The sequence below is a fragment of the Clupea harengus genome, chromosome 17 (assembly GCF_900700415.2).
Source record: "Clupea harengus chromosome 17, Ch_v2.0.2, whole genome shotgun sequence".
In the NCBI taxonomy this organism is placed as follows: Eukaryota; Metazoa; Chordata; class Actinopteri; order Clupeiformes; family Clupeidae; genus Clupea; species Clupea harengus.
In genome coordinates, this window is record NC_045168.1 from 10,116,245 (window position 1) to 10,187,427 (window position 71,183).

A 71,183-nucleotide genomic window follows, 5' to 3' on the forward strand; every position below is an offset into this window, starting at 1 on the left:
CAGTCACACTGCACTCCTGCACTCACAGCTGTCAAGGTCAAAAGGTTGACGCCACTTCGATCTGGAGGTTATTTTAAAACTGATCCAGGATGAGTGAAAACTGAAAAGGAGGTGCATTTGAAAGGGACTGAATTTGCTTCATCCAGTGTCATATTGGAAAATGAAACTGAATGAACTCTGTGACACTCTGCTCGTAAACTCTGTTCCCCCAGTCAGTCATCTTCTTCATAGCCATTTGTTTGTAGCAGCATATATCTCTGGACTCAGTCGTGGATAGGCCTCTCAGCTAACCGCTGACTTGGGGATGGATCTGGAGGTGGTTGATCTGCACAAAATCAAGGCCACAGCAGCTCCCCTGTTAGTTACTTTATGGGCAGTGCTGATGCGAAGGCATGATGTTAAATTGTCCTGCCTTTTCAGTTGAATTACGTATAATCTTTAGATGAAGAGGTCAAGCTTATCTTTCGGCACAGGTTCAGGTGTGAGGTCCTGACATTCCTGCACGTAAAAGATGTGATAAACCATAGGTGATAAGAAAGCCTGTTTGGCAGGCTATGATGATTATCATGGAAATATTAAGTTACTTGGGTCAGTAACCATCTGTCATAAAGCCCTACTGATGATCTGCTGAAAGCTAGTTTCTTTAGAGTTGGGCAGGGAAAAGTTCCACGTCGGCTGAATATATGAAAAGCAAATTGAGCCTGGATTTCCAAAAATAAGATTGAACAGCTCCTCCATGGAGATAGATTTCACCTCCGTTTGAAAGAGAACAGCTGGAGAAGGTGGCCACATACATAGTAACTCACAATACTGCAGTTACCAGTGTGACCTGTGAATGTGTAACCACGCTTTGGCATATGTTGAAATATGGCTTCACCCGAATGCTGTGAGAAAAAAAGAATGAAGCGGTACACATTCCCTGCAGACATGCAACATTTCGATCACTTCTGCGTCAAAATAACAAGGAAACAAGCGTTAACTAACACGTGTGCCTTTGGCTCGGGACCATGAACAGGAAAACATGGTCGCTCGTTGTACCCCATGTTTTACTGCAGTCACAACCCTGACAGTCAGACAGAAATACGCGGTGTTTGGGATGTCCTTTCTATCCTTGTCACAAATTACCCAATCAAAAACAACATCAGATAGCCTCCCGGTTGAATGACTTGCTCATCCCAGAACTGAATGAAAATTAAAAATCATTTAGGTGGTTTGGATAGGCTAAAAACATTTGGCCGTTGTATCAGAGAAATGCGGTTATTTCACCTAACTAGGCTCAAAGACCATGTAGCAGAGGCCATCATCATACGCATGCACTTGGCAAAACAATTAAAGTTATCAACATTTCGTATTGTTCACTGATTGGCACAAGCGTAGCTTAAACTATGTGTCACTGGGAACAGTCGTATAGCTCATTGTAGTAGCCTACCCTGAGGGCTATATTGGATATAGGCTTTAACAGTGGAATACCAAAAACATTTCAACCCTTGAAATGGAATTCAACACTTCGATCGACCCTGTGATTCCTAACCAACAGACTGATTGGTCTAGGTTAGGCCAGTTCTCACGCCGCATTGCCAGAAACAAAACAAGACGAGCCCTGTAGGCTGTGTTTAGCCAACAAATAATTAATGAAATAAATATAACACTACATTGAGTGACATAGGCACAACATTTGGACTTACCGTTCGTCTTTCATGAAGATTCTATGGTCCAAACTCAACTGGTTATTTGGGCATTTTGAAAGAAACCACGGGCTGACGAATTCTGTCGACAGCCGCTGTTTGTCATATCGGTATAATAAACATTCGTCGTCCCAGTGCAAAAAAGCGCAACGTTTCACAAACGTGTTTGTGAGCGGTCTATGTGGTCTCGTTATGTTACATTGCTCTGAGTAGCTGTGTTAATTTCATACCACGGAAAAGGCATGATGAGACCACAGTATGGGATGCGCTCGGAAACTGATGCGCGATTCTGGCAGTGATAGGGTGGGTAGGGGGGTTACTGCAGGGCAAGGCGCTCTCTCCTATGAGAATCGAATTACAGCTAAATTCTTAAAGGGACACACACCGCTGCAATGTAAACATGGGCCATAAACCGCAGGTTAAATCTGGCTATTCAGTCAGAGATATCCATTTAATAGGATTGGGGCATCCCTTGCTGTCTATTCACAGGGTGTTGGAACAGGGTGTTTTGAATAATTTTACCTTAGGCTTTTAAAGTAAAAGAGCCTGATGTCGCTTCATATCTAAGTTATATAAATATAATATCTGAGGCCTGCTTGCAGTAGAGTGTCACTATCTGTACATTGCACCAGTGCTATACAGTTTACATAGATAGATAGATAGATAGATAGATAGATAGATAGATAGATAAAGTACTTGGTCCCCAAAGGAAAATGTCAGTGTTGCAGCAGCAATTTACATAAATTACAAAAAACACACATAACTTACAAAAACCACACACAATGAGAAAGGTAATACGATAGACACAGAATTACAAATATTACAGAATTACACAAACACACACACACACACACACACACACACACACACACACACGCACACACAAACACACACACACACACACACACACACACACACACACACACACACACACACACACACACACACACACACAACTACTAAAATAGCTAAAAAATAAATAGTGTTGTCCATTATGTTGAGCAGCTTTTGCAGCATCCTTCTCTCCACAGCCAACTCTGTGGGCTCCAGAGCAGTCCCTTGCACAAAGCCAGCCTTCTTTATGAGGTTGTCTGCAGAAAGGGACAGAGTAAACTCTACTTCTTGAGGAAGCTTAAGTCATTCAATGTGTGCAGCAAGATGTTGCATATCTTCTACCAGTCTATTGTGGCAAGTGCAATTTTCCTTACAGCCATATTCTGGGGCAGCAGCATCAGAGCCAGCGACTCCAAGAATCTGACCACAACTACACTTCCAGCCCAGTCTGTTGTCCTGGTGAACCACGGTCAGTTTGACATAGGCTACTGAGTTCATGGCTTATGTTTGCTCTTGGTTGATGTTAGCAATCATTAACAAAGCACAATAACCAGACAAGACTTCGCTCCTGATTAGAGTTTACCTGTGAAACCACAGTGGAAAAATGTTCAACACAACATACGGCCATCGCCAAGAGGCAATAAAAGCAGCATAATCAGTCTATACCTAAATAATGTGTCTCTGCTGAATCTCACACAGCTGTGTTTGTATGTGGCCTTTTTTTGTTGATTGCATAACCTACAGTTAGATCGCTTGATCCGAAATATCGCTGTTGGAGCATTTTGCGTTGCTTTCTTACTACGTCCACAAGATGGCGCAAACCATACATGAATGTGGATGAGAGGTCGAGGGTCCATTACTCTCTGCTCTGACGCCTCCCACTCTAATATTTCCCGAGGAAACAGAGAATATGTGTGAGAGAGAAAAAGGGAAAGAGGGAGGCAGAGGGTGAGTGAGCGCGTTGGCACAGGAAATAGATATGTTATCTACTCTGGACATCTTCAGGCACTAAATCTGTTACAGTGGCACAGCCCATTCTGTTCAGCATCGTGAGAGGAAGAGAAATAGTTTAACCCTCCTGTTATGTTCACATTTCACACCAAATTTATGTTTGAGGTCAAATTGACCGCAACGATTTAGATTAACAGAGCACCTCTTTGAATGAGAGCCAACTTGTTGTGTGTTCCCCTTTAGACTCCTTGACATCAGACTTGATTTTGTATATGTACTTGATAACTGACCAAATATTTTGATATCATGAAATATCTCTGGGAACTAGTTGACACTTAACCTACAGTTGATCTTCAAACCTACAATTGTCTAGTTTTGAAAATTCTGATTAGTCACTAAATACATTTTATATTTGCCACATTTACAAGATTAGTCAAGAAAAACAAGATTAATAATTCATTTCGTACCGTATTGATGAATCCTTTGGGAATCTTAGGTAGTCCCATTTTCCAAAGCGATACTGTAAGCTTTCTTCATCTTTACCACTTTACCACAGCTTGCTATGGACCACCATTTATTAATTTTGCGAACTGGATGGGACGATTACTGTAGATTGGTGTAACTGGAGAGCTGTCTTAGCCTGATTTAATCAGCACCCTCAGACTCAACATCTATCCAACCCAAGTCTCCAGTTGGATGTCTGCCTGTGGCCTACGTTGCTGGAAACCCAAACAGTACATTTGATTCTGATGATGGTGATGATGACAGTGATGAAACTTATTCTACTGGACTACAGGCAAGACTTCTGTCGCTCTCCCTAACACATTTGCTCCTCTTGCCTGACACTTGGACAAGCCTACATCAGTTTTCACCATTTCTTGGTCCAATTTCAACCTTCTTCACCTTTCTACTCAGCCACCCTACTTCTCTTAAATCTTCAGGCGAAATTATGAGGTTTCACTCAACAATTCTGGTTCTCCATGACAATTCTGCACATTTTCTTACGTTGAGCACCTCCAACAGGCACACAAGTATTTTTCTCTTTCCTTTGAAGGCCAAATAAAGAGATCGTCCTACAAAAGGGCCAGTGTTTTTTCCTTCCTTGGAAGATCCAAGTCCCCCATCCCAGCCCTTTATTCTCCACGCCCCCTCCTACAGCCATCTGACAGCAGCTTTAATACTGCTCCTCAGCACGCCACCTTGAGACAGAACCACAGTCTCTCTATTCATTGGATAGGAAACAGTAAATCATTTGCATTGCCATGGTTACATATGTCTCTCATCTTCCTGTAGGCTACACGCCCTTTCATTCCATGCACCCCACCACACTAGCAGGAAAGACAGAAGCCTTTGTGAACAGCTATTGTGTTTTTAATGTAGTTAATGGGTAGTTAATGGGTAGTTTTAATACCTCAAGAAATTGATAGGGCTTCCAGTTAAAATGGGGCTTTTTTGACTCCATCTGGAGTAGGCTACAATCTGGTGCAAAGAGCTCTTGAAGCATTTTTTCAGAAGGAACATTATTGTGTCTGTGACTAGGTAGTGTTTGCCTGAAGACGACCCAGCAAAGACAATGACCACACATTAAACTTGGTTTAAGGGTCCGATAAGAACCACAAGGCTCAGATGTGATCCATCCGGGCCCAGTCAGGTCATAAATCCTGGCTTTACTAGGCCTACGTCTAGCTAGAGTATTAAAATTCAGTCTGGATGTTGCCATCACAGTGATTAATAGGCCTGTGCCTTCTGCCATTTCAATTTTCCAAAAATAGAACACCCAGGATGTTTATAGTAAATCAAAAATGCAAAGTCCTCCTGATTACTGTATATGGCCTCTGCAGGCAAGCTATTTATGCCTAGTATTAACCTGGCTGACTTGAAATCAGTATTTCTAACAAAGGATCACTTACCGTCTATGTACTGATGCCAGAAAAAAACATACACACATGTTATGCCCTTATAGTGTTTTATTTCTATTGTAAGTTTATTGTAAGTTTATTTTTGTTTTGTTTTTATGGTATTCCACCCATTTCCGATTTTTGGTCATCAATATGATACCCTTAGACTTCACCAATCCAAATGAAACTTAACATGATTGTGGCCACACATGTCTGATATCAAACGTAAGGTTTGTGTCCCTAGATGGACGTGTCCCTTTGTGCTAGCACCCCCTGAAGTGGTGTAGGCTCAATGCACATTTTGGGCAATAGCTCGATAACCGTTTCATCAAAAATTATGATTTTTTTTGGCAGGTTGCCTGACCCTAGCTTATAACAACTTATTTGTGGAGTATCTTGTGATATAAAGGTTCAAAGTTCACAAAATGTGCCATGCTGCATCACTACTACATTCTTTGGATGTCAAATTGAATGAAATTCCATTCATAGGGGATGCTGCAACTGACAACATCTCAAGAATTGCTGAGATTTGGTGTGCTTGTACTTGGTGACATTTTTTGGATGCACACCACATTTTGTTCCATTTGGTCCATGGGGTAACTGTAACTGACATATTTCAATATCTCAGGAACCGCTTCAGCTAAAATTCAGAAATGTTGTATGCTTATCCTTGGCTGTGTTGGCTTACATTTCCTGAAGTTCCATTTGGCTTGCTCAACAAAATGGTTACCAATGGCCAATCAAAATTCAGCAGCTAATACAATCTTAATAGGATTTTGTAGGCTCATTAATGGCATGTAGAAGTTACTTACCCAATTTCAAACAAATCATCCATGAGATGTCACAACAACAAGTCGCACCATGTTTTCCTCTTTTCGCCTGACATGGTTTGTGCACAGGTGGACATAGAGTGTTACTGCTTCACACCCTTGTGGTGTACAACCGACACAATCACAAAGTATAGTCCTTTACATTTTTGGAAACCTAAGGATCCTAGGGATATTGGCTTATGGAGTCAAAAGATTGGAAGGGTCTGAAATATAAGGGAGTCAAAATGCGGGAAAGGTAAGTAACTGCAACAAGGAACTTTTTCAGTTCTTGGGACTAGAGGCCGTATGTTGTGTATCAGTTTTGCCAATACAGCAGCCACTTTTCGCCTCTTTTGTCACTTAACAGTCCACATTAGTGTCAGCCCCCTCCTATAGGTTAATGTAAATGCACCCTCTTCTGTTTATCCAATACATGACATGTTTGTTTTACTTAACCTTATAGCAACTGCTGTATCATACTTGCTATATGACTTTTTGAAACTTACTGATAAACTACTTTCAAAAAATGAAAACACTGTCCTGAAAAACCTGTTGTATGGAATCTGACACATGTCTTCTGCCCTTTGGTGGATTAGACGTGCACTGTAGGCAGTAGTTGGCCTTTGAATGCTATATCTGCTTTCATATATTAACGCACATGTTTGGCGGGGAAATCTTTGGCAATTTTGAAATTTGAAAACTTACTGTAAGAATAACATTCATGTTGTTACTATTTCAATACAAAAGTGTACTGTATTGAAGCAACTCATAATTACTTAATATTCCATACTTAATTTTATAGTAAAATCTTGTCGAAAATGTATGTATAAAATATGATACAGCAAGTATTGAAGGTAATTTATCTCTGAAACTTTCCATTGTCTTTGCATTGCAATTTATGATGATGACAGAAAGATCATATCTCAGCAACTTGTTCAGGATACGAAACTTGGTATATGAACTCTTCCTGAGGTGGTGCAGAAATATTGCATCATTTGACCACTAGGGGGCGTTGTAATATGCAAAAACGTTTTCTTTCTTTTTTTGGCCACAATAAGGCAAAATAAAAAGGTTGTAAAAAGGTCCCTGTTTGGAAAAAAGAACCAACTCACATGAAATATTCCAAAATGTTTCAAATAAACAATATTTTTGTTTTTGTTACTGAATAAAAAAGACCTGATGTATCAAATATGATACAAAAAAACATCATAAAGGCTATGCAAATTTCTATGTTTGTTTCCTTTTTGTATTTTATCTAAAGGGTCCAATAAACACTTCAACTTTTAAAAAAACAATACCGCTATGCAGTTTGTTTAGTTATTCTATGCTCTGTGCAGAGTGAATATTTCAGAGATGTCCGAGACCTTTGTCATGGTTTCACTGAGGTTCCAGGACACCCAGTATAATCCCAATCAGTTTGTGTTATGATTAATGGAGGCAGAAGGAGCTTGGTATAGACCATGATGTAGTGAAGGTAGCTCTATCAGCACTGGGAAAACAAGAGATGCTATGGAACGTTAGTGGAAAGAGCTGCCTAGCACTACCAGAGCAGGGGCGTCCCTCTCTATCTTTAAGAAGCTCTTGAAGACCTAACTCTTCAGAGAGCACCTTTCTTCCTAACCTGCACTTCTACTAGTACTCAACTTGCACTTACAGCAGTTACATTCCTGCACTTTTTTACTATTTCTTATGTAAAATAGTATTTATTGTTACACTAGGTCTCTATTGCTCGTAGCTTGACTGTTCTCTCCCTTGTACGACAAAAGCGTCTGCTAAATGACTAAATGTAAATGTAAATGCTGTTTGAGACATTGCTGTGCTGTGATTCTGGTTGTGCTTGTGTAAAGCCCGTTGGTTAACAGTAAACAGCAGTGCCACTGATAAACAGTTTTTCTAAGTGGATTTTGGCCAGAAGCAAATCATAAACACACCAGAGCATGGTGAGGTCACCATATGTATAAAGGGCCTTCTTCAGTCAATACACAAAGCATATTCAGTGGATTGGTGACAGGAAAACAAGCATCGAACATAAGATTACGCAAGTGTTGTCCATGACAACATTACTGCAGACAGGCTGGCACTGTTAGGTTTGGGATTTAGCTGAGCGGCGCTCCCCTATTAATTGAGTGTGAGGGCCTAAATCACAGACCAGCCTCTGTTCAGCGGCATTCCACCTCATATTTAAATGAGGGTGAAGGAGAGTGCGCACATGTGTGTGTGTGTGTGTGTGTGAGTGAGTTTGTGCATGCATGTATGTTTGATGTATGCGTGAGCTCGAGTGTGCGTTGTGCGGCACACATTATGTAATATGCCAGAATCTCAACCAGACTCATCAGCTCGCAAGGTCTAGGGGGCTTGGGCCGAATTCCTCCTCAACAAAAGCCTTTCAAAGGGGCTTTTGTGCAGGGGAACAGGCTGCCTTCTGTGAAAAGGTGTCGAAAGGGAACACTCATTGAGGGGCCAGGTGGAGTGGGGGTGCCCGTGTTTATAGAAGATTATTCTGGCATCGGTGGGAGAGGGGGATTGATGGCTTTTCCTCCTTTTGTCGGCTGTGTTTGGGACCTTGGTGAAATGCAAAGCCTCTCTGACCTGGTAGGCAGCCATGCACTTGGTATCTGCTTTCCCATTGCAGCCAGAATTTCTTACCGGTTAGCAATTCCTCCCCTAACTACTTTTACAGCCCTCACTATGGTCTCTCACAATCTCTCTCTCTCTGAGGCTTGTTTTCTTTTTCGAAACCTCCAAGTTAATGCGTCTGCAAACTGTGGTCACAATGCTATCAGATTACACAGCGCCAAAGAGCCGCATCTAAATAGACCTCACTGGTGCCCCCTTCTTATTAAATCATAAGAAATGCTTCCTCCTGTGCTGATTCCAGTATTTGTGTGGCTTTAGAGTATCCTGCGTCGCCCAGTCTCCCGAAATGTTTATACATTGAGGCCTGCATATGGAATGCATGTATGGGAGTTCTCTGTCTAAGGAGCAGGCCCACTGGGTTGACTAATTGGCTATAAACCTAAGGAAACCTTACCTTGTCTTTTATTGGCTGAGATTGAATCGCTTGGGGAAACTCCATGCGCCACCCCATGTGATACACACGCCATTGTTCTCAAACTCATGCTGGGGTGTTCAGGGTTGCACAGTTCCTTTCTTGAATGTTCTGCTTCTGTTGATTCAGTGTTGCCCTGTCTTGCTGTATTTCAAATGCATACCAAGCAGACTTAAGGTAGGCTGGTAGGCGCCAAAAGCAACAAGTAGTCTATATATCAGAGATTACGATTCCCATCTAACCCACGACAGGTTGATCCAGTTTATCTTCTGCCACAGAGACAAGAGAGAGCCATCTTTCCAGTGGAATAAAATACCCCCAAAATATTAATTGGGCTTGCTTCACTGCTTTACTGGATGGATAGAATACACAAAGAGATTGAGAGTCCCAACATTCCTCCTCCATCAGGTTGGAGTTGCTCAGTAATCTACCCCGGAGTCTGCTGCTGGGCTATTTTGTCGGAGGGGGGAGGTGGAGAGGCCGTGAGGCCGCGAGAGGGGGTACTTGCCAAACTCTTGCACTTGCTGAAATTTGTATACTCTCAGAGGGGATGTCAGGGTTTTCTGTGAACAGTGGTCCATCAGCGTGTGAGGAAGTCTCGCATCTCACTCACTGTCGCGTCCAACTCAAACACCACAAGTCACGCAATTAAGAGGAGCTGCTGATAAGGATCGTTGACGCCAGAGCAAAAAAACTAAGAAGTGTGATTCTCTTCCCAGACACTGTTTAGTGTAATTTGCAAAGAACAAGCTCAAGAGCGCTAGACAGACAGACAGATCCTTGGGGAGTTTTTTTATTGGCCAGAGAAGCAATAACTGAAACCGTGAAGGATTACACGCTTATTATACCATAACCTTTGATCAAGTGAACAGGAAAGCCATACAGTAACAGCACAACCTTTCTGAGATGCTGCGCCGAGGCATAGTTACTTCTGAAGCCTCGCCTAAAGACAATTCCAAGCAGGCTGAATAGTTTCCTTGTGTGTCGAGTGCTGCCGAGGGAAAGTCCCGATCGAAGAGCAGAGTACAGGGTCATGTCTGGTGGCCATTTTGTGTTGTTCCGAGGGGATGGAAGAAGGGGGGGCTGAGGGGTACTGGTGAAGAGCTTGTTCCTTTTCGAGATGGACTCTATGAGAGAGAAAGATCAAGACAGTAAGAATGAGAACAAAGAGGAGGGGAAAAAAAGATAGATACAGACACGAGGGGGGGAAAAGACGAGAATGAAATATAGAGAGAATAAGTTGAAGAGGAGCGAGGCCTCACTCTCCTCCAGGCATTCCCGTGGGCGCTGGACCCCAGCCCAGGTCCCACCGGTGGGGGCTGTATCTCATGGTGATCAGCAGAACGTCAGCTGCAGGAAATGCATCACCCCCCCCCCCCCCTCCTATTCCCACCCACATGTGTGTCTGTCTGGAGCTCAATATATATTCCCCCTCCTCCCCCATCTCTGGCTAAGGTGCTATGAGTTACAGCCTGGAGGAGAAAGCTAGCATGAGGGTGTTTGGCTAATATGGAGCAGACTGCAATGGCTGAAACTGCTTTAACAGATACAACCCTTCCCCCCAGGCCTGCCGGATGCATTCCTCTCCCCTGCTCTACCTCTCTCTATGTTGTCTTTGGACTTCTCCATGGGCCACTGGACTCCTCACAGTCTTGATCGCATTTCTTGCAAAAGCTCTGTGGTGAAATCAATGAATGTTGCCACAGGGCAATGATATCTTTTGAGTTTTCCGTTCTTCATATAACTATTACAAACAAATTACAAATAACTATGGTCAGGTGAGCCAAGATAAAGGTTAAGTCTGCCAGTCTGTCTGGGACATGTATTATGTGAGTTTCAGGATGGCTGAAGCTTTGGTAGCTACACGAATGAGTCTAATACTGCTTTCCCAAAATTAGTCAGACTGTTATTTGTCATTCCCATAGGCCTATGCTTTTGTTCCAGAATGTTTACTACTCTCACAGCCACACAGAAAAGCAACAGCAAGCCCAGCCCCAATTGCTGCTCATTAGAAGGTACAGTGAAAGAGCCCATAGCAATGTAGCTTAGCAAACATGCACGCACCATTTATCAAAGGGTCTTAGTGCGGTAGCTCCTTGACATGCTTTTGGCCTGGAGCAGCCTCTGCTGTTGGAGAAGAGGGGGTGGGTTGGCAGGGGTGGTGGGGTTGGGGGTGTAACTCACGCCTGAGGTTTCCAGTACTCTAAGCTCAATGCTGCAGGACTGGTTTGGGTTTCTGCTTGTCTTTAAAGGCCTTTTCCGTGGTTGCTGCGGTAACCAATTTTTTTGGGGGCCCTCTCTATAATTGAGTCTTGCATTTTCGTCCCGGATTCCACAGCCAACACACAAAGCAGTGATTATTCCTAGGCAGCAGTCTATGGGATAAAAAAAAAGCTGGAAGAGAAAGAGAGGCGAGAGAGAGAGAGAGAGATTGAATAAATGCCATGGTTTTCTCAGGCAGCCCATTGGTTACTTTCTAGACACCGTTTGGACTGTACCTTTTACCGGCAATGCTGTTGTTTGACCGTGCCCTCACGTGGGGTTCCCATCATCCATTGCACAACACCTGTTCAGCTGTTCAGAGTGCATGGACCCACTGCTGTCATGCCGCTTGGGTAAACAATCCCCAAGGCTGCATTTCAATGATCCAAAAGAATAATCTATATAGGCAGCAACAGATAGAAAGAGAGAGAGAGCACTCTTGAGATACTCCCTCTGATTCTTGAAGGATTTTTACCCTACAAACCTAGCATACAAATTACGCGACATGTCCCATGGTGCAGTGCAACACACTCACAATGTAGCCAAGGAGCTCACTGGCCCAAACTTCACATTCCTTCCTAACAGAGGCCTTGACTGAATTACTGGTTTCTTCCCAGGCCAAGTCCAGCACAGGCGGAGGGCTTAAGAGCTCGATCGCTCATCCATGCCTACAAACGAGGAATGTTACTCCTGCCCAGCACACACTCATCACATCGCTTTCATTGCGACCCCCATCAGCCCCCAGTACTCTGCATTCATGACTGGGGAAGAAGAAAGAATGACGAGCTTAATCGAACACAAAGGCCCGTTAGATGTCCCAGGTCACTCGGCGTTGGATGTTGGCTGAGGGGGGCTGAATCCCTTCCCTCACAACTCCTCTGTTGTTTATGTGCAGAGAGATCTGCTCGGCAACAGAGCGTAGCATGTCAGCCCTGTTGATCTGGTCTTGATTGAGATCAAATGAGATCAACCACTGCGGTGCATGTGTTTCCAACGCAGGAACAGGCATACACTCTCAAGAAGAAGAAAAATCAAAACACCCATCTACAATTTCAACAAATCATGACAAAAAGAAATACTATAAACTGTCTACATATGATGCATGTAGAAGAACAAGAGACAATTTTCTCGTCAGTCATCTTTTTTGCGCCGAGTTGCCGCACTCTCGGCTCTGGTTTTCCACTCAGCATGGTTATATAACCGTTTCCAGAAACTGTGGGATATTGACTGGAGGGTAGTTTTCAATAAAAAAAAAAAAATCCCCTCCGAAATGTCCTCCAGGGCTATGGCCTCGAAGAAGAAAAAAAAAGATTTATGACACTATCTTCCTGTATGAATAGATTATAGGCACATCTGAAGCCATGCTCTGTTCCAACATATAAAGCAGGTCAGTGCCAGCTGATGCAATCAGAAGTCTCACTCGGTTCAGCTCTGCTCTGCTCTGCAGGGCAGAAGCCTCCTGCCAACCCGAATCACAAGGTGGAAAAATACTTCCTGCAAGCATGTCATTTAATTCAGATCAAAATCAATTACGATTTTATGAAGGGAAACACCAGATTGAGGGTTAGGATGTCAAAATAATTTGTTTTTGAGTTAATCTTTTTTCTTTTTAGTAATTGTAAACTGCGAACAGAAATTCTTGTAGAACCAAGGCATTTAAGGCTTTATTTATAACATACAATTTATTCATCAAAAGAACCATATGACAGAGGAAAGGCTTATACTGAGAGACATGGCAATAATAAATACAGTGGGTGCATCGGATTTTTCTCTTCTTTTTAAAACATGACATAATGGCACAAATAATAATAAAAAAAAACTAGGCAGTAAAAGCAGGAAAACTTAAAAGAAAAAAAACTTTTTGGTCATCCAGTCTACTGAAGGTATTCTTAAAGAACAAAGTACTCACACTTTTTGTGAGTTCAGAGAAGAAAAGCGATCAAGAAAGTCAGAAGAGATCTTCCAGTGATGTGAAAAATAAGTAAAAAAGAAATGGAATGATGCAAGAAGTTGTCTTCCGGTCTCAACTCTTGTCTACTTTCCCCAAGATTGATGTCAGTTCATGACGGGAAGGAGTAGAGAGTGAGGAAACATGTCAGACAAATCAAAATGGCTGCCAAACCTTAAGACTGATGATTCTGATTTCTTTTTTAAAATATTGAAATCTTGATACAAAAAGTCATCAGGCATTTAAAAAAAGGGTAGAATTATTGCATGAAGCAGATGCTGCATAGTTGGCAAGGAAGGGAGACTTCACAGTAATCCATACTTCATAAGACATTTTAAAAACATTACAAAGAAATTAAAAGGAATGGTCTCAATCTTTAAATGGCAGAAATCACCATCTTGCCATTCTAACACAATCCCCAACAAACAAAGCACTGCCGTTCCAAGTGCTCTCGAATGGAAGGCTGGGAAAACTCATTCAGGCAATATATGCCTGAATGGCCACATTTTCAAATGATAAAAAAAAAAATATAGGAAGACTAGCGAGGATAGCAAAAGACTTGCTCTGTTGATAATACACTAGTTAATACTGCTTCGACTAACGGTGGGGTGGCCATGTCTAATAGTCGATGCCCTGGTCATTGTAGTGTCCGCTGTACTCATCATGGTAGGTGCCCTGGTACTCCTCCTCCTGGTACTCAGCCTGATAGTCACTGTCGCTGATCTCCGAGCCGTTGGTGCCCGTGCCCTGGCTGCCATTGGCGTGGATGACTGGCTCCGTGGGCGGGGCGCAGTACTTGGGGTCATAGACCTGGCGGCCCAGCCCATACACGCTCATCCCCTTCTGGGAGGCCACCTTGTTTGTGCCCATCTGAAGGGAGATGGTGGAGGAGTCCACTGGCTGCTGTGCATGCTTATTGTCAAAGATGTCCCGCCTGGTCCCGGGGGCAGACATGCCAGCCTGGAGAGAGAAAGACAGAGAGAGAGAGAGAAAGAAAGAAAGAAAGAAAGAAAGAAAGAAAGAAAGAAAGAGACAGAGAAAGCGAGATGATTATAGTCAAAATGTGTGAGGCTGAGGTGTCTCCATACACAGTCCACTGGAGACCCATCTGATAAGATTTTGACAAACTCTGACTTGCGGGCCATGTGATGCCCTCATAGCGCACAGGGAAGGGAATCGGTGTGTACCTGACTTGCTCCTTTGTTGGTGCCCATTTGTAGGCTGATGGTGGTCTGGTCATAAGGCTTGTCCGTCTGTGTCTTTGGGTCGTACAGATGTCTCCTAGTCCCATAAGCAGTCATGCCAGCCTGGCTTGCACACTTGTTGGTTCCCATCTGTGAGCCACATGATTATTGATATAATTATTAGCAATAGCAGTATCATTAGACAGGAAGTACTTGTAAGGACCAAATAGATCAGTATCCAGTTGTTTATCTTAAAGGAAAACACTAAAATAACTAAAAAAGGTGTGGAATGTCACCTGTAGTCCAATTACACACTGGCCAGCCTTCATCTTCTCATCATCGAAATGCCGCGCTTGTTTGTCTGCGTATTTCACCCCAATGTCAAACTTTGAGTCCATGCCTTTGGTCTTTCCCTGGCAGACACAACAACAACAACAACAACAACAAGTCAGAAGAGTGAGCAAAAGAGATTTTGCGATTGTATTTGGACTAAATGGCCCGACACTAACAGAACAGTCCAGGAACCTCCTTAACCCAAGAACCTGAGGGGTATACATACCATACTAGCCAGAGCAAGCAGTGTGGTCTGGACTTGAGTCAGATTCCCATTTTCAAAGAGGTCGTTGGCTTCAAAGATATCGTTGGGCTTCAAGCCATAATTTAATATGGCTTTGATGAAATTCCCAAGGTTCTCCAGCTAAGGGGGGAACAAAAGGAACAGAGAAAATCATTTCCCCCCCTCTCACTTGCCCTCTCACTCTTGCTCTCTCTCTCTCCAGCAACACCATCAGAATGCAATAATCAGATAAAGAAGCTGTTGTTAGTGAGAATGGTAAAATGCCTAGTGAATTGGTCTGATTATTCCCAAGGCATACCATGTTGCTGCAGGTCTTTAATGTCATTAAACGTTAAAGAGAGCTATTTCTGTAGCAGTACGGCCCAAGGAACACGTGAGCACAACCCGATTCCTTTACAAGACTCCACAATGTGGAGACCCCCCCTAGCAAAAGAAAATTGCTAAGTAGTTGTTACCTTGTGCCAGTTCAGCTGTGAATGGTTGATTTTCTTTATTGAGCCAGGCTGTAGTTTGTTGATCAATCTGAAAGATAAAGAACATGGTCATATTCTTTCCATGAACAGTACTTACAGACCTAAAAAAAACCAGGTTAACAGCAATTTAATACATCAATTATTCACAATCCTTCTCAGCTAGCACAGCAACTGGCAATGACTTTAAAAGAACATTCTGGATTTGTGACTCATAATCTCCATGTGCTGCTCAGGTAGGCTGGTCCCGATTACCACTTCCATCAGTTTAGGTGCATGTCCCTGTACTTAAATCCCAATGTGGAATTATTTTATTCCGATCGCAATGGATGAAAACAACAGAAGATAAACCAACTCATTTCCAGCTCCATTTCTAACATCTTTAACAACACCTACAGGTACACCTCGCAAATTATTAGTACATTGCTTGTTATGTAAGGCCATTATAATTGACGGTCACAAAGAAGGGAATTATTCCAAAGGGAAGAACATTTTGTTGTATCCTTGTTATAATGCAGTGGCACATACATACACAAACCATACGCCAAGTCATATGGATCGTGTCTCGATAATGGAAAGCCTTGCAGTTTGGCTAAAGTTGGATTTGAAATGGAATAAAACTTAGTTGTTATTTCATTGCAGGGTTATACAGTCTTATATTTCGGATTTGATCTCATATTTGAAGTTTCACAATGCTCCTCATTTGGCTGATTAGTTATATTTTAAGGTCACCACTGAATGTCTGTTTTTGTTCTCAATACACAGGGATGCCTCAAAATGATCATCAATACAGATAGAAATTGTGTTTAAAATTGTTCTTTTTTCTTACTTTAAATAACAATTTGAAGCTAAATTGATTGCTTGGCCATAAATCCTTAGTCAGCCCCTCTCCCCTACACAACACACCAGGCAGACAGCACACACGGTCGCCCACAAGGTCACCATGTCAGCTCTGCTGCAGTCTCCCGGAACTGAGCGCGCACACACACACACACACACACACACACACACACACACACACACACACACACACACACACACACACACACACACACACACACACACACACACACACACAGGAACCAGGAAAACACCACCCATACATACAGACACAACACCCATGAATACGATAAAGACGTATTTTCCAAGAAGTAGGAAACCCTCGCCCTTTCTCAATGACACAAACACACACACACTCACTCGCACAAGATGACCCCATCCTTCAGGCCCTTCTGGAAGTTGTCTCCGATGGGCATGCCTGTGACCTCTTCAATCCAGAAGCGCAGCTCCTCCTCTTTCTGAAGGTCATACTTCTGCGCAATCTGTTGGGGAACAAAAGAGACAAATCAAAATGACACAGATACAAAAATTGAAAAAAAGTAAAAATAATAATAATAAATAACCCAACCAAAAACAAACTGACATTCATAAAGGTCCTAGCACAACCCCCCTTTCTACACATGCACAGTAAACCCAACCATTGATAAGAAGATTAACAGAGTCATAGTTTTTTTTAACAGGGGTTCAGCTGTCCTGAAAAAATGTGAGAGTGACTGCTAGGAGAGCGGCGTGCCAGAGGGGGATTCTTTACAGACGAGAGCGTGAGGGGCCTGATTACATAATTAGGCCCTCATCAGGAGACCTTGGGTTCCTCCACTTGGGCCGTGTCAAATCAAATTAACACCAGATGCAAAGTGTTATTTCACTGCCCGGGAACAGAGACAGAGGCACAGATGACTGGGAGCCTTTACGAGAGGGAAAAGGAGGGGCCGGAGGGGGGGGGGGGGGGGGGGGGGGAGAACAACAACAACAACAACAACAACTTGGGTACGCTATGTTGTGTGTTTACTTGTTGTATTAAACGCACATTTCTTGCTGGGCTCATTTCAATGCATGACCATCAATAAGACACTATGTAACCATTTAACCTCTTTCACTGTAAAAAAAAAACCATGGGAACGTATGTGGGAGGACAAAGAAGAACAAAAGCAGCGACGCCTTTTCAAAATAACTTTGAGATGATCGAAATGATAACGGCTAAAAGCTTTGTCTGGTCGGCCCGTTTCATGTGAAGCAAGGAGTCCCATGTCATGGACTGGAAACCCAGTTCAACAACAACACCACCACCACCACAAAAAAAAAAAAGGTCAATCCCTTTGGTGAGTCAGACAGTGACATTAGCTTCCTGTTTCCCAGGTTCCTTCACAGGAAACACGGTGGGCTGTAAATAACAGAGGCCCTGCAGTATACAGTATACTGGAAAACGCTGTGTGTGTTCCTGGCACTGACACCTAGATAGATAGAAGAGCTTCATTATCATAGAGTGTCCAGTTATCCACACCTGCCACCCTGACTCTCAGCAAACCCTCAAACAATTACACACTACACGTCAGATAAACAGATAATGAATATGTTTAGACTAGATGTTTAGGTCTCAGAAATACTACTCTTCTTGCATGAATCAATGTTGATTCGATGATGGGCGTCATGAGATAGTATTTCCTGCTTGGCACTATTGTAAAAATGGACGTTTGTTATCACAACACACAGGAAGAGACCAATCCTCTCTACTGTGTTGGACGGAAGGAGAGAAGGCCAGTCAGTGAGAATGGCGATATGAAGATATCAAGATGGGCACCAGAGAGCTGGAGAGCAGATAAAAACTTCCCACACAAAATCTTTTGGAAAACAGAAACCTCCGCAACATGTGTGAAAGTAGAGCACAAAGAGGCCCAATGTGTCTCTTTCTTTCTTTCTTTCTTTCTTTCTCTCGCTCTCTATCTCTCTCACGGTCACACACACGCAAACACAAATCCCCTTGAAGCCATAACATGATAATCAGCAGGATTCTCATTAAATATGGAACCAGCCACATGCCCTTGGACAAGCTGCCAAGTTATTGCTTTCAGTGTTGCTGTTATCAGTGCTGACGGTTGCACACACACACACACACACACACACACACACACCGAAAGTCTATTAGTGATAACATTAAGTCAATCTGATGTCGGCAAAGTCATTAATAGATATTTTGACATTTCCTCCCTCCTCTCTCTCTCTATCCCCCCCCCCCCCCCCCCCGAACTTTCTGTAACAGCAGTCAACACCCACGATCACACACCACTGTAAATTAAACCATGAAACACGCCGTCTTTTCACAAGGTAAAACACTCCTCTCAATTCTCACACAGGAGAGAGTGCTAGAGAGAGAATCAGAGAGACAGAGAGCTGGAGAGAGGGAGAGCTAGAGGGAGATGGAGGAGGAGGAGGAGGAGGCCTGAGAGAAAACATCTGGATGCTACTCCATTTCACAGTCCGCTTATTGTTTGGCTTCTCTGCTTGCATACGCTAAACCCAACACACTCCCTACGAGCCGATATTAGCTCATTGCCACCACATCATTCACGTAGCCCTGGAGTGCTGCTCAGACAGAGAAAGGAGAAAGAAATTGTTCAATGTCAGGCAGACACACTTAACACTCGTAAAACACAAAAGCTCTACACGTCTACTCTCACAAAGGAGTAGTGACAGCTTTACAAAAGCCTCAATCCAGGCCTGAAAGGGAGCAAAGGCCCATAAACGTTGAGTCGAATGCTCCTGCACTCCCCACACAAAGAAAAGGGCAACTACACTCGTTCCACTCCAGTCAATCACTCATCCACATCAAACCACTGTCAGCAGGAATGTGACGGTCACCATAGGGGAGAGAAAAAAGGAATGAATAGTTGCATGCAGGACATAGTGTCCCTGTCCCTCTGTGCAATTTGAGGTCAGATCACAGAGGGGTCTTTCCCCGCATTCAGTTCAATGAACCCCCTTCACAAAATTACATGAAAAGGGCAAGGCCTTGAATGCGGCGACCATCTTTAGAAAGGGCAAATCTGAGAAGTGCTGTTCCAAAACATGAGGTCAGTGGAAGAAGTGAGGCACTGGAGATATGAAAGGGGTTGGTTTATGGGAGCTGCGCAGACGTCCATCTCTGGAGTAATCGCGCAGGAATTAATCAGTAACCTTCATGAAACTGAAGCCAGGGACCAATACCAGAAAGTACAGATGGACTGTTCAAGAGAGGGACGGATTAGAGAGTAGAGCTTTGCTTCCTCACTCGCTCTTTTCTTTTCTTCTTCCTCGCCTTCTCTTCACTTCTTTCAGCGGTCATTCTCTGGGAAGACTGCCAAAATCACAGGAGAGGGGGGAGCTGTGGAGAAGAGATCCAGCTCTCTTCATATTGATGGAGTTGTTAGAGATCCGTGTGTGTGGGGGAGGGGGGGGGGGGGGGGGGGGGGGGGGAAGACGACTAGTTTACATTTTAGTCACTCTGGAAACTTCTGGAACCTCCAACAAGCCCCCACCCCTGAACCAGTTTCCTGATGATGTCCCTGAACCAAGCAAACATCTGGAGAGAAGTGGGGATGAGGGCCAGGAGGAGGTCACAGAATCATGGCACAACCAACTGTGTTGAGCATAATCTCACCCTTGAGAACAATTCGTAAATGGTTTCATGCAAGTCTAGACAGTTTCTCAGCGGGATAAATATTCCTTTTAAAATGAAGCCATCATAAGTCTTCTAAAAATCCTTAATGTGGAGTTCTCATCAACCATAGGAGAGAGAGAGAGAGAGAAATGCGCAAGAGAAAATGCATGATCGAGTGAAGTAACTAACTGAAGTAGTTAGCTGTTTAGAGAACAACACAAACTGTAGCTAAATTGTGGCCTACTAGAATGTTGATCATCCATGTGTTCAATCTCACATGTGACCAAGTGTTGCACTGCATTTGCACAATTAGCCCAGCTGGTGCTCATTAATATTTAACCATGCGTTAGCTCCAGCAATGCTCAACAGACCACATCATGTGAGGATATTGCCTCTACTATACAACTGAAGTGAACTAGAAATGTTTACATAAGATCCGAGAAGCCTGGGCAACATCACACAACCAAAACAATCTCTCAGCAATGACTTACAGTGCCATCTTCTTTTATGTACACATCCTCTGGAAATATAGTGTGCAACATAAAGCTTCACGTCCATGAGTTTTGCAAACCGTTTTCCAATTTACGATTGCGAATCAATAAGGATTTGTGCTAGAGTTTTCTGCAATATGCAGACTGATACCAGAGAGACCACTGTGTCTACCAGATAAGATCTACAAGTCAACAAAGCCCTCAAGAGCATCCTTTCAAGGTTTAACACTCATGGACATTTTGCAGTGGGTATATCTAAAGGAGGGGAAAAGACAACTGAACAATAGGTCCAGGAAGAGGATGTCCCTGTTCTTCCCAAAAATGGCAGCACAGAGTTCACAGACAGTCCTGGTACTGTACACACCCTGAACCAATCCAGGGAAAATCTCACTCGTCAGCACATTACAGGCATTACTAATGAAGCCCCCCCCCCCGGCGCGCACACACACACACACACACACACACACCCACCCACCACCACCTTCACCTAGGGTCACACCATCTATTTTCACATTACTGAACGTTGGCAAAGGTGGTCTTCTCTGAAAATGCCTCAGTGCCCATTCAAGAAATTATTTTGCTTAGGCGTCACATCAACCAGCAAGAACTGGTCTGGTTACGCTTGGTTACAGTTTCCCAGATTAGTGAAAAAGAGAATAAAAAAAAAAATTAAAAAAACGTTCTAAAAACAACACAAGGTATCTTTAACCAATCCCCCCCCCCCAACCCCCGGACCCTCAGCGTTCCAAAATGTTGCTGGGAGTTCAGCGCCAGCAGCCCCCAGACCTGGCCCTGCTCCAGAAGGTTATTATAAACAAATGAGAGAGGACTTGCAAGGGATTGCTCAATCGTTGTTTTTCCTTTTTTTGTCAAAGTGACTTTTCTTTCCTTTGATTATTCAATCAAAGTACTGGCAGGACTACAAACTGTAAATATAAAATGGTTGAGCCGGTGCAAAGTCTTAAAAGGTTGCCATATCAAATACGAAATAGGATTTGACATGGTCAGCATGCAAGAATTAAGAGTTTTTTTTCCCCTGAATGTGGGATTCTACTAACTGGCAACAAGTCCTCTTCCGGGAAATACAAAAGGTTCAGATGCAGTACAATCCCTTGCTCTGTTTCCCTGCTGTGCCAACAACTCGCCCACCCAAAGACAAACAGAAACCACAATGGGTAAAACCCAACAGTTACTCCAAAGACCCTCATTGTGCAAGAAAAACAATGCATCCCCAGACCTCTTGTAAGATGATGTCTAAAATTAAGCACAAATTCGGTTTAGCAAAGGTGGTCATCAGGGAATCATCAGATATGGACAAAGTCTATAAAACTCAGCTGTCCCGGAATAATTTTTCCATGTGAAGGAAAGTTGTGGCAACTAGCCATAAACAAAATGGACCTTTCTGACACAGTAGAATTATGTTGAAGGAGTGAATCACACCATGCCCTCCCCAACACTGATATATTGAACTACATAAACATAGGGTGAAATATGTGCAGAGACACGGCCTAGCCTCATCAACCTCATATTTTCCAATTCTCTTGACGTTTTACAAGGAAACATGACACTCCTGACCTCATTCCACAACTTTCCAAGGAACCACGAGTATTTTAAAATATATAACTCAGTCGTCAAAGCTGAGAAACAAGACCAACATCTTGACCCAATAAGAAGCCCTCAAACAATGTGAGCCTGCAAAACTACTTATTTTTAGCAGAGGTGCGAGCCCCCTTAAGTACAACTGAGCAGCACCTCACTGGGTGATTAATATCCAGATACACACTCCACTGGTCAAGTAATCATACAACAAACACATTTTCACCGACATGGTAAGTATCAAGAGTCAATCAGGTCTAACTTTCTCTCATTCTATCCTGCCGTATTGATAAATAAAATGATTTTGCACATAACAAACAAATAAAGACTTGAAGGCTAGAACTCTGAAGGGTTTCCATTAGCATAACATGTTGATCCTTAACGAATTTAGCTTAACATTCTCATCTGACACACTTTGAGGAATTAAACGAGGCTGACTAAATGACTGTCAATTAATGCTGACAGTTATGGGAGAGTCTGTAGAGTTCAAAGTCATACAAGCGGAAAAAAAAAAACGACACACAAAACACAATGTGTTCCACTTCCCTGTCAAAAACATTGAAATATATTTGTTTTCCAATAAGCCCCGGTCCCCGGGTAGCCATCATGGCGAATACTTCAAAATCATACTGATATTAGGAAAGGAGCTGATCATTTCTCATTTTAATACCCTCTTGGCTGAGTACAGATTTTCTTTTCTTTTCTTACACAAGGCGGTTTGAGACGTGCACGGCATTGCGCCAGATTTTATACCGAGTTAAAACACGAGAGGAATAAGTGAACAATAGTCGTTGGGCCATGAAACAAAAAACGCCAACTCAGGCAAGCACAGCGCAATAGAAACCGACCAAATGGTGCCCAATGACAATGGCATCCAACTTTTAAATGAGTTATGTAACAAAGCCCCCCAAAGAGAAGTTGGAGCCCAAACTTGGCAGCTGTGCTTTGGCCACAGGCTCAGGTATCCTCCATCAGAGGAGGTAAACCCAAAGAATCACAGCTTAAGTGAGTTTCCAGAGGCTACCCACTGGATATGCAGACTTTGTCCAGATGACAAGCCTCTTCAGAGAAGTTTTAAAGGGAGCTATAATATGATAAATAAAACTCCAGATTATGAACAAATCTGAGGAGCATCACAGATGCAACAGGTTATTAAACAAAATGGATGCATACTATACGGAAAGTGAATGCACATGTGTCAGTCACATCAGCACAAACACACAAATCATGAAGAATTATGCAGGATTAAAAAGTAGCACACGCATAATGAAGATGGACGATATCATCTTCTTCCAGCAGCATTCAGTATTTTAAACAATAACTGTAATTTCAATCAAGTGGTCTTGTAGCGTCCCAACTAAGGGTATGGCTCCAGGTTTGACCAGGATTAATCTGTTAATTTACAATGTTTTCTAGTAGGTCATTGCATCCCAATGCACATGGTAAGCATTTGTCCTCCTAAAGCTTTAGAATTCGATCATAAAATAAAGCCAAATTCCATTTGTATAAAAGCATATAAACTCTTTTGAACTGGATGTGGATGAAATTAACTTTTATGCAGTCAGTTCAGTTCAGTTCGGTTCAGTCGGTTCACCATTCATTTAACACTAGTCCTGCCCACTTCCATCGGATAACCGATGATGTCATGCTCTTACAATTTTAACTGGATCGGAATTCCATTCTCAGAGTTTGCGTTATAATTTAACTCCAGAGCAGAGGTAACTAATGCCTAGTCGGAAGGTAAGTTCAAAAGCTGAAAGAAACCTCTTCTGATTTAATTTAAGAATGGTTGGGGGCGCCACGCGATTTGGGATAGGGCATGCATTGTCCTAGCTGCGATTGAAGTTTTTTTTCCCTACTATCTGGTATGCCTAGATATCGCCTATCATTTTTTTTTTTAAATCAGTTCCTTGACTTTTCGCACACATGAATAATCAAAGATATATTTTAAATAAAACGCCCTAACAGCCACATGTGTCCCAACAGCTTGCTGTTATGCCTCGCATGCATTAGGCTACTTGGCTCGGCTCCTCCCAGAAACCGGGATAACAATGAGTTGCACTTGGCTTTCGTTTCACGTAGTTTAAATCACACAGTTTTCAAAGAGGTTGACTAGAATCCTCCAGCCACTTCATTCAAATGATGACAGAAAAAAGTTCTTCATTTAGAAAAAACATTTTGGTTCATCTTCATGGAAGATTTAGAGATGACCACTTAAGCCAAGAGCCAAAAAATGTAATAAAAAATGACGGACCTTGGAGGGGATCTTAGAAAATGTGCCCCCCCCCCCACATCCACATCGACTTCATTGGACAGATATTTAACGAATAGCGCAAATAGATGGCCAACGTTTCCAAAAGTAACCAGCACGTTTTGCTTATGATAAACAATACATGGTAGTAGGCCTATGTTGTATCTTATGCTGTTCTGCAGAACCATCTCAGCAAAATTATAGTGGGATCCCTTCACCAGCGACAGACTGCTACCCAGGTATAGCTTGAATAAGCTAAATGTTGAAAATAGCTATCCCTGTTGTTGTTTTGAATCACGTAGTTGTTGGCAGTTCAACAGATGCTGGCTAGGTTATTTGCTACTGACTGCTTAAGAATGATTGAGTTCTGTATTGGACTCAACTTTAGTCGGTTAGGACATCGAAAATAAAATTCACACAACCTTACAGAAAACAAAATGTTGGCTAAATTAAACACATCGTGAATGTGTGTCTATACGTTCACATTTTCTTTACCTTGCTTTTAACTTCTGCGGATAATCCGTAGGCTGGTCCCTTGTTGAACTGGGTCATGTTTTTTTAGTTTTGGGAAAGTTTATAGTTAAAAGTGTCTGTAGCTACAAAGTAGCAACAAAGTATCAAGGTTTGAAACAGTGATGTGAATCCGGTGTCCCGGGTGTCGTACAGTCCAGACAGAAGAACCAAAATCCGTGCGTGTCGGTCCGTCAATGGAGTTTAGAGAATGGCTGCGTGAACTCTGAAACTTCTCGCTCCAATAGCTCATTTTGTGTGGAAAAAAAATTCGCAAGACGACTCACGGCTCTTTGCGGACCAATCACAGCCGCGTATTTTACATACCCTCTTCCCATTGTTAGACTACTGAGCGCTGCAGTGAAAGTGTGGTTCTTAGCAAACATGAAATACTACAAAACAGCCTAAAATGTATTCCGACCACTCACTGGTGGAGTGAATACTATCAAAAACAATAATGAAATCAAATGGCAGTATGTCGGGGGAGTGTTAAAATGCATTGATAACCTGCCGTTGATGTGTAGTACTTTATATAACTATATATTTCATGCAATTTTATAGTTAAATAAACTAGTGCCTTACAATGTTTCATATAGCCTATTTGGTTCTCCTTTCCCCCTGTCTCTTTCTCCCTACATTTTGTTGATAAGACTACACAATTCTGAAGGTCCAGGTTAACAATTAAAAGCAATTCATAACAAAGGCTACCTACTCAATACCATCAAATGTTTCGTGAATATTGCCTGCTATTGAAGAAACACTGCGGACTGAAATGTCTACCTCGCAATATCTGGCTATTTGTCACTAGCTCAGTTGGCTTCTGGATAATGAACACACCAAATAAATTCCACCTTGGCAATGGTCCATGCACAGTATTTAATCAACATCTTACAGTAATGGCTCTCTCGCAGGTACAAAACGCTGACTCTGCTGTCACAGTCCTCAGTCTCAGACAGCCAAGGTTGAAGAGAGGAGGTCCAAGGGCACGAAGAAGCCACACAATACAACAGAGAGGAGGGGTCTGTTAGCACTGATACTTATCTCTCCCAAGCCACTCAACCCTCTCTGGCTAAATAGAGGAACACTGTTTCAAACTATGTCGGTCAATAGTGGCTGTGAGCCTGGGTTTGAGGACAAGGGTCGGGATAGTGGGAGTTTTATGGGAGCTTCCCCCTATCCCTTCCCTCTTCATTAGCTGATTTGGTTATCTGTGTTGGATGGGTGTGTATTTCCATGACAAGATGTGCTGGCTTTTAGCTTTATACCATAAAATATAAAATTGTTAAAAGTAAAAATAAAATGACATTCTGTAATGGTCACTGATAGAAAACAATTCTCAAATGGGGTGCATGGTTTACTTGAAGAATCTGCAATTATTTATCTACACAAAACCTGTTCCTCACTTGTGGGAGTTAACCCTAAGAGTAATAGGTCAAGAGTGAGCAATGAGCTCTTAAAACGCATTCGTTAACCTCCTAGTGACCCTCCTGCCAAAACGCCAGTTATTACCCTAAACCCTGACCCTCTTAACCCCTACAACCTGCTCTCCTACACCATTCCTTTCCCCACAAGACTAGATCATGGGATCACCATGCAAGACACGCCTAGAATGATGAGGGTCATGTCTGAGAAGACGTCTGCTCAGGGGCTCCCATTTCACAAGAAAGTGTTGAAAAAGATCTGTGGTGAGTTATAGACAACGCCGCACCTGGGATTGGAAAGCTGTGCGGGGAACACCTATGGCAGTTCTGTGTGCCTGCCTTACAGGACTGTCCAGTTCACTGGTTGTCTCAACACCCACAAGGATCCAGTGGTGTAATTAAGACAATTTCAGAGCACTACACTACCTCTGGACATTCACTGCCCTGTGCAATAATGACACAGACACATGACTATCCCTTAAGTGAAAGCGCAGGCGATAGCTGATGAAGCCACAGGCACTCACTATAGGCTTGGCTGCTCCTGTTGGAGCCGGTAATGTCCAGGCAGGAGGGACTTTAAAAGCATCCCTCTGCCTGTCTCACCAAATCCCCCTACCTCCACCCCCTCCTCCAGTCAGATCAGTTTACCCCCAGGGCTGGAGCTGAGCCACAGCGGAGGCCTGCTTCTTCTCTTCAGCGTCGCTCTGCCGGTCGTTGACTTTGCATCGGGTCGGTTGCGGACAGGCTGCCAATAACAACACCAAGCCATCCGCCAACAGAGACCAGGGACAGACGCAAGCAGTGGTCCAGTTCGGCCCGGTCCTCCATCTTGAAGGATTCGTAAATCCAAAGCTGGGAGGGATCTATTGTTTTAGAGACCGAGAGCTGGAGTGGTATAAAATCGAGACAATATCTGTTTTTGCTGCTCAGTACCCAGTGAAATATTCTCCCTCCACCCCCTTCATTTCTGCCTCTCTGCAGAAAAACCACAGCACTGTCTGGATTTCATATTAGACTTTATGTGTGACGTTCAGGGACTTTTCAGTGGAACTATTGGGTGAAATTCAACTGTGAAGTCATAATGTGTACTCTTGTAACTGGCTTACAAGAGTGAATTAATTGCCATTGCAATGGATGAGTGAGTGCTAAGGTAAAATTTCACCGACGTTTAAAGCTGACGCAGGGACTGTGGAGGAGGATAAGTTGCATAAGCTATACAGTCATCATGAAAACTAACTCGTCATGAACATCACACTCTCTGCATCGCCCGTAACAGCTGCTTGTGTGGCCTCGCCTGGTGTGCAAAGATAAGGCCCAAAAATAGCCCTTCTTTCTGCAAATCCATGGTTTTCCTTCCTCACCCCCGAAAGAAAGCCCCCTCTTAACCTCTTATTGCTGTTGTAAAACAAAACATCTCAATTATTCAGTTCACTTCCTCTCTGGGTAAACTCTGCTTGAAGAGGACGATCACAGGCGAGGGACAGGAAATCCAAAACAATGGAAAATCTGCCCCATTTAGAAGCCTGTCCTGACAAGATATAAAAAGTTTAGCATGGCTAAAGAGAACATCCCTCCAATGAAGTGCTTTGGGCAGTAAGTTTGACTGGTTCTTATGAACAAAGTTGGTTGATTTGAAGTGAAACTGCAGAGTTGATTCAGTCTGTTAGAACTGCACCCATGAGTTGATAGTTTCCAGGAGAAGAAAATATTTACAAATGCATTCATATTTCCTCATTCAGATCGAATAAAGCACCGGTACACCAACCATGTCTTATTTGGTCCTATGATAACAAATAACATTACTGGGCATTGAGCACTTCAAGGAACTTTTGCAGCCAAACAAGAACCGGCATTACAAGGACTCCACTAGGTACATACCACAGGATTCAAAGAGGATATTTGTTTATTTATATTGAAAAAACAAACACATTGGTTCTCATGAATTCCTTTTTCATTTCTATTCGGACCAATGAAACCCATCATATCAGAACAATACAACCCTGTCAGCCCTGTTTTGGAGATGTTTCGTCACATAGAGGAAACATCACAGAGGTCCCCCTCTGCAGATGCCATCTACGTTAGACACAGCAGTCCTGTGGAGTCTTGCCTTTTCTTCTCCGTGGAAAAACAGTGGGGAGCTGTCACCGCATCGAGAACGCAGAGGTGGCTGCCTGTCATCGCCTCGGCCGTCAGCCTGTCACTCCACGGCTGTAGCGCTACACTCGAGAGGCGGAAAGCCTTGGTGACTTGACAACAACAGCTCCTTGATTCTGGCGTAAGGCAGTTTCACCTACGCCTGCCTACCGTATGAAGGAATGAATGAAGCAAACACCTGCTCTCAGTTTTGGATACTGTTTACAGTGGATTTTTCCAAATAGCTAAAACCTGATGTAACATCTTCCCAGTTTCACTCAAATGGTTGTACCTGACCACGAGTTAGATGGCAACATTCATGGTGAAGGCTCAAAGATACAAATACCCGAACATAGAATGCAAACATACCCACCAAATGACCAAACCCAATTGCACTTATATGTTGTGTAGACATGATTTATATAAAACAAAAGTCTTGTGTGCGGTCCAGTTCAAATCAAAGATGGGGGTTGGGATTACACTATTCTCCCCATGTAAATTGCTTTGGGATATTTGTCCTTCAGGCTGGTCCACTGCACAAAGAAGTAGTCGGCCAGGTGGTAGAGGATCTTTCCAGAAAGGGAGAGGTTCTCCACACGGCAGATGCTCTCCACATAGACCAGCACCACCCTCTTCAGCCCCAGCATCCCGAGGAGCAGCCCAGCCGCACACAGAGGTACACACGTCCCTGGCCCATTACACAGCACCTGTAATGACACACACATATATATATATATATAAATGTGCGATGCAAGGCTCAGAAATATAGGGTTACACACGCAGACATAAACACACATTAAGAGCATGAATTAAGAAGAATTAAGAGCAAAAACACTAAGCATTAACAGCACAAACACATACACAGGGCACACTCATTATGTACTCAGGGAAGTACCAAACACACCAATGTGAAATGGTACTAGACGCTTGCGTGTATGCACAGGTTAGCACATGTTCAGATTGTATGAGACAGACCAACAGACTGCCGCTACTGATCCAGTCACCATCAGGGCCTCTATTTGTGCTTGAGGAGAAACTGGAACATGCCACCGTGACAACGCCCTTGGCTCCCGACGTGATCAGACAAACAGAAGGTAGTCTATGTGTGGTGTGTGTGTGTGTGTGAGTGAGCGTGTGGGTGGGGGCTGGGATGGACAGTCCGATGATCACACACATGCCAGTTATGGTGTGCAGAGCTGCACAGGAAGGCAGGCAGACTGCTGTAGAGACAGGAGACAGGGTCTGGAGAATCCATCACAAAAGCTGCCAAGACCATCTTGGTTGAGGCATCGGCTGAGCTTACAGTCACACTGCCCTGCCCCCCCCCCCCCCCTCCCCTCCTCCTCACAGGGTAGGTGGTGGTGGAGGGGTGCTGAGTCAACAGTAGATCTTTTGTGCGAGAGACCACGTTGATAAACTCATTACACTGGAATGAAGGTCCAGTTGCTAGGTTCCCTGATCATATTGTCCCCGACCGAGATTTCTGGGAAGTTTCCTTTGTCAGACACACATAGCTTAATCTCACAAGGAGAATATAGTGGAGTGAATTGAGCAGCGCTCTGTGGGCAGAAATGTGTTTTGTTGAAATCAAAAAGAAATTGAAGTCTGCGACAGAGATACAAATAATAAATACTGCGCTTAGAAAAATCTACCCCGAGTCTACAATCACTGTAACACTCTAGCACTGTAACATCACACTTAAAGCCTTGAACAAATGAGGGGGACTGGTCCCGAAAGGAACAACTGTCAAAATACAGGCCACAACGCAAACTCACATGAGGCCTGCAAATGCAGTACAAACACAAAGCAAATGCAGCACAAACACTAGTCATACTGAGCCTAGAGAGACTTGATATCAGCCCAGGTTCAGTCCACTAGGTCTAGGAGTATGTCACTGGTATGTCCACTAGGTCTAGGGTTGGCTTTTGGCTCATGGCAATCAGAGGAACATTTGCACACTGGTCTCAGAAAAGCCAGCGTCCATCTGTAAACATGAGGGTGCAAACTGGACTTGGGACAATGTGAACAGTCAACAGAAAATAAATCACCTCCCGTAAAGGGAGACACACACACACAATCAGTCACGCAGACACACACAGCACAGACGCAGTAAAAGCCGGGTGCAATCCCTGCTCTCACTCGTAACACAGGCAGCTGTGAAGAGGGTGTAACAAGAGAGTTGTGGGGATGTCTAAACCTGCCAGCTTGGTGACACAACCACATTCTTTAGCTATATTTAACATTTGGAAAGGACCTAGGGGGGCCATCTTGGATGATATCCAAATTACGATTCTTTGAGGTGCGAGGTCTGAGGCAAAAGAGCCACCGTGACAAGCCTGTGGTGCGTTACTGACGGCGGCCGGGATGCGACCTCTGACTACTGCTACCGCTTGTGCGCTCATCCCCCCCCCCGCCCGTTTCACATGACGTCGTCTAGGAAAAAATGCGTCTCTTGCTGCGCTGGAAGATGGCTTGGGTTATTGGGGTGGTTGGAGCATTTAACGCCCCTCTGGAAGCACTGGAGGCTTCGGAGAGACAGAGAACGGCGAGGGAAAGGGAAGAGGGAAGGAGGGAGGGAGACTGAGAGCAAGAGAGAGAAGGAAAAACAAACTGAAGGAGAAACAGGAGGTGAAAGACACAGGCAGGAAAGACACCATGGGCCGTAATTTGATAGATGCACACCACGGGTTTTTAAGTACAACAAAGAAGGGCATCGTGTAAAGCTATTTTGATTACTAGGGCACATTCATTTGATAATTTCATACCATGCGCACAGACCTACGCACCTTCGAAGGCGGGCCCACACCTCATTTGGGTGTATCTGATCATAAAAGTAGGCGTTGCAATGGAAATTGTTTTGAGGAAAGCGTTCTTCTGCCACTTCTTTCTTTGAAACGTAACCTGCGTCTTAGTTTTAAACTTCTGGCAGGCACATCTAATCTAATCTCCGATCTTTTAACTCACCTAAGAATGTCACCAGATGACTATGTAACTACACTCCACACCACACAGGCAGTACATCAAATACTCCAGTACCTCATCATTCATCGGGGCCTTAATGAACAACAAAAAGTGAGACAGAGAAGTCATATTTGTTTTGTATTTTACAGCTAGTACTCACGCAGTTTAGACCACTAATCAAAGCCTCGTTCTCCCTTCACCGTTCTAAAATACCGTTCTAAAAACCTAATGTCTCTCAGTGTAGTGGAAATTAAGATTAATGCGAGAAGAAGTGCAATTTCTCTGTCTACAAATGGGACTATTCCATAAAATGTTTGTTTCGTTTTCACAGTTGTTTAACCTGTTTTGTTGCCAACACGGGCTACTGACACAAACATACGAGTCATATCACAGCAGGTCTGTCCAAGTTCAGTAATGTTGCTTGGATTAGTAGCACCAACCACATAAAGCTGTTTTTTTGTCAAATACAACTACAGTTGTAATAGTGATAGTGTCGTGAGAGAATCTCCATCATCATATAGGTTGCCTATAGTAATAATTATTCAATGTCTACATGATGTACAAAGACAAAAACTCGTCTTGTCAGATGCTTAGTATACATTTCCTGTAAATTGTCTCATCTTGTTAACCTATATGTTCTGTATAAAACTTTGTAAATTTAGAATGCAACCTAATTATTACAGAGAGATGTAGGCAAAGGAAGACAATACATTTCCTTCCATGTCATTCACTTTTCAACACCTCATCTCTCTGTCCTGCTTGATGGTCACCTGGTTCGCGTTAAACTTGATAGCTCTTAGCTCAAAAAGGGAATCAAGGTAGATGCTGAAATGGCGTATATAAATATATATAGCGCATTCTTCTCGACTCCTTCCTTTGATGTTGCGCCATATGTGGACCACCATTAAGGCACAGGCATAGCTCGCAGCTCATTCCCCTATGCGTGCGAAAGACTAGTTGAAGAGACAGAGAGAGACAGAAACAGAATGGTCTGAGGCATACAGACAGTGTTTGCTGTGAAGCCTGACGATCTGTAGTGCAGTGCTGCATTCATAAACTTGGGGCCGGAACATTCCGCGGATGCTTTGGCTGGCAGCGTCCAGGGGGCAGGGGCAACAAGCTCTGCTCCAGGGGGCAGGGGCAACCAGCTCTGCTCCAGCACCCCTCTGGACCTTTCTGCACTGTGTGCTAGAAACACATGCCATTCAGCCCTACGCTCACTCACCGCTATTCAGAGCTAACTGGCAAGAGAAATGCAGGTGCACGTGCAGACACACACACACAGACACACAGACACACACACACACACACGCGCACACACACAGACACGCACACAGACACACACGCACACAGACAAGCACACAGACACACACACACACACACACACACACGCACACAGACAAGCACACAGACAAGCACACAGACACACACACCAGTCAGAACTGTGTACAGTTTACACTGCCACCAATGCATACTAACACAATGCTGTTTTAGGATATGAAAAAATCTAGAGGATGTACAGGTTGACAACACTGCTCACGTTCATGGACAGGCATATAACCCTACATAACAAAGTACACGTGACAAATGTGTGTGACTTAATCTCAATGTGTTAACTATACGAACCATGTAAATAGTATGGCTATATTCTACATATACTTTACACATCTGAACACTCACAAATAAACAAGACCTTAACACCTAATTCACAGTAAGTCCAAAATGATGTTCCTCACATCATTTCATTGATCATAATGACTTTAGTGCTGCAATCCTTGAGGGGAAATGGGACCCGGGCCCCTCTTCACTAATCATTACATACGGCAGCACTGAACTGTTATCGGCTGCTTATCTTTCAGTTGATAAACAGCACACAGCTGGGTAGTCTCAGAAAGCCATTACGTGTACACACACACACACACACACACACACACACACACAGACACGAAGCGAAACATGCACAGCCCTGAAGGCATTCCGCAGGGGAAATGCTTCGGAGAACTGCTGACGCTCACACTGACCTAGAGAATTGCACTTTGTTGACAGTTAAAAATTACGGGCGCACGTCAGGTCTTCTTGTTGATGACCAAAGTAGCCAGACTGAAATTCTGGTAGGTGCACGTGTCTAGTGAGTGACGGAAAAAAGTGTGTGGGTCAGAGAAGGGGAGAGAATCCAGTCATTAGAAAACACTGCAGATTCAGACTACTTTGTTGAAGCTTCCACCCAGTACCAGCCTGTCACCTTCAACTCGTTTGGTCAGTACTAGGACCCACAGGCAGTGATTACCACACTCCCTCTAAACGACAGAGACGCCTCCATGAAAGAAGAAAGAGAGCATGTCTCTAAATCATGTCTCTAAATCTTAGTCAGAGGAGGCAATCCAAGACATGCCAGCTAAGACTGAGCTATCTAGACAGGTCAGGAAACACACACCTGATGAGGTCACCACGGCGAGGACATACATCATCGCCCCTCCCCAATTTGACTAGGTGGTGTGCTCACCTGTCGTCGGCTGGGGTGTCACTTCCTGTATCACCCACCTAGAGCAAACAAGGTGAGTCAACGCTACGTCTGACTAGACAGCAGGTGTTATCTGCCCATAAAACACCTCACCGGGTCTCACCCGACTGCCGGTGAGACGATAAGACTTGCAGATAATCTACGCACAGACTGTAGCAGCCCACTGAAATACCCTTCGTTATCGCAACGCTGAGATTCCAAAACCAAGTGATGGGACTTGCTCTCGTCGTCCCCTGCAGTGTGGCTGACTGAGTTACCCAGGAGGCCTTGGAGGGGAGAGCGTTCTCTCTTTGAGCGTGTGTGCTGACGGCAACACTAGCAGAGAGCTGCTGAGCAAACAACACTTCCCCATGTCAACACTCCACGAGGACTGCTTTTAAGCACAGATGACGGATAGAGAGCAGGGCTGAGGCCTTGAAAGGCTGCTTCACAAAGGAAACATACCGTACACACTAAAACCCCCTAAAGGTTCTCTGGCTCGTCTCTGTGCAGATCCTACTTGGAGTCCTCTGAAGTGGAGCTCTTCTTGAAAACATTCTATGGAGGGCTCTCGGTGTAGAACAAGTTCTTAAGAACCTTTTCAACTAGAAATTTTGGAAGGCGATGGAAAAATTCATCAGTTCATGTGAAAGAGAGTACGAAAGAGAGTTCTTCTCCTTTCCACCAAGCAGCCGCTATCCCTTACGCGGGTGTCTCTCCTTGATATATCGGCGGGTTTGTACAGCTGTTTTAGATCGCCGTCTGCATACGACTCATCTGTTATTATTATTTTTGACAGCTGGAAATGTGGTGGAGGGGGTGCGGGTTGGGGTCCATGTTGGAACTGCTGCAGAGATGTTGCTATGTGTCTGTTTAAACAGATGGCCGGTCCGTATAAAACATATCAAGCCCTACTTGAGTCTCCACTGACTTGGTAAACCACACCGATTAACAAAAGAACTCAACCTATGATAATCATCCCCAACAGCTACTCCACCGGCTCACTACAGATTTAACTAACGGCAAAGAGCTGTCAAAATGCGGAGATGATATTTGCTGGCACTGGAGTACTATAGCATACAAATGCTAATACGTGACAGGAATATCTCAGGGCACCTCCTGCATTCACAGCTCCTCACAAGCATTCACACCGAATCTCGAACTATGGAAGCTGATTGCAGCTGTCAATCAACCCGTTGGCCAGATTGTCATGGAGAAATGAGAGCAAAGAATGATCCGACGACTCTGTAATAATCTTTCCTCAAACAAAGCCAGCGAAAATTCTGATCTATCCCATCCCATCCCGTTCCCATTCCATTCGTGAACAATTTCCTAATAAGGTTAAGATGAACCATATGGCAGGACGAGCAGTAGGGAGCGCGCTCAGAAGGAAAACAGAAATGTGGAAAAACAGAGCTGATGAAGCGCGGCGAAGTCCTCCAGCAGCCCCCCCCTCGCAAGGGGAGCACCAGGAGAGGGACTGCATGGGAGTGGAGGGACTCGTTTCGGGCCACTGGGGTGGATCCCAAAGTGCCCCTGTCATTTGTTTTTGTTAATCATATGACCCATAAGCCACTGCTGCACATGTGTGGTCTTTTTTGGAGTTTTTTTGGTTTGACCTAGTTTTGTTTCCATATGGGGTAAAAAAAAAACATTTCGGGGAGTGAGGCATCCACAAAGTTGGAAAGATCTACAAAAATTCTTTGTTGGGAGAGACAGAAGCTCTGCATCCAGACAAGGAAATTCAATCTACAGTGTTTGACAAACAGAAGCCACAGTGAAGAGGAGAAAGATAAAACAGAAAAAAACAGCCTGAGAGAAAATGAGTAGTAGACAGTCTGATATGGCAGGAGACATAATGCTCCTTGAATAACCACCATGCTTCTGGAATGGTTCCAGGCAGACGAAACCCCACCGGCACCAACTGTGCCTTTCAGCCTGATGGAATCGCCCGGCAGGCCTTTGAGAGCCTTTCAATTTCCCTGGACTCTTAAGCCTCATGGCTCACCAGGGACAGCTTCAACAGCCCAGTTATGTAACAGAGCTCCCAACCGCCGTACATCACCTGGAGGCAAAACAATTCCAGGGCAACACCAGCGCCACTACTTGCTATGTCTGTGTGTGCCACAACTGGCACACTGTCTGTGTTTGGCATCAATTAACCGCACTAGTCTAAACAGCGCTTTATAAAAAGGCATTTGTGTCCTTGTATATTCCCCCTCAATATCTATGTGATAGTGATAGCCTGTGGCACAGTTGAGTGGACTTTCTATGGGGGGAGGCATATTTCTGAATTAGTTACATAAGCGAAGTTGGGAGAAACAGTAGTACAATGGACGGAGTGATCTCTACCTCCTCCTCCCCTCTCGCTGGCCTCAGACACTGTTGCTTCCATCATGAAGGAACTTTGGGGACACAGTCAGCAGTAAGGATTGTGTTGACACATCTGGAGGTGGTATGTGTGTGTGGGGGTGTGTGTGTGTGTGTGTGTGTGTGTCTGTCTGTCTGTGTATGTATGTGTGTGTGTGTGTGTGTGTGTGTGTGTGTGGGGGGGGGTCTGGAGAGTTAAGAGGGTACTGTGATCTCACACATGCCCTTTTATGGCCAAAAGAATGCCTAAAAAAAACATCTCTTCCTCACCAGTACCCCCACCCTCCTCCAGGGGTGACCCCGCATTTCCTATGGACCGTGCCCCGGAATGCGTCCCATCTTGTAACCCCAGCGAAGGGCTACTGTGGGCCCCCTCTCACCAGCCATCGTCCAACCCCTTCCCTACTCCCGGCTCTGGCCGAGACATGCTCAAGTTTGGTCAAAAACAAACAGAGGAGGAGAGGAAGAGGAGCTTTTCGGACTCGTACCCAGGAATGTGCTCCCCCAAGAGCTGACCCACGCGGGACGGGGGGACGCTTTTTTAAAACAACAGTCTGCCGAGGAGCACACGCCGGGACTAAAAAGGTAATGAATGGCCACTGCTGCTGCTGCTGCCGCGGCCGGTAAAGCAGATATATGCTAACGTGGCAACATGAGAAGGTGCTAACTACATTTTGGAATTTCTGGCATTAGAAAAAAAAGTGCTTCAGAAACGCTGTCCACGCGTTAATAAGTTAGAATTCCGAATTTCCAGCTGTGACAGATGGTTATCAGATCAAGAAGTGTGTGTGTGTGTGTGTGTGTGTGTGTGGGTGAACACAGCTTCAGGAATTTGTCACAAAGTCACGACAGCGTCCCTTCACATCTTCCTCAAAAACTCTGTGGACCATTCACTCATCACCCCACTCTCCCCTTTCTCTTCTTTTCTCCCTTTCATTCTCTCTCTCGTGTTTTTTCTCCCAGTGGCCAGAGCCGAAAGGAGGAGTGGAAAATGACGCCAGCCGATGAAGAATGGACGCTAATTAGAGATTAGAGAGCAGTAGGCAGTCCGGCTCTGACAGGTCAGGCTAATCTAACCCTGCTGGGTCTAATCTTTCTGTCTGCCTGCCTTTCCCTTTCACACACACACCACACACTCCCTCAACAGTTCCTCTCACTCAGCCTACCTTTTAATCTACGGTCTACAGATTTTCCACCGTTACTCTCTTGTCTTTCTACCTTTCTCAGCACCAGGCCAGTGAGCTTGCTTAGTCACTCTCCAATCCTACCCCCGCCCCCCCCCCCCACCCCCCACCCACACACACACACCACCTCAGACTCAAACCCTAGCCCCCCCCAGTTGTCGTGGCAATGGCGAAATCCAACGCTGTTTTGGCCCCTCCCTGGAGTGAGCAGAGAAAGCTGGAGGTTCACAGCTGGCGGAGGAGCCACTCAGGTCCTGCCACATCCTGCGAACAAGATCCCCCCCACCCTCCTCCTCCTCCCCCCCCCCCCCCCTGCTGCTGCTTCCCGCTCTGCTGCGCCCCATCCCCTTGGCTGGCCCCCACCATTATACAACAGCAGGGGAAAGAGCGCGTGGAGAGGAGAGAGATAGAGATAGACAGAGAGGGATAGGAAGGGGGCCTGCTGTCTGCCTGCCTGCCTGCCTACTCTGTTCATTCCTGCAGAACAATTTAAGCGCTCTACTTCTCTTCTCCCTGCCCCTTTTCTCTCTTCTCTCCTGATTTTGTTCTTTCCCTCACTCTTCCACATTCCCTACTCACTCTCAGTCTCGCTCAACAACTTTCTCCTCTTTCTTCAGGGGGTAAAAGCAGGAGACCGGTGCTCTTTTCCCGCTGACAGTGTCTCTGGCTCATGGTGGCATTATCAGTAATCAGGTCAGAAGCGCTAGGATCAGTCTAAGCCAACCGATCAGGCTGTAGGGTGGGGAGAAAAGCCTCACACTGGGCATCTTGCAATGGCTTCTGATGAGGGAATGCTGCTTGATTCACCACCATCAGGCCTAAGCAGGTTTTATGGGAACTCAACAGACACATGGAACAAGTCTCAACTAAAGCAATCAGAGCTCCTTCTCAGATTACATTAAAAACCACCATGACTCTTCGAATACAAAAACCTATAATTTCCAGACAGTATGAAGTGTGTTTATGACTGTGCTGAAACAGACAGCCTTGCTCACTGCTTTTCTTCAATAATGGGAGTGTTTTGGGAGAGAAAATGCATGCGTCTGCAAAACTGACTCTTAAATTCTTGAGTACAGTGAGCAGTGAGTGCTAACGCAAACAGTATTCCATGGGGACACTATGAGACAGAGGAAGCTAATCCATGAAAGCAGATGACCTCAAGATGAACTACATTCAACCTAAGAATAGATGCAGTCCACTAATAGACATGAATGATGTATAGGTTATGAATATTAGATCAGGGAGAGCTGAAAACTCAACAAGTCTGATTTCTACCTCAACACTGCCACCTTATGGTAATAAAGAACTGGCAAATGGCAAAATTAGACTTTTAATTTGACTGTTTTGTAGTTAATTTGTTGAAACTCTCATTTCATGTTACTTCTACATAAAAGCCAGTGTATTGACATATATAAAAAATACAGGAGTCTCCAATGACTCCAAGAGACATTTTTAAATCTTTAAATCCACCCAAATGATTGTTCATTGCAACGATTTGAACACTGCTAGGTAAAATGTGGTGATTATCTGTATTTGAGTGTGGACCAGGACTGGTGGAGAGATGGCCTAGGGACCTACCACATCAGGCCGCAGTCTGAAGACCAGTGGTACGGAGTAGAGAAGGGCATACAAAGTGCTGACCACTGACGAGCTCCAGGACTGGCGCACCTCTCGACTGCGCGGAATCCGATGAATGGTGTACTGGTGAAAGAAAAACACATCCGATTTAAATAATAATAATCAAATAAGATTGTAAAACACTGTGCTGCGGAGCTGTCTGTACTGTTTCAGACCGAGACAAGATATCAGTATCAACATGAAAATGGAGCTGACGATGTTTTGTGTGAGAAATCAACTTCATGATTTCATGTTGTCTAAAATACTGTTATATTACAGCCTAACTCTTCAAATGAACTAGCATGTAAGCTGCAACTTTTGTAAACTGACTTCAGACAATCCTGTGGATGGACAAATAATGAGGAATGTACCATTTATTAGCGTATGCATTATTCTGTGCGGCGCATGCAGTGCGCACGCACAAATCTACATGTCTTATTTGAGGTCACAGTTAAGTTCATGGGAATGTACTCTCACTGACCTGATGTTCCTTTAGTGCGTCTCCATGAGAGCTCTCAAAAGTGCGGATCTTGTCCTCACTCATCTGATCTGTGTCAGCTATGGCATAGTGCCGTGGTCTGTAGGACTGGGACAGACTTCCGACCAAGCGCAGAATCTCTGTTGTATGGCCACCTGTTGGACAAAATCACATCTTTATAAAACTGTAAGACAGAATCATACCGCAACCTACACATCTTAGTCATAGCACCTAGTGACAAATAGTTATCTAGGGGTTATGTTACAGTTTCACTCAGTGTACAGTGCCCTCCACAATTATTGGCACCCCTAGTGAATATGAGCAAAACAGGCTATAAAAAATATGTCTTTGCTGTTTATCCTCTTGGTCTTTCACTCGAAATATTCACAAAAATCTTACCTTTTCAGTGAAGTAAAATTATTGAAAGAAAAAAAAACTGTTGACATTAAATAAATATTTTTCCCCAAAACATGTGTGCCACAATTATTGGCACCCCTAGAAAAATATTATAATTAACATGTAACTGAAGTATATTTCCAGTCATGTTTTACATTTTTAAGTTCACCTGTTTGATAAGGAACTCTTAAGAGGTCAACCATGACTTCCTGTTCCACTGGCGTACAAATATTAAGGGGTGCCAATAATTGTGGCACACATGTTTTGGGGGGAAATATTTATTTAATGTCAACAGTTTTTTTTTTTTCAATAGTTTTACTTCAATGAAAAGGTAAGATTTTTGTGAATATTTTGAGTGTAATACCAAGAGGATATACAGCAAAGACATATTTTATAGCCTGTTTTGCTCATATTTACTAGGGGTGCCAATAATTGTGGAGGGCACTGTATTAAGCTGTGTGTAATGAAAATGACATAGTATTGCTTAGTTTTGTTGGTACAAGACTTCACATTGTGTAAACAGGACAAATGAAGAGGTGTTTAAACATCAAATCAATCTAGAGATAATTTCCACAACCACACATAAAGCTAGATGGGAGGCTTGGTAGTCGCAGAACAATAGTCTAGCAGAAGTAAACTATGCGCAAATAGTTACAGACATCAGGTTAAATGTGATCGTCACTGGCGCAAGCCTTAACATGCTCTAATATTTCAAGTTTTGAACTGATAATGGGAAAACTGACAAGGAGCACATTTACCAACACTGATACTTAAAGTGTTACATAGCTATCACTGAAGGTACAACAAGCAAGAAGGCTGAATCCAGGTGTGCTAAAAAAAAAAGGCAAAACATCTAGCTTAACATATGATGACACAGGCGACATTCTGATAAAAAAGAACGCCAACGTTACCCCTCTTTAGTGTGCATATCTACATAACCCGATTTTAAAACAGTGGCTGTAGGGGTAAACATGGGACAACTTCATATAGATGCCAGTGTGCTTGTTAGCAAAGTAGAAAGCTGGCTGTAATAACGTGTGCCTTACCAGATCCCGCTACGACTAGTATGCATACAGGACCCTTCGCTCCAGGCTTACACTCTGGACCTTCCCGTAGGACAACAAAAAGTCGTACTAAAAAACATAGGATGATCAAACTGCATCCGGATAATACTCCCAGTAATAACGTTTGCAGTTCCATCACGGCTCAATGTTAGCCACTTCATTAGCTAGTTAGCTCTGGCTAGTTAGCTGGAAACGCTTTCTTTTTAGTACAGCATGAACTGCTACTAATATAAAACATTTTTTTTCATGATCACGATATAATTTAACCAATGGCTTCAGCAAAACGTTATAGTTCACAATGACAGAGAAGCATGATTAAAAGCAACAGTGCTAACACGACAACTTTGTGATCATCAGTACGGCAGGCCATTGGCTCAAAACCTTGAAAACGCGTTTAGGGTAAAGGCATTGGTGAATTGAGATGATTAGAGCGACATCTGTTGGTTATGGCGTGTAAGTACCATTGATATATTAACAATATGTCATTCTTTCTTTCTTTCACAGCTGTGTTGCCACATACACATCCAAACAAGGAAAACCCGGTTGTATATCTGATTACTGCATGTAATTTGTCAGCCTTTGAGGCTCAGTCGCTCTTGACATGGCTCGGTGGCTGTCAATGGTGAGTAGGAATTGGTGACACACTCTTGACCAGTAACACTCTCAGACTGCACATCTAATCCCAGACTAATGGGGCCTTCAGTTGTGGGTTATTTGTTTATCTGATATTTCCTGTTTGGGGGACATGATGCTATCTGGCTGTCCTCTTAGTGTATTTATTTAATTTACAGCGTGGGGAAGTATATTGAAATCCCTTGACTTTTGTTTTGATTTCTCTTCCTGTTTGTCACATGTAGCCTAAAACTGGTTATCTCAGTTAAGTATTTTGCGTCACCAGGGCCCTTTGACGGCAAAAAGGCTAGCGGAAACGGCGAGGTCCGCGAGGCGAGGATTTTGGAAATAGGAGTGTCATATTCTTCACTGACATGGAACATTTGCATGCACTAATCACAAAGTCTGATTTGTCGATCTAGCAAAAACCTTTGTGCGATTTGTTTAGTAAGTTACCAACTCAAACTCTCAAACTACGTTGCTTTCACACTGCTGAACCTCCTCAGTTTCCACAACATAGCATATGTAAATATACAATAATTACATTTCTTGCTTTCACTTACCTGTTAGGTTAGATTAGGAATTTTGGATGCATCGACTGCACCAAATGGCCTACAGTTTGTTCCCAGACACATAACATTTCAATCTAATTATTATCAAATACCACCTGCTGTTGCAGTGAAAGCTTAATTATTTTGCATGACCACACCGTAGGCCTACGTAGGCTATGCTTTTGGGGGAAGGAGTGAAAGTTGCTTGTAGGCCTACAAAGAAAACCCAGTTTTGCTGACCTCTCCTCCACCGCAACAAGTGCCAGAATGTCTGCTGAAACATTTCACATTTCCACAAAAATGTGAGCTATACATGTTTCTTTTCAGTGCCTAGCTCAGAGGTTGCAAATGTGTGCCATTAAATTAATTCAGATTATTAAATTGAATATGTATTACAAGTTACGTATGTTTGGCCATTTTACATTCTAGACCTAAATAAATTCTCCAGAATAGATGTGAGATGGGCTATATTGATCTCACTAACAAGAACGCTAGCTTGTCATGGAATCTAAGTGAGCAAAACATTTTCTTTCTTTACAGGGTCAAAATCCCATATCGTGTCAGTTCGAGGGGATGTGGCTTATGCATTTTAAAACAGATCTGACAAGCTACAATTATGTGTCAACGAATTTAATTGTTTTGAACAACAGAAGTAGCATTATGGTTTATTCCTTGTAAACATGCTCCTGGAGAATACTGTCCAGAACATCTCCAGAATACAATTGGTCAACTTTAACCAACCTCTACCGCTCTCTTTGACGCATGTCCTTTTTTGTGCAACAGTAAGCATGAGATGCCGTTTCCGCAAGACGTTTTCCCCCTCAAACCAGGGCCCCTGATGTCTTCAAGGCACAAGAAGGAACAACCCTTCCCTGCTTCTATAAATGAAACTCTAGACAACGCATCCATTTGGTTGATAAACCTTCTTTTTCCACTGTTACAAACAGTAAAGTCTGGGAAGTCATGTTTTGTTTACAAAGCTGCTCCAGGCCCCATTTGTGCTGTCTCTTTGGAGTGTGTTGTTCTGTTTACATGGCAAACATCTAAATTATAGCTCTGGTTGGGCTGACTGCTTGGAAATTGTACCTTAGTTCACCCTTAGGTGGCTTAATGCTATCTTTGTTCTAGTGGAGAAGACTGAGTTTGAATTACAGTGTTTTGGTCCACTTTGGGATTTAAAATCACATAGCTTTGACACCTGAAATAAGGCATTACGTGGGCTTTATGAAGGGTTTGGTTGACAGGACAAAAGGTCACTTACAGACGAGATTGCAAAAAAAAAAACTTTTCCCCATGCAACAGCTTCTGGAAACAAATGAAATGATGAAATATAATGATGATTGTCAGTGACAAGCAACATTCTCCTGGTTCATATTCATTGTGATCATTTCTATGTGATCTGCATTTACAGTCATTCACAGTCATTGGCGTGATATTAATGGTGTCAACTTCATCTCTGCACTTAGTGTGTTCTGTTCTGTCCTCAGAAAAGCAACATCAACCAACCATTAATCAGCCATTTATCAGACATCTTATTTAAATGTTCTTAAAACTCTTCTAATGGATATTTGAGATTTGCTGTCGGCGCCGGTGGTGATAAAAAAAACCCGTCTCCCACCACCGCAGCACTCTGGCCAGGCACAGCAGTTCACACCCAACTCCACGTTTCCTTGAGCGTTTCCTTGGCGCTAACACCAGTACCCGCCGATTCAATCACCGTCTTGGGTGACAATGAAGTGTTGAGTGGAACAAATGTGGCGGGAGGTGGGGGGTGGGGGAGGGGTTACAGGGACTTGGCATTTGTCCCTAATTCTCAGAGTGGCCTGAAGAAACTTGGACGCTGGGACACAGCTGACCCCTTGGCCAAGGTCACGTGGTCATTCAACAGCCCACTCCTGACCCATGTACACACGGGGAGATAAAGCAAGTGGGAGAAAGAGCTGTGCTTGGACACAGATTTATTATGTTTAATAGGGTGTGTTTGTGTTCTGGTCTAGTTATTGTGTCATGCTTTTTGGAACGGATCTCTGGTGTATGTCATCGAAGCGGGTTGCACATTATTGGGCCCTTATCAGCGGCGTGTTGGAATTCCTGGCACTGTTGTCCAGCAAAATTAGTGTGGGGTCATTATAGGGTCATAGAGGGAGGCCATGCTAAATAAATCACAGCAGCAAACCTCAAGCACAAAACAGCTATGCACTTTTCACAGCTTATTGTGGAGAAACCAGTTAAGGTGCAGTGCAGTGCAACAACTGCATTAAGTGCACATGTGATGACAGTGTAGTTATGCAGCGAGGTAAGAAGAGTTCCCAGGGTGGCCACATGGGGGCAGAGTGAATATGGCAAGCTTTGTAAGACACTGGAGAACATCCAGAAAAAAAGATCTAATCCAATCTCAGATCCAATCTCACTCAATCTATCATTGTCTGTGTCTGTGTCTGTGTCTGTGTCTGTGTCTGTGTCTGTGTCTGTGTCTGTGTCTGTGTCTGTGTCTGTGTCTGTCTCTGTCTCTGTCTCTCTCTCTCTCCCTCTCTGTCTCTCTCTAAAATGGTAACTCTGCTATTTAAAACAAAAACTCCATGAGAAAGTTGTTGACAGAGAATTGCCTGAACACAAACATATACATTCTGTCACTGGCTGTAGTCTCGGTATAGGCAGTTTAGATAAACAGTCTGAGACCTTTAACACAAATGAGATTTATATTGCTGTTTTTTTACAGGCCCTGCATTTGAACCCAGGCTTAAGTACTTGTTCGTTTCCCCAAAACACAGAAAACATTCCCTTTGATTCTTTAAACGAGAACTGGCTGTTTTAAAGCCCACTGTCTTTATGGGGCTTTCAGTGCAATCAGTCAGTTTTATGTCAGCAACATCACGACTGCTGCTCTGCGCATTCTCATGATCAACCCTCTATACCACTATCACCTCGTTTCAATAGCCTCCATTCTTGTTTAATCGCACACATTATTTGTTACAATTCTTGCAGAGGACAGGAATTTTTGTAACGTTATCAAGTACACTGGCTGTCATGAAGAGGTCCTTGAGGCTGGTGTAGCATTCATGAGAAGCACAACGTGAATGGTGTGGAGGAGTAGAACCTGTTTTCTTCGAAGGTGGAGGGAGGCACAAGGCAACATGAGCAAAGTCTGATGATAGAATTTTCCCGGGACAAAGCGCACATTGTTCCTGGTGCTTGGCAAAGCTCGGTGGGGTGTACCCAGTCTGATCTCGTGGGACAACATTTAATCGGACAAACTAAGTGACAGTGATGGACACAGTGTGACCAAGTGTGTGTGTGTCTGTTGGTTTTGTTGTATGTGTGTGCATATACTGCTATACCTCGAGAATAATTGACTCAAAATGTTCTTCAGGTACGGAACATGAGAAGCTTCGGGAGTAAAGAATATGTGTGAAAGGGACATGCCTCACCCATGTTATGACTTTGCCAGTAGAGAGTTGGTTGTGAAAATGACTATGACTCAAGAAGAAAAACATGCACCCTCATTTTTTTCTGAACACTAACAGTGTTTTTTTTCTGTGGTGAGGGAAGATAGTATCATTGGGTGTGTCAGTGATACACCTGTGAAGACACTGTGTGCAGACAGAGACAGACACAACCCGAGTTGCTGATTAATCAAAGAATTAAGTGTATGTGTCCATATGTGTGTGTGTGTGTGTGTGTGTGTGTGTGTGTGTGTGTGTGTGTGTGTGTGTGTGTGTGTGTGTGTGTGTGTGTGTGTGTGTCCTGGTAAGATCCTGGTAAGGAGGTGGGGCACACTTACATGCAGAGGATTGTATTGTCTTTTCTGGAAGTATGGCACTAAGTTTTTCAAACTTACACGCATACACACACATATAACACAGACCCAGAGACAAATGTATTCTCACACACACACACACACACACACACATACACACACACACACACACTCACACACACACACATGATGCATCATACATAATGGAAATAAAAAATGTAATGGAAATATTCAATGTAAATGAAACACACACACACACATAGTATTCATGAATATGAAGTCCAGAGACACTCAAACACACAGAGCAGAGATTTGGCCCCTGCAGTGCCTATGACTGTAAATGGAAGGACCAAGCCCAGGAGCAACAAGGTCAAAACCACAGTTATCATATCCTTGAACTTATCCTCAATGGCTGCCAAGTGTTTTGGACAACAGAGATAATAACAAACCTTTCTTGCCCTCTGCTATCAACCTTTTATTTTGTATTCCATAAACTTTCCTTTCAAGTTTGGGGTGGGGTGTTGCAGACCTTGCAGTAATGCCACGCTTTGATGGTTAAAAGGTTTTGATTGTTTACAAAAAGAAATAATCCAGATTTTGGTGCCTGTCTCTAGGAGCCTCCGTAATAAGGCGTGACAGACAGAGAAGGTTCCGCAATGCTCAGCACATGCCAGGTTTCAGGGCTGCTTTGTTTTCTTATGCCTTCAGATAAAGGCTCTTCCTCTGACAAGCTGAGGAAGAGCTTGTTGGTGAGCAATCAGGCAGAAGTGAGAACCGTCTCTCTCACGGAATCAGGTTTTGACAGTGGAATGGTGACGGTAATCTTCTTGACTTGTCCCTAAAGCATCTCAATCACTTCAGGCATTTGGACCAGGGTTTGTCCCTTATACGCCCGTCACCTTATGGATGGATGTGAAAGCACTGCTTATTCAAAAGATTTTTTCTTTTTCATGAGAAATGAAGCTCCAGCACTTTGCTCCCAAGGGACAGCTATCACTGGTGCTTGGGATGCACTTGATGTAGTGTGAGAACCGTCTCGTCTGCTGAGTGGGATTAACTATAACTCAACATTTGGCAATCATTTCCCAAAGAGTCTGATCTGGCCACATGGCCCATTGACCTGCACGTAGCCCATGACTTCACACTCACAGCCCCCACATATGACTTAAAGGAAGGATCCGATTCTAATGATAGCACACAGTCAGAAGAAAGTGACTCTAATTCTATTCATTAAAAATGGAACCATGTGTAAAAACAAAATTCCCCTTTCTTCGGCAGTTACTTCCCGTTCTTCAGCTGTTTCTGTTATTTCCCTGTCTGTTTGTAGTTATGTGCCCATAGTTGAGTGGCGGGGGCAAAGGGGGTCACTAAAACCTCCCTGGAGAGTAGAGCTAAAACATCACCACAGGAATGGATGTGGCACTCTGATCCGAGGCTTATTTTTGCAGGCTGAATTCTTCTGCACCCATTGCCATTTGCTTTGAAGATTTTCCACAACAATGAAACGTGATCGCTCCATCAATGCCACCATCTGCATCTAGCGGAGCATGCAATCACATAGCAGGCTACAGTGATGACAGGATGCTCAATTAAAATACCCCAGCCTGTTCTCAAGATAAAGGAGCTGTGTTTATCTCCCTGGGAACATTTAGAAGAGAACCTACAGTCCAGTACACCCAGCAGTCGGCAGTTCTTTCAGTTTCGCTCGCCATTAAGGAATATTACTGCTTGTTTAACGAATTGACCAATCACACGCCTCTGAGCCAGACCACCACAGCTGCAGAGGAGGCTTGGCCACACTGCTCGCCACAGGAGAGAAATAGATGTTAACCTCCCGACTTCCTTTTTTTTTTCTTCAAGGGACTTTTTTTCTCTTTTCCCATGTGATTGAGAGGATGTGATGCGTATTCGTGGGCTGAGCGATGCAGGGGGTGGTGTCGATCAGAGTTAAGTCTGAAGGTCAACACATATGGAGCTTTCTCTCCAGCTTGTCTTGGCTTGGCTTGGTTAGTCAGCATTTATTGTTTCAGAAGTATGTGTAAACATTCGTTGCAGTGCTTAACAAGTATCTTATCTGACTCGGGAGGAAAGTGAATGCTGACACGAGTCTTGGAAACAAGATATAAGTTTGCTGAGGGAAATGTTGGAGGTACTCTCCACAGGAAATAATAGTTGTGGTACAAATATTAAATGTAATCGAAGGAGATAAACTAATCCTGTGTAGGTGGTGCTGACACCCTGTTTTCTTATTGTAACCACATGTGAACAATCAAGCACTCGATGACCCATGAGCAAGTGCACTCCCACTAAAAATGATAAAGTCGAGTCTTTTTTTATCACAGGCTTGTACAGAAAGACAAGACAGTGACCATGAAACGAGACCTCCAGCTGTTCACTGTGAAGTGCTCCCTCGCTCGCGAATATCTCCAAATTGTAACTATCAGATTGAGTAGGCTTCCATTTCCTGTCAATGCCTAACGTGACCCAGAGGTCTTGCGTAAGTCGTTGTGCTCAAGCAGCAGTGGGCGATGTTTGAGATGTTGACTACAGATACATCAGTATCCCAGAAGGCTGTGTTGCTGTGACCATACCACAGACAGGCTCAGACAGGCTCATCAGCTTGGCACTCTCTAATAACAGCAGAGGTCAAGACAAAAAGACTCTTTCAAGAAGACTCTTTCAGGATGTTCCTTTTCAGGATTTCCAACAGATCCTCTTCGGAGGACTAAAGAATCTGATCCAGTTGAGCATTGTCATGTTAAAATCACTATGCTTGTAATCTGTTGTGAAACAGAATTTCTCCACTACCATGAAGAAAATGGCATCTTCTGACTTTACCCATTTATGTTGATTCTTCTGTTCAGTTATAGCTTATAATATAGACTGAACATCAGGTCTCGAACTATGCGGTCCAGGGAATGAGGATTTTGTTGTGTTTGAATAGTACTTTTGCCCATTCATTTCTGGATAGAGATATGTCTATTAATAGTTATTACATTTATAGACACTTGGACAGAATTGCTTGATTGCTCAAGCACTGACCCTTCACCCCAATCCACACATTAGGCTATGAGGACATGTTGAATTAAACAAAGCAAAATGAAGCTACATCTGCTGCAACTTGTATTTTGTGGAAGCCTCATTGTCAAATGAAAACACATGGTGTGTACATGGAAACTAAACATTATTTGTATTTTAATGTGTACTTTACAGAGCAGTAATCATTGTGATTTGGGTACAATTTGGATTAACTAAATTGTCTTTCCTGAGATACTTGTCATATTTCTGTGAGACCATTTCTGAGGTTCTTAAAGATCAGAGATGAGAGTTTCCACTACATGCTTCAGCAAATCCACCAAACTGTCAGTCTTCAAAGGACATAACAGCTTTGGAAGAAAATAAACAAGCAGAACTTGCAGTCTTTTCTGTGTGAGAGCTTTTCCTCTCCATTGGATCTTTCACAAACCTGCTACCATTTGAAATGTCATTACTTTTCAAAGGCTGTTCTGTACTTTTCCTATGACCACATGTCCTTCCATTGAAAAGGGAGACATGACACCACGTGATTTCCTCTTAGCTGTTTGTCATAATGACTAAAAGCAACATTATGTAACAACTATACCTTAAAATAACAGCTTTGATGGTACACTGCCTTAAAATAAGGAAAATTGTGTCTGTGCTACAACCACAGCAGGTCTGGTACACCTGGTATTGCACTATGTAACTTTGGTGAACCGGGCGCAACACCTCTCGCGAGAACTACATAATGTAAATAAAGTTTGATCAGTCTTCATTAATCTCACGCTAAATAAGCCTGGGAAGTTTGCAACCTTAAACCTAACCTGACCTGAATTACACTGTCCAATGTATATTATGCACAACATGTGCCTTTATCATGTCGCCAACAACATTTTATTAGATTATACATATTCCACATTTAAACGCTTAGAAAAATAAAATTTGTCATTTTTTTTTGGTTTGTTATTCTTTTGGTTATGTTTGTGTTAATCTTAGATGTCACAATAAATAATACTAGGCAGAGTCATATTTGTGTAAAATCTCGTAATATTAGCTTACTCTACCTTGTCAGTCAACGTGCTTCTTTGGCTTCTGGCATCTGCCCACTGTCCATTAGGGGGGTCTCAAAGCTTGATTTTTATTTAAAACAGTGACGTAAAAGTGAACTACACTCTGCAACTTTAGGGGGAGCACAGTAGCAGAAAATACCAATTCATCTATAATTCATATAGCTAATGTCTTTCAATAAATACAGACCTACAGCATTGTATTCTGTCTATTTTGAGACAGTTATTTTCTTTGGAATGGATTGTACTAAATGGGCCTGATTTAGCCTATAACAAGGAAAAGTCAGGCAGGAATCTGGGTTTATTTTGTGAAGGCTTCACATTTTTTCCATCTCATCGTAAAAACATTGTTCTGGAGACAGATGAGGAGGCGGCACCCAGCGGGGGCCCTAAAAGCTCCATGCCTGCTAGCGGCACAAACATCTGCAGCACCAGACAGATGTGTGGTGGCTCTGAACTTCATCCTCCTTCACTCAAGCTCAATAACGAAGATTTAATGACACTGTCCAACACTGAGTGCCAAGGAGTCTGCCCTGCACTCAGGCCTAGCATAAATGCCAGAGAAGAGAGCTGGTAAGTCAGGCAGCAAGAGGGCCACGTGCCTGGTCTGGGTCGACTGGTCGGTGCCAGTGATTAATAAAGAGCAGCTCGTAAGTGGTTTGCTGGCCGGGACCCCACGGAGGCTCTCGTAAGTGTGAGGAGGACATGGAGTCACCTAAGCACTGAAACTCTTAGTCATGGATGAAAATATCCTCAAAGTTCTGGAGAAAGACCTGCCGATGTGAGTCAAGTTGGCCAGGCTTGGGGAGAGCTAATGGTGTGTCATCAGCCTCTTGGTCTGACACAGCTCATGTTGTGATCTCGTCATCGCTCCTCTATGCGGGCAAAGTCATCTGGTTTGGCATTGAGTGCATTTTTCTATTTTCTTCTCTTCCTGGACTTAGCAACATGTTGCGGTTTACACACTAAAATTAAATGTGCTCCTTGGGATTACAATAAACAAGTTTTTCACTGTGCCTTTCCAGGCTGCGTACGACAGAACGCTGGTTTGAGGCAATGGCAGCCAACAGCTATGCACTCAAATTTTGCCTCAAATTCCTGGATGAGAAAGAAGCCACTGCGCAAGGGACTGGAAGTCAAAACACTGCGTCCTCCTCTGTCCCCCCAAAACAACATGCCTTTCAAGCAGACACATGCTTCTCCACTCTCTGAAGTCTTCTTACAATTGGATGAAGGCTAGCCATGAGTTATAGGTGTCTGCGCGAGACTAGGCAAAACAAAAACCTTTTCCGTAACTCCAGTATCTGCTGTGAGCTCCTTATCTGATTCCTGGACCACGTTTGATCGGATGAGGGAACACACGGGGGATTGAGACACATTCAGAGGCGGTGTTCCATGGAGAAGCATGCCTGCACAGGCTGCCCACATGTCTGCCTTCCTGAGCGGACCTACTCAGAAAACCTTTCGAGCATGTAGTGGCGTGCAGCAACCTGAGTGCGATGGCAAATATGGCTGGCTTATAATTACATTTACCTGATGTTTATGCACATCCCTCAGGGATAAATATACGTTGCAAGCCGTAAAAACCTATGGCACATATGATGCTGTTTACGTCCCTTGCATTCTAAGGCAGACATGCAAGATTGCTGCTCTTGGCTTCATTCTGGAGAGATATATTATGCTGAGCAGAGTGAAGCATATGGTCTCATGATGGCCCAGCCCTAGAGAAATGAGTTTGCTCAAATAGCAGCGATTGGGAGGTATTCACATGGCCTGGGAGCGTTGTCGTTCCAAGCACTTTGTTATTTCAACAAATATTCACATGACTCAATAATGAGAGAAAGATTAAACACACACAAACTCACATGACCTGATTCAACTTTGTCATGCGTGCTGTGCTGAACTGGCATACCTTATCTGGTTTGGCCAGATTAATCTTACCTGTCTGAAAGTAGAGTCTGATGTGTGTCTGTGACTGGGACCTCACAGTGCAGTTGTGGTGTACTGAGTTATTGAGAACAGTACATAAACAGAAGTCTTGCAACTAGACTGAAGCTGCCTTTGGTTTGACTTCCTGTTTATTCTGTAAGACAACAGACTATATTTGTAAAGCAAAGATCATTCTGTGAGTGGATCAAGTCCAGCTATATTATGCAAAATGTGCTATATTTAGAGGCTACTTTCACTGTATTCCACAAAGTTGTTTTCCAGGTGTTACACACGATATTACGTAACATCTTAAAACAAACTAGACATATAAACAGGAGAAAATATTCATTATCCATCCAGCATCAATAAACATAACAGGATCACTTTTCTCTGTTTTTAATATAAATGATTATGAAGACAATCTGAATAAGGACCAAACCTAAAAGAGACTCTGATTTTCTTTCTCATATTCTCAGACAAACATTGTGTTTGTTGTTATTTCCTGGAAAAATCCCCAATGCAGTGGGGGGGCTTTGGTATGACAATGATTGTTAAGTGAGACAAGAACAAGCAAATGTAGGGTTAGTTCCTGTCTATTGTCCAACTGCTCTGAAGATAGGTCAGTCAGGATATGCTAAAACGTTAAGTGACACCAGGAAATTTCCTAAAATTCCTTGCATCTTAAGACACAGGCCCAGTACTGGTCGGCTAAAGTACAAGCTGAGCATGGAAAATGAAAACATATCAGTCAAACTGAAACAGTGGATTGTTTTTGATCGACCACAAGCTGAGGTAGCGGTGTGTGACGAGTTTCACTTTTGTGGCGGGTAAGAACTGGACATGTTAATCGCAGCGTGGGAAATACAGCTGCACATCTGGAAAGAAAAGACCTCTTTTTAACCCCTCACAGCTTCTTTTGACTCGCTCGCTTTTCTTCTCCCTTTCTGCCTCTCTCTCTCTCTGCAAAGAAAAAAATGTAGCACTTCTGGAATCTTGGCTAAGGGCCCAGTTGCCAATTGACAACACTGGACTTTGTTGCCCTTGGCAACTCGTCCCAGAATTCCATGCCACCAGAATCCTGCAGACTCAAGGGCATGAGGTGTTCAGCTTATTAAAAAAGAAATAAAATGGCGACCCTCTCAGAATGGGATAAAGAGAGGAAAAGGAGCGGGAGACAATGATTGATATTTCCCTTCTGTTGCTCCAAGGGTTTCAGCTGAGTGACAGATTAGAGTTGAGAAATAAATGTCTCTCAAGAGAATGTTAAATACCAGTTACCTCATCACAGAGTGCAGCCCTATTCCCCCTGAGGGATTAAAATGTCAGTTTGAATAAATTTGAATGACAGAATACACAGGAGAAACATTTGGTCGACAAAGAAAATCAACTATAATAAATAAGTATGTGTTTTCACATGTGTTGATGGGGGAAAAGTATCCAGTAAACTCCTCCATCCAGTAAAGTCCAGTAAACCCTGCTTCTAACCGTAGCCTACATTAGTCATGAGCAACTCTATCACTTCACTGGACTTAGTTGAGTTTTTGTCCCCTCTCCATATCCCCATGACTTCACTCACACAAGTGTCGGAAGTGAGTTGTAGCAACAAAAGGCCCATTCTGATGTGCATGGCTTCCTCTCATCACCCACTGTGCCACTCCAATGTCCCGACCAACCTCTGACAGCCCCCCCCACCCCACCCTCACCCTCCCTTTGTACACGCATACCACTGGTGCAGTCAGACATGTTCTGAACCTCCTCTGTAAATGAATGGCTGACGATATGATGTAAGAGACCCTTTCAACTTGATGAGGAATGCCAACTTGGTTTGCTCTTGAGATCAGTCATCTTTATCACCCTGGGTTACACAGTCCAAAGAAGTTCAGAAAACAGCCACTGTTCCACCATCAGCCTGATGGACACCATATGTTAAAGGGGCTCCAATTGGCATAACTACCAACTTCTTACCTCTTCTCATTTGTAACGGAGCAGTTTGTGAACTTAGGAGCAAATTGTGGTAATTGTGCAGGAATGCAACCTGTTTCCTCTGTCTTTGATGTGTAAACATTGATAGTGAAGCCTGGTCTTGGGTTAGGCAAAATGAGATGTGGGAGACCTTGGGTAAATGAGAGAGAGAGAGAGAGAGAGAGAGACAGAGAGAGAGAGAGCGAGAGAGAGAGAGGGACAGACTGGGTGGACATATTTATAAATAAGGGAGAAGCAAACAGAAAGGCTGCCTCCCCAACGTGGGACAAACTAATGAAATTATGAGGTAGACCACAGAAAGACTGTTTGCAGAAGGATAGTAGCACCATTAAACTGAAAGGACAATAGCTATCACTCTACAAACGCCAAAAAATGTGTTTAGTCTTAGTCTTAAGACTGTTTGCAGAAGGATAGTAGCACCATTAAACTGAAAGGACGATAGCTATCACTCTACAAACGCCTACAAATGTGTTTAGTCTTAAGTCTCGATAACTACACTGTAGTAATTGGAATGCCAACCACAGTTCCAGGAAAACCTGAGTTGAGAGGGAAGGCTTAGTAGCTCTGACACACAGTAGATCGGAGTTGGCTGACTCCAGGTCAGTCCTTGTGGAAAATCTGGCGTGTGTGTGGTGAGGGGCTCATATGACGCAAGTTGTATTGGAAAGCCATAGCAACCCACAATTACCTGCATGCTGGTACAGCTCAGACTTCATGGCTTCCTGTGGTTTGGAGACATATTGGGTATGGTCAGCACAGGTTCCTACTTGCCTCAAGGGTTTCCACCATAACCACACCAATGACAAGCAGATCCCTAGATCCCACTTTTACCAAAGTGGGAAAACATTACGCACACAGCTTAGAGAAGCCGAAAAGATTTTACGGAATGGGCAGACGCAATGGAATAGCTGAGCCTCAACATACTGGACATAAACATTTAGGCTAAATTGTATTTGTTGTGATAATTCTAGAAGTGCATACATAGGATTAACAAAGGAATAGACTACAGAAGAGGTGCCAGGAAATTCCAGAGAATGACTACTGTAGGTAGTGATGTACTGGAAGGGGCATGTAAAAGTGATGTGACTCAGGGGATATCACGTAGCTTTTAAGGGCTCCTATACTCCTGAACCAAAAGAATCCACCATCCCAGACCAAAAGAGGGAGAGGAGAGGGGCATGGACCAAGACATGGCTGAGGAAGAGAAGGATGCGAAGGGGAAGAAAGAAACGAGGAACACAGATACACACAAAGCAGAACCAGAAATGGGCCGAGATCAACATCTCCGGTCAAACCCCTGTCTGAGGAGAGCATTCAAGTACTCTCCAAAAGGATTATCTGACCGGGCCGGTAAGGCCTAATCTGAATAAATCAAGTTTTAACGAAAATAGATTGTGGCGGACACAAAAAACAAAGGCAAAAAGTATTACAGGAATCTTTAAAAAAAATGGTACAGGCAAAGGCTTAGGCAAAATCCAGAAAACAATCAGAGAGTTCCGGGGCAGAGAGGCAGACACAGAGGGGCAAAGGAATCAAAGGGGCTTGATCGAAAAACAGGCTTAGGTCGATAACACTGGACTGGAGCATTATCTTTTGCCCCTACCTAGTCTGCAAAGGAATTTTATTCAAAGATTAACCTGTTTCACTTCTTCAGGAATTTACACCACAAGGCATGGTGCAAGTAAAATCCCACAGCATCTACAAGCTCCATACACTCAGATCAGACTTCCTCTCTTTAGCTTAGACCGCAGTTGAAATCAACTGAAATTACATGACCCGTTTTTGAGCAGCACAGTGTTTTCAATGGTTTGTATATTTGTGTACACAGAACATTACCTGTAATAGATTGATATTAGCTCGCCAAGCGTCTGAGTCACTGGTAAACCAATACTTAAGTAATGTCCAGACACATTCCAGACACATTCATGACAACCACACTCGGGCTCTGTTCGAAAACTTAGATAGCTGTCTTGATCCTTGATCTCTTGTTAGACAGGTGTCTGACGAGACACCTCCTTTCGAGAGAAGGTATCTCAAAAAACGTTGATTTCGAACAGTCTATTAAGATAGCATGTACGGCAACATGTGACGTCATCACGCTGTGTGTGCTTATTTGCTAGCTAACAGCTACTGTTAGCAACCTGGCTAACGGATACCTCGCTAACGAAATCAGACTATTTTTGTTAATCAATCATGGCATAATTACACAGTACACTGTTTATAAGCAAAAAAAGCAAAGAAACTTACATCGGTGAATACTTTTGTGGGACTTCGACGATTTCATCCGCCATCTTTTTTTTTATTTGTCTCTGGTTAGGGAGATGGCGCACAGCTTTATGGGTAATAGGCAGCATTAAGGCTGCTCCTATGCTCTCTTGAAAAATGACCGTTATGTGACGATTTCAAGGTATCTTATAAAAGCGGAAGAGAAAGATTAAGAGTTTTCGAACAGTCCTTCATTCCTTAGAAGGAAGGAATGAAGGAAGGAAGGAAGGAAGCATTTTAAGAGATTTCAAACAGGGCCCAGGTTTTCAACAATGATGGCAGATCACCTTATAGTTCCCCTTTCTCAGAAGCAGCATACTAACTGTAGATTACTTAATTGATCATTTCTGTGTGACTCAAGTCCATTGTATTGAGCCGCTAGTGCAACATCCTTCTCTCCACAACAAACTATTCTTTTGAATTAGCCATTTCTAGGAAACAACAAAGATTTATTTTTATTTTAGAGTCAATGGATAGATGAGCCAAATAAGCCATTTAAACATTTACAATAATTCAATTAATGAGTTTCTTATATAGTTAAGTAAAAAGTATTTCTACACAAATTGTAAACACTCATATGTCAGACAATGAAAGGTCTAAGGTAATAAAAAGGTGACCCATTTCAAGATCAAATATGTTGCATGTCATTCAAACAAGAATATTACAGCATTACATTGAGTAAAAGTTCTTAATTTAATCCCTTGTTGTAGCTCTGTAAAGTATATATTCAAAATGTTTTAAATACTGTACTACTACTACTACTACTACTGTCTGGACCATATTCCATTTGACATAATGGAAATTCCTGGCAGCTTGTGGCATCTGTTCCAGCTCTGTTGAGTCATGTGAAGTCTATGGTATATCAATTTCATTCTTATAATGGGTTTCACAACCAAACCTCTAAAACTGAAAGGAGAAATTGACATCAGCTCAAGCTGACTCTATGCCACTTTACTGCTATACTACTGTAAATGTGTGTCTTTCCTGTTACTCACACTTGGTCAGAAACACAAAACTGCTGAGCTGCTGCCATTCAGGCAGCTGAGAAATGTTGTTTCCGTGGTTGAGAGTTACTACTCTGTCTTTGTAGATGTATTGTTGTATTGGAATGCCATAGCAACCCACAACTACCTGCGCAAAAATTCACAAAAAAGCTAGAACACACTAAAGACAAACGGAAAATATGGAAGGTTAAATGCTCTTGCTCCCATGCCAATGAGCCTAAATGATTTGTCTGACTGGAAAAAAAAAATTCCTGGTCCCAAATAAGGACTTCATTAAATCAGTCCAGCCACCGTCTATATTTAGTGAACAACGGGGAATCCTGAGAAGGCAGCCCACTGTATGATGTCACCCAGACCTTTGTGTGCTAATGTCCCAAAACTGCGCTGAAACATCATCCCTCAAACCCTGTGCACCGTATCCAGACTAGTCTAATCTGGAGCCCTCCTCATGCCAAACAGATAATGAACAGCCTGTAGAGTGGACATGGGCCACTTGGAGATTAGTCACTGTTTATTATGAGCATTTGAATGCACAATCTGAACAACATGGACAATGTAGATTAATAGCTGGTGCTGTGTGGCATTACCATAGTTCACACAAAAGATTAACGGACTAGGACCATTGTTATGTGAAAACAATAACTTCAAAGAAATCCGCATTTGCTTATATACATGTGTGTGTGTGTGTGATTGATTAATATAATTGGATGTAAATCACTGGCATGTATGCCATCTAGACTGGTCTGTCACACACATCATGTTGAAACGTTACGGGAAGGCCCCCTCTTTTCTGTCTGGCCCTCCTTATTTGGGGGAAAGGCTTTGGCTCATAAGTCCTGTATTCAGTAAGCGCTTTAGCATGCAAAGCCACAGGCGAGAGGCACCCGCTGTTATTTCCATCGGGCTGATTGAATGAGGTGGAGGCATAGTGCGAGTGAGACAACAGGTCTCGTGTGTTAGCGACCACAGGCGAAAGTTAGGAGTCTGTCTTATCAATGTGAGCACACCCTGAGTAAAGCATGTCAAATTTGGATGTCATAGAAACGCAGTTCTTAGTTGACTCACGCCCCCCCCCCCCCCAATTCATAAATGTTTTTCAGTGCCATAGTAGCCTAATACCAGAGATGGGCAGTATTTCAATTACTTGTATTTGAAATACGTATTTCAATCACTTTGAGTATTTTGTAATTTGTATTTGATAGGGCTGATGAAAAATCTAACGTAATTTGTAACAAAATACTTTAGAGTGGAGTAATTTTGTATTTAAAATACTCAAAATACTTTCTCCAGTGTTTAGGCAGAAGGTGTTTTTCTGTCGGATTCTACCACTAGACCGTCTGATATGCCTCTGAATGTCATTGTCGAATCAGGCAACAGTCAGGCAAAAGTGGTGCTTCAAATGCTGTCTTGAGCCTTGTCAATTTATCTTCATTAGTACGCTGACTTAAAGAAGGTTCTTTCAAAGAGCGAATCGAGTTGTCGCACTGAACGTTAGCCATCTTGACAGAATGTGGCCGTGTCTATTACTGCGCACTTTAAGAAGTACACTGCAATACAGTGCGTAGTGCACCCTAAGCACTTACATCTGTAGTGCGTTCTGTCGCTGATTAGTGTTGGCCCTGTTCGAAATGTCTTAAAATGCCTCCTTCCGTCCTTCCTACCTTCCTATTAAGGGAGCAGGGACTGTTCGAAATGTCTTAAACTTTCTCTTCCGCTTTAATAAGATACCTTGAAATACGTCACATAACGGTCATTTTTCAAGAGAGCATATGAGCTGCCTTGATGTCTCGATGGCAGCAGCTATTACCCATAACTCTCTGCGCCATTCCCTAACCAGAGACGAATTTAAAAAAAGATGGAGGATGAAATCGGCGAAGTTCCACAAAAGTATTCACCCGATGTAAGTTTCTTTGCTTTTTTTGGTAATTTTTTTTAAAAGTTACTGAGAAATAAACAGTGTACTATGTAATTATGTCATGATTGATTAACAAAAATAGTCTGATTTTGTTAGCGATGTATCCGTTAGCCAGGTCGCTAACAGTAGCTGCTAGCTAGAAAATAAGCCCACACAGCGTGATGACGTAACATATTGCCGTACATGTTGCCGTACATGCTATCTTAATAGACTGTTTGAAATCAACGTTTTTTGAGATACCTTATCCCAAAAGGACCTGTTTCGTCAGACACCTGTCCAACAAGAGATCAAGGATTAAGACAGCTATCTAAGAATTCAAACACAGCCGTTGTCTCAAATGGAACACTGACGGACACAAATGTGCGAGCCTTTTACCCATAAATCTGTGCGCCAGCTTCCTCTGGCCAACTGGAAATTTTAAACAAAGATGGCGGACCAAACTCCGCTGACAGCCGTGTTTTGTATGTAAATGTACATCTTTTGGCGTTTTCTCGCTTAGATTTTTCAAAATTTACAGAGAAGTAGACACTGTACCATCAGATAACACCGTTATTGTAACCAGCAATAATGGTTGAAGTGATTTGCGAAGCGTCAGTCAGCCAACTTTCCAAACTGAAAAGCTGCCGAAAGGGCTCCTCCTCTTCCGCTACGTAGCCAAGATGGCGCCCGTTTAGGGTGAGTAGTGTCCATCGTTTCACACTGCATTTTTTGACCGTTTGCAGTGCGCCATCCGGGTTCTTTCAGTGCCCTGAATTCTGCTGGTTCTCTCGGTGTGAAAGCCCTAAGCACTGAAAGTCAGTGTTTGAAGTGCGCAAGTGCGCGGTAATAGACACGGCCTGAGACGTCCTTATACGCAATTACGTATGACGAAAGCACGGTGGGGCGAGCCCTCCCGGAAGCCATTGAGAGCCCTGTATTGTGAAAACACGAGAGTCACACAGCTGCTGCCTGCAAAAATATATACATAATCAATCAAGTTGTTGTCTTTTAATAGCTTTGCTTAGTTACACTGACATTCTGTGACTGTTCTTCCTTTTTGTGGGGTTCACCAGAGCTTTGTGTACATTATATAGCCCAAACCTGAATGCTCTGCTATACCAAACTGAGAAAACGGAAAATCCAGAAAATGTCCTATATTTTAAATACAAAATACATGTATTGTATACATTTTCTGGCACCAGTATTTTGTATTTTATTTTAATACATTTATTTGAGGGGTATTTTGTATTTTGTATCAAAATACATTTTGATGTATTTTTGCCCATCTCTGCCTAATACCAACCTATGTTTAGGTGGAAATAGGTAGGCCTACATGAACACAGCAACATGAGTAGGTGAACAGCCCATCAGGATAGCCATACTGCGTTACATCTATGAAGTGGTTGAATATAACTTACAATGTAGGGACATTTAATGAAAAATACAAATCTATTTTTACAAATGGACACATGCTTATCCAGTTTTAATATCCGTTTCCGACAGCATAGCTGATGGGCTTTTTTTTTTTACTGGGAGTGAATTCAAAAATGCTTATGCAGGGAGTGTGACACTGCATACACTGTAAACCTCACAGTCAAGCCTCGGACACGCCTAACTTCGGGGGAAAAACTCAGTTTATAGTAAGTAGGTTATTTTCAGACACTTGGCCTCATTTTAGTTGGGTCATTTTCAAACATCACACCTTTCACATCTTCAGAATTTTTCAGTTAGCACTTGTGTAAGACATCATTGAAATGACTAAAATAATATTTCCAATTTAGCAAATCAAAATATTAAAACACACATTTGAAATTGCTCGATCTTTTCTTGTGAAGTGGATGTATGCGATCACCTGCCTCAAGACTTAACTGTTTCTTTCGGAATAAAAGCCAAAGGTACCAACGCATTAGACAAGACCAGAGACACTCTCTACTTGGCTCTGGGCAAAACTAATAATCACAATATGGTCAAGTAATAAATCAATGTCTAAACATTGCTGTTCGGTCCATGACAGGCTACTTAAGGCAAACGATATGCACCCATGAATATCCGTATGCTGCGTCCTGAGTCAGAAACAGAGGTCATCTCAGACTATTTCATTAACAGATAGTTCTATTCATACCATTTACTGCCTTTTTCAAGTTTAGGCAGTCCACACTATCTTTCTAAGTGTATGTCGTTAATGTATAACGTGATGCTATAAAAACTAAACATGCATGACAGCAGGAGAATGTGACACTGACGGGACACCGTGAGATTGTTACATGGTTAGATCATCTTAGCTCATCTCTGAGGAATGTCTGCGACCACCTCGTTTTATTTAAAGCATATGCTTTTGCCCTTTAACTGTTAGTGCACAGTTATAAATTGTCGTATTTTATTTAAAGTGGCTAAAACGAAATGCGGAACATGCTGACTGCAGACAAGTGTGTAACATTGTGAGAATGGTTTTAGAGAAATTGTCTGCCGACGAATTTTATCAGTAGAATGCGGTTCTAACAATCACACACATTTATCAAAATCGGGTTAATGCTTATCAAAAAGGCATTTTGACACTTGCTGTTGCAATTTTCCTTTCCATTCCTCCAGTTATCCCCACCCCTCTAGAGGCATCGGATACCCTTATATGGTCAATACGCGACGCGTTATATTGCTTGACAGCATACGCGTCCACTGATAGATTACGCTCCAAGAGCAAAGGGAGAGTGGAAATCAATTGTGCGCGATCACTGACAAACCAGATGGTCTGTTTGGCTGCGCGTGGACACATTCCCATAGTTACAGCCTGAATCGGCAGGCATACGGGACTCGTCTAGGAATACTTTCGCCGTACGTTGGTTTTAGGGACATTTTTTTCTGATTTTTAAAGGCTTCCAATTTTTAAACAGCGTAGACGATGTATCCAAGAGGAAAGGAAACGATTTGGGCGCTTGGCTTTTTCACGCTGCTCCTTTTAAACACTGTAACAGGTGAGTCTCATATACCTGCAGTATCAACTTCATTTCTTAGCGCGTATGTAAGGCCACCCTAAGGATTTGGGTGTCAGGATCGCAAGCCCTACAGTACGATGAAGTAGGGTAGCACATCTTGCTATTCTACTATTCAAGGTGTTTTTTTCCCCCTTATTTTTTAGGCTCGTTCCCTAAAGCTCAAAATGTTTCTTGGTCCTCTATCAATTTTAAAACGCTGCTGTTGTGGAGCCCCAAACCTGATGGCTATTCATACACAGTAGAATTTTCACGGTAAGTACTCGACTACACTGTAGCCTGCTCATTGTGTACTGACGTGACTTTTTAAATCTTAAGAGGCACTGTATTTTACCATAAACGAAAAAAAATGTTGCTTAAGTAAACACTTAGTAGTTATGATACACTGTATGCATTTGTCTATTCAGTTTTTCAGTCGGTACTAAAGCTCTGTTCCTTTACCTACTTCAAACACAATCATTTTTGACACAACACGTATAATTATATTCATTATGAAATAAAAAAAGGTGAGGCTGACAAAAGCCTTGCTTTGAAATGACACCGCTGACAAATGTTTGTTATTGGCTCCAACAAGTGCCTGCCATGTTGCCCAACACTACTAGCTATGACTTGCTGTAGCATGTTTGATTTGAAGGCCTGCTCACTTACCTGTGAAAATGCATTTCCTTTTTTTTCTCTTTCCCTCTTCTCTGACAGTCTCGGCCAGAACAGAGACAGAAGCCCGCACTGTATCCAGACGTCAGAGACTGAGTGTGACCTCACACAGCAGCTCAAGAACCTCAAGCACATAAGGGAAACGTATACCGCTGTCGTTCAGTCAGAATCTGCACGGGGGGTCCCGTCCGACATAGTGGAGCCTCCCTATACAGAATCCAAAAAGTTCTGCCCCTACACAGACAGTAGGTACCCCAGCACTATCCACAGCATTCTTGAAGTGAACGTTCATTCTGTTAAGATGCAAATCTCAATTTAACTCATCTATATTCTGTCTTTCAAAGCTCTCATTGGTAAACCTGATTTCAACTTCACCGTGAGCGGCAGGAAGATCACCATCAATGTCATTGACCCGCTCACTGCCCTCTTTAATGGCCAGAACCAGCGTATGAGCATTCGGGATATCTTCGGAGATGATCTGCAATACAGTGTCATGTACCGGAGGGCAGGAAGCACCGGGAAGGTGAGAGGAGAACTGACCTGCGTGGACTTGATATTGTTATTATTATTATTATTATTATTACTATTATTACTATTACTATTAGTATTAGTAGTGGCATACCCATGTGCTCACCTATGCTATCATCACATATTATTTCTTCTCCAAGATATCTGTTGTGCCATGTTAAGTTGGACAACCCCCCCCCCCCCCCCCCCCCCACCCCCAATTGCACCTGTTCTTATGCTGAGCCTAATACATGTCTTCCATGTCCTGGTCCACAGAAGCGCCAGACGTCTGCAACGAATGTCATCGAGCTGGCCAACGTAGACAAAGGGGAAAGCTACTGCCTTATGGTGCAGGCAGCGATTCCGTCTCGTGGCTTAGACAAACAGTACGGGGAGCTCAGCCACACCAAGTGCACTCCTGACAACAACAAGGGCATCTTTGATGGTAAGAGTCCAAGTTAGGCTCTTATAACTCAGTTGTTGCACTGGCTTCCATGTCATGTCCCAAACGGGGAACCCTCGAGCAGTGTGGAAGTATACCCTGTCTTTGTAGATGTCCGAGTTGATTTATACACACTTGAAGTGTTTCTGTAGCTGTAGAGATGGATGACTATGTTGGGTTTTTGTAAAAAAAAATCCTTGCAACATCCTTTACATAAATGCTGTGTCATTAAAACACAGCATAATGGTCAGGCCCTAGAAACACAACCTGCTCCCTTTGAAACACAGCCCTTGCAACCGTTAATGGATGGGAATGGAAGCTCTTTAATCACTTTAGTGTCAGTCTGCATTAGAGCACTTGTGGAGGTTGGTAGTGGTTTGAAAGAGAGAGGATTTGTTTTTCTCTGAGCCGTGCAGTCACAGCCATGATCAGTGAGCTGAGCTGAGAGGTGATGGCTCATAGTAGTAATTACTGGAACAGTACTAAAGAGGGATACAAAGGGAGAGGCATGAATCATGCCAGCGTTGTGGGACTATGGGAAATGCAAGGTTGCAGAATGGACTGTGTCACTGATGGACAGCACTTTAGAGGTGTTCGTGTGTGTGTGTGTGTGTGTGTGTGTGTGTGTATGTGTGTGTGTGTGTGTGCTTGTGTGATTGCTGACAATCCTGTTCCCTTCCTCTGCTTCCGCAGAGTATGGCATCGGTGCGATTGCCGGCGTCATCTTCACCATCCTGGCCATCATCATCATCGCCATCGTGGTGATGGTGGTGTGCTGCAAGCGCCGGCGGAAGGAAAAGTCGGGAAAAGAGGGCATCGTGTGAGGGCAGCGAGCGAAGAGGGCATCGTGTGAGGGCAGCGGGCCGCGTAGCAGTCAGCTTCTGTCTCGCGTGGGCGGAATTTGCACAGTCTGGCTGATCCGGGCTCGACCCGATCCGAGAGAGAGTGGACGCGGGGGCCATCTTCAGTTGAACATTCCACTGTAAAACACTGGAATATACCATCTGGTTTCTGTGAAACTACACAAGTACATGTGCTAGACATATGATTTTGAAAAATCTGAATGCTGAATTCACTGTGTTTAAAACAAGTAGGTGTGGGGATTGGTGCTCAAACTATCTGCTGTTGGGATGACTTTCTTCTTTTTAATGGATTGATATAAGCACTACACTCTTATTCTATATTTATATTTATGAGGCTTTTTTTAACTGTCTAACTTGAGTGTTATTTGGCACTTGCTGGGTGAATTTTGGGGGCTGTGTAGATGCAAATGTGATGTCTCAATCAGACTACTCTATTTTTATAAATAGTTCATTGTGATATTTATTTTTTTAGGTTTTGCAGAAATGTTATTTGTATATTATATATATTATGGGAAGAGTGGTAAATTGTTAATATGCTAACTCAAATCTCGGATGCACAATGATAGTGAAAACAATCTTCAGAAATCCACAGATAATTTTATTTTCTATGTGTATGTCAATAGTATGTATCCATGCTTTTAATATATCTTTGGGAGCTCTTTAAGCATTTTAAGCATTCTGGTTACACATTAATGCATCAAAGTGACAATACTACTGAAGTATTCCTCTGGATTATGGTACTAACTTTGTAATTTTACTTTTTATACAGAAAATAAAGAGACATGATTAGACTCTGAAGTTGAATTGTCATCCTTGTGTTGCATAAAGTTCCATACCACATACAGCATCGCCCTCTATGGGTGAAGTAGAACACCACTGCTTACATAGCCTGCTTAATATCCATATCCAGTAACCATATCCATCCATATGTCCACATAATACAGCAACAATTGACTATACCTTGATTTAAAAAAAGTTGAAATCACTCCAATAATTTAACAGCAGTTTTCAGTGACAATAAAATCCTCAAGGGAGGTCACTACTCCCTGTCCAGTGTGTACTTCGCTTTGGTAGGGAGGTCTGATACACACACTTCCCATCTGTCTGTAGGAAGCTAATTGTCATGCGGTCGGCTGTCACTTCAAAGTAGGCAAATCCGCCTGACGTGCCATTGATGGCGTTGGAGAAAAGCTGCCAGGATGATGGGAAGGTCTCCAGGTGGTGAGTGGAGGATGACTGTACACAACCGCTGCCACTGACGACATAGGCACTCCCATCAGTCTCTTGGTTAAACTGGTGGAGGACGCAACCATAGGGTTAATACAGACACTATAATAATACAGGCACTGTGGTAACTATAATACAGACACTATAGGGCACTGTGGTAACTGCAAGGCAATCCAAAGCTTGGGGCTTGGATGCCACAGAAGGTGCATCTACTTAAACAAGATTTGTTACGCATGTCACCAGCCTTGGTGATTTGATGTAGATGAGTCGTCAATATTTACAACATGAAAGCCTTTTGTCAGCAAATTCAGGATCACTTTGATTTGACCATGTGTAGAACCCCTGAATACTTTTTCCAACTAAACTGTCCACTGTCGACTGCAACACGGACATTTTCCATACCGTGTCTCCTTAACCTCAACCGGCATTTCAGAGACATGGATTTAATCCACCATTTTCTGCTTCGTACCAAACTGTACATTTAAATTGTGACTGCAGTAAGAGAAGGGTACGGGTCCATGGCGTACCTGTATGTCGTGGTCATGTCCACACAGGTAGACTGTGACACTGTATTTCTTCAGCAGTGGCCTCAGCCTCTCCACCAGACATTGCGTGGGACCATGGTGGCCTATCGACCAGACTGGGTAGTGACCAGCAACCACTACAAACTCGGACCTTCAGACAGGGAGCAGATACATTTGCACAGCCAAGGGGTTAAATTGTAAACTGTGAAATCATTCGGTTGTGAACAACCCTTACACAGATGCCTTCTCAGTGAGAAATGAGAGGATTAATCCAAATAATCACCTCTTTAATGGTTTGTGTAGACTGGGAAGTTCAAAGCCAATTTAGACAGGACTGAACAAATGTGACCACTGCAAAACATATTCTGGGTTTTGAGGGAGGTTCAAAGAGTGAATTCAACCCAAACTAAACAAACGTGAGCAGTGTAAAGCATTTCTGGGCTTGTGTGGGAGTTTCAAAGTGAATTTCGACAGATATGAACAAGACTGAACATACATTATTTGCATTCTCCAAGGTATTCATGCCACAATCTGGCACTATTTGGCAACCTGTTGAAGCTGGACGGTGACTCATACTAGCTGAGAGGTAAGGAACAGTGTCAGGGTCATTCCAAGGTGGGATCTCCACTGAAACCCCATCACCTCTGCATTTGAACGTGTCACCATTGAAAGAGAGACAGTGATCTAACCTGCCGTATCTGAATGCAATCAGAGGCTTTTCATTCACAAAAGGACTGTTCAGGAACACTTAACAAGATCGTCCTCGGGCTTAGTTTCAGCAAACACGACCCAGCCAGAAGTTTGGGATGAGTGTGTGTGTGTGTGTGTGTGTGTGTGTGACTCTTTTTTCCTGTGGTTTCAACTCTGGGTGTGTCTTCTGTGCGACTGGGCTCTGTGGAATGCACGGGAGTATTTGACACGCAGGAGTAACACAGTGTGGGATATGGAGGAGTGTATTCTTTGGTGCAGGTCAGGGCTTCTGAAAACATGCTCTGAAATCCGTCACATTCCTTCAGTGGAACTTTGTCATTGGTAACAACACAACTCCCTCAACCTCACCCATTAAAAGTCACACTCTAAACGTACACGTCTACTGTTTACCCAACGCCTCTGCGGATTAAATGCACCGCTGTGGTGATTCATATGTTCTGATCAGGGGGGTGATCTGGTCATGTGCGGTCACTGGGTGAGCTTGCTCTTACTTGGCGGTCTTCAGGCGGCTCTCGATCCACTCAAGCTGGCCGTCGGAGGCCTTTGGATCCTCGGGTCCAAAGGGGTGATCTTTGTCGTATGTGTTCCCACACAGAATCACCGTGTCAATCATTAGCACTGTCATGGAGACGTTGGAGTTTGGGATTTTAAACTTCAGCTCATAGTACAGCTCAGGGAAATGCCTACAGAGCACACAGAAGGAGTGATGTACAGTGAACAGTGTAATAGCAGATACAGACACAGACAAAAAGGCTCACATATGCCATGTACATGTAAAATAACATGCATAGGCACACACACACAGAGAGAGAGAGAGAGAGAGAGAGAGAGAGAGAGAGAGAGAGAGAGAGAGAGAGAGAGAGTGACAGAAATGTCCATTTATTGCTTACCATCTCTCTGAGCGGGCAGAGTAAGCAATTTGGGCTGTCACGTTTCTCCGGTGATCATGGTTACCTGCCACCAAATGCCAAGGCACATTCAGAAAGTCTGGATGAGAGAACACTTTCTCAAAGGTGACCTGAAGGACAGCACACATGCACACAGCAACAGAATTAACCTGACTTGTCACGACATACAAAAGACCAAATCCCCTGGTGCGTTCATTTTAATTGAACACAGTACTACGTGACCTGAAATGTAGTACTTTATTTCACCACAAGAGGGAGAACTCATCACTCCTTCGTTTAAATGGGTTGTGTAAGTCACATGACAAATAAGGTAACGAAAGTTTGCTGCGCTGAGGTGCCCTCGAGCCTTCAGTTGCTGTTAGTAGGCTGTTCCTGTCAGTGTCCAAATTAACCATTCCTTACCTAACAATCACCACACTTTTACATCTAAAACTGTAGCGCATTGGCCCATGGCAGTTATGAAACCATGTTCTCTTTCTCAGTTCCTTTTCCCAAGAACACACTCTAGTTTATCAGGTGTGACAAATACTTAACATTAACAGCAATATTATTACTCTGTGTTTAAGCTTCTGGGCTGGGCTGAGGAACTGTGACAATAGCCCACTTGCCTTGAAGCGGGGATCGTCCACATCCTCGACTCCATCGAAATAAAAGTTGTCTCCTAGGCTGAGGACAAAGTCCAAACCCATGCTGCTGGTCACCCTGGCCAGCTCCCTGGCCACCTCCCTCTGATGTGGCGTAGAGTAAGGGGGGAAGGGAAGACCTCCCCAGTCTCCTAGGCCAACGAAGCGGAGAGAACCTGGTGGGGCAATGCGAGAAAGAGAGAGAGAGAGAGAGAGAGAGAGAGAGAGAAAGAAAGAGAAGTGTTGGCAAGGTTGTTGGCCATAACGGACAAGTGTTGGCCATAACGGACATCTCATGTACTCCTTTTTTTCAGCATGTGAACATGTTTTGAGAGGGATAGATGCAAGAATGAGGTCATGTAATCTGATTCAGTTACCAACAGCTATCTGATCAATAAGAGCAGTACACAACTGTAAATCCAAATACACATTGCAGCTCTGAAACTGAATCACACATGTAATGCGACCACCTGCAAACTATATTAGTATACAATAGCATAGTATTAAAATACTCACTAAACCGCACTTTTTACCAAAGAAGACACTTTACCTTGTTTCTGTGGATGACCATGAAGCCATGGCACATGCAAACACACACAGAAGAGTAAAACCAGCCTGTCCATGGAGAATGCCTCAAGGGAAAGGATCCAGTAGTGACTAAACTGTCAATAGAATGACAAGACAGACTCAGTCTATCACGGGCCTAAACACAGCAGTTGGTTCACATGAGTACGGAAGCACTGAGGCTATGTAGAACACGAAAACCCCCAACTTCCTGTAATGAGGAAAGTGAGAATAAACAGGACGGATCGAGAATGTGATCTATACTGAAGGCAGTAAACACGTACTTTGACTCTCAACCTTTGGAGAAGGGTGTTAAAATCTTAAAGTAACACTATGCAACAATTTGACACTTTTTGAGATATGGTTTTATAGGCAAATAGTTTAGGTACCATCCTCAAATTCATTTTGATAACATATGGTCATGTAAAGGACAGATACACACATGAGTCTTCCCCACTAGCCATCCAGGATATGCCCTATGTAGTTCTGTGTTACGGGCTGGTACACCCTGCAAAAAGGAAGAAAAGCTTTCACACGCATGACAATTCCAGCTTAACTGCCAAAAGACACCAGTTAGTGTGTTGGCAAGCTTCCATCAGTGTCAGCTGGGCTGTTGGTGGTGTTTACAATGTTTTTGCATGCCTTTTGGGTAGTTAGCTTACTAGTTTTGAAACAGAACTCCGTATTGCTGCTTTAACTGAAAAATAAACATGTGGTCTAAGAATCTATGGGTCCTCTACTGAAATACCACAACAGTTTCAGTTTCCAACAAGTGACTAGTAAGTGAGACATCAGACATTAAGGTGAACAATTGAAGAACAGACAGCATAGGGAATCACCATCCATGTTCTTGCTAATTAATTTCCCCTCATGATCTATCTTGAGTTCAGCTCACCTGACATCCATTCAGGTGGCATTATGCCATTACTCATTAACTGAGTAAAATGGAGCGTTGCCGTTTTCTGATTGCATTCCTCTGTATGGAGGTATGACTGGAATGAGTTAAGACTGAACCTTCACCTACTAAATCCACCTCATGAGGCAGGCTGTTAGTGGCACAGGTCATTTATGACTCGATGATCAAACAAGATGACGGCCGTCGGCCCGCCCGCCTCCTTGAGGAAGATTTATCACAGCTTCATGCACACTTGAGCATGCTCAGACCTGAGGAAGTGGATATATCAATGCACTTACGGTACAGCACGTGCCATCTGACTGATGTGCTTAGAGGGAGGCCAAAGGTTAACTAGTTGTAAGGATGAAGTGGCCCATCTCTCACACACACACATACACAAACAGATACTCATACACTCATAGCTTAAAAAAGAAGACAGAGTATGGAAATGATCTTCCACGTTTGTTTGTTTTGTTTTTTAATGAAAATGCACAGGTCAGCTTACTGCAGGTCCATGTACTGTGTGAATGCAGTGTTGTTAGGCTACTGTAGTCGTTCTCATATAAAAACCCACCGCTTTTATACAATGCAGCTTTCACTTTTTTAAAAGTCACTTACAGTATTTGTTACATTTCAGAAAAAAAAGAAACAAAACAATCAGATACAAGTAGGCAACAAGTGTTTAATTACATGGTGTGTGTGGATATGAAAGGCTTTTAGATAGTAAGTCAGTGGTTCCAAAACTTTTCGTGGCAGGCCCCCTTAAGAAAATGAGAACACCAAATAGGTTAACTACAGGCTACTGTGCTGTAAGAGCAATGCCATAATTAATTTGATCAGAAGTTGGTTGTTTAGTGTTCTGGGTCCGCCCCCCCCGGCCCAGGCCCCCTTGCTGTAACTCTGCCCACCCCCTCCCTCCCTAGGGCAACCGCCCCACAGTTTGGGAACCACTGTACTAAGCTACACACCAGCCAACCTTGCCGAGTACCTTTCCGCTTGTAGACCCCTTTTCCAAGTGAGCCAGTCAAAGATTCCCAAAAGTGCAATCCCCACCTGCATCTCAAGAAAGGTTACACTAAAAGATT

At 43.3% G+C, this 71,183-nt stretch overlaps 6 protein-coding genes across 7 annotated transcripts in view; 1 reads left to right on the forward strand and 5 right to left on the reverse strand.

The window, feature by feature from the left end:
- Positions 1–1,991, reverse strand: part of tlcd4a (TLC domain containing 4a) — a 16,990-nt gene extending 14,999 nt beyond the window's left edge. Inside the window, exon 1 of the mRNA XM_012815112.3 lies at positions 1,686–1,991. The gene's annotated coding sequence lies outside the window, so the exon portion shown is untranslated. The remainder of the gene's footprint in view (positions 1–1,685) is intronic.
- Positions 1,992–13,139: 11,148 nt separating this feature from the next.
- cnn3a (calponin 3, acidic a) lies at positions 13,140–25,227 on the reverse strand. The gene is made up of 7 exons (XM_012815213.3): positions 24,975–25,227; positions 16,868–16,989; positions 15,653–15,719; positions 15,180–15,317; positions 14,917–15,033; positions 14,624–14,770; positions 13,140–14,396 (listed from the first exon to the last, which is right to left on the reverse strand). Exons 1-7 carry the CDS (start codon positions 25,029–25,031, stop codon positions 14,055–14,057), a joined length of 990 nt encoding a protein of 329 aa, XP_012670667.1. The 5' UTR covers positions 25,032–25,227; the 3' UTR covers positions 13,140–14,054.
- A 3,068-nt stretch (positions 25,228–28,295) lies between these two features.
- On the reverse strand, positions 28,296–41,477 carry alg14 (ALG14 UDP-N-acetylglucosaminyltransferase subunit). The gene is made up of 4 exons (XM_012815126.3): positions 41,096–41,477; positions 39,657–39,808; positions 39,137–39,259; positions 28,296–29,250 (listed from the first exon to the last, which is right to left on the reverse strand). Exons 1-4 carry the CDS (start codon positions 41,247–41,249, stop codon positions 29,020–29,022), a joined length of 660 nt encoding a protein of 219 aa, XP_012670580.1. The 5' UTR covers positions 41,250–41,477; the 3' UTR covers positions 28,296–29,019.
- A 20,377-nt stretch (positions 41,478–61,854) lies between these two features.
- On the forward strand, positions 61,855–65,444 carry f3a (coagulation factor IIIa). Its single transcript, XM_031584129.2, has 6 exons — positions 61,855–62,162; positions 62,327–62,435; positions 62,877–63,079; positions 63,179–63,357; positions 63,618–63,786; positions 64,477–65,444. Exons 1-6 carry the CDS (start codon positions 62,090–62,092, stop codon positions 64,605–64,607), a joined length of 864 nt encoding a protein of 287 aa, XP_031439989.1. The 5' UTR covers positions 61,855–62,089; the 3' UTR covers positions 64,608–65,444.
- acp5b (acid phosphatase 5b, tartrate resistant) lies at positions 65,224–69,422 on the reverse strand. Its single transcript, XM_012815054.3, has 6 exons — positions 69,190–69,422; positions 68,625–68,815; positions 67,999–68,126; positions 67,600–67,791; positions 66,401–66,548; positions 65,224–65,939 (listed from the first exon to the last, which is right to left on the reverse strand). The coding sequence occupies exons 1-6, from the start codon at positions 69,260–69,262 to the stop codon at positions 65,673–65,675; spliced, it is 999 nt and encodes a 332-aa protein (XP_012670508.1). The 5' UTR covers positions 69,263–69,422; the 3' UTR covers positions 65,224–65,672.
- Positions 69,423–70,547: 1,125 nt separating this feature from the next.
- Positions 70,548–71,183, reverse strand: part of abcd3a (ATP-binding cassette, sub-family D (ALD), member 3a) — a 16,047-nt gene continuing 15,411 nt past the window's right edge. For both annotated transcript variants that reach the window (XM_012815174.3, XM_012815175.3), the window contains exon 23: positions 70,548–71,183. This exon is cut by the window's right edge and continues 745 nt beyond it. The gene's annotated coding sequence lies outside the window, so the exon portion shown is untranslated.

What these genes read in the sequence shown, in the direction of transcription:
- f3a (XM_031584129.2), top strand. Translation starts at nt 62,090, where the DNA reads ATGTATCCAAGAGGAAAGGAAACGATTTGGGCGCTTGGCTTTTTCACG. An exon ending in CCTTTTAAACACTGTAACAG is followed by an intron (nt 62,163 to 62,326) that starts GTGAGTCTCATA and finishes CTTATTTTTTAG; the next exon opens with GCTCGTTCCCTAAAGCTCAA. An exon ending in TACACAGTAGAATTTTCACG is followed by an intron (nt 62,436 to 62,876) that starts GTAAGTACTCGA and finishes CTTCTCTGACAG; the next exon opens with TCTCGGCCAGAACAGAGACA.
- acp5b (XM_012815054.3), bottom strand. Translation starts at nt 69,262, where the DNA reads ATGGACAGGCTGGTTTTACTCTTCTGTGTGTGTTTGCATGTGCCATGG. An exon ending in TGGTCATCCACAGAAACAAG is followed by an intron (nt 68,816 to 69,189) that starts GTAAAGTGTCTT and finishes TTGCCCCACCAG; the next exon opens with GTTCTCTCCGCTTCGTTGGC. An exon ending in TCTGCCCGCTCAGAGAGATG is followed by an intron (nt 67,792 to 67,998) that starts GTAAGCAATAAA and finishes TGTGCTCTGTAG; the next exon opens with GCATTTCCCTGAGCTGTACT.
- cnn3a (XM_012815213.3), bottom strand. Translation starts at nt 25,031, where the DNA reads ATGACCCAGTTCAACAAGGGACCAGCCTACGGATTATCCGCAGAAGTT. An exon ending in GATGGGGTCATCTTGTGCGA is followed by an intron (nt 15,720 to 16,867) that starts GTGAGTGTGTGT and finishes TTTATCTTTCAG; the next exon opens with ATTGATCAACAAACTACAGC. An exon ending in CCAACAAAGGAGCAAGTCAG is followed by an intron (nt 14,397 to 14,623) that starts GTACACACCGAT and finishes TTCTCTCTCCAG; the next exon opens with GCTGGCATGTCTGCCCCCGG.
- alg14 (XM_012815126.3), bottom strand. Translation starts at nt 41,249, where the DNA reads ATGGAACTGCAAACGTTATTACTGGGAGTATTATCCGGATGCAGTTTG. An exon ending in ACTAGTCGTAGCGGGATCTG is followed by an intron (nt 39,809 to 41,095) that starts GTAAGGCACACG and finishes TTTGTCCAACAG; the next exon opens with GTGGCCATACAACAGAGATT. An exon ending in TCAGACTGCGGCCTGATGTG is followed by an intron (nt 29,251 to 39,136) that starts GTAGGTCCCTAG and finishes GTGTCATTACAG; the next exon opens with GTGCTGTGTAATGGGCCAGG.